We start from the raw sequence: 72,089 nt of genomic DNA, 5'->3' as shown, positions 1-72,089 counted from the left end.
TCTCAATGACACACAGGTGTTTCTTTGAGATTTATTTTAACTGCATGTCTTGTGGATATCACTGCATTGCTTTCACACTGAGACCAAGGTTCATGTTCTTTCAGGCACTGAGAGGTTCCGATTCTGACCTTGTGCGCAAGGACATTCTGGAAGAGATATCAAGGCAACTCGAGGTGCTCGAAAAAATCGGCAAGCTATCCCTTGGGAAGATAGATGACTTCTCAGTACAAGACAGTAAGTGGTTTAGAGTATCAACATGACATTTCACTGTGACTTTTCTCTACCTCTGCATTTCATACCCACAACAATTAAATAATTCTTTGCAAAGATATAGGAATATATAGGAATTTTATACTTTATACAAATGTAGTACATGTCATGTACATGTGTGAGCTAAACCAAAAATGTTTTTTGGATTCTTCTATTACATTTGAAAAAACATAAAACCATCTACTCAGAGGTGTAGTACTAAAATGAGGATGTAACCATAACAACCAGAATGTATAAAATGCAGACAGGCCTCCCACTCTTTCTTAACTGTCTGCTATAACACCATATGTGTACTATGGTGTCAAAAAATACATTCTCACCTGTCATCCATCTCCTGCGATTCCATTCCAAACGTGCTGAGAGAATGTTCATCACCACTGACACTCCTGTGTGCTGTGCGCTTTCCTGCGATCGTGTGACTGTGATGTTGACGTTCGTCTCCTCCTAGTCCTCCCCGCTGGCACCCAGAAGCAGAGGAGCCTGCAGGCCCTGTGGGAGGATTGCTCCGGCCGGGAGACCCCCTTCTGCTGCTCTGCCGACGCCTTCAGCAGGAGCCTCCGCAAGAGATTCATTCACAAGGTCAAAGCCAAGCAGCCAGGACAGTCAGACGCAGGTACAGCACTTTAGGTTTCAACAGTTTGGATAAAAGCATCTACTAAACACCATAAACATAAACACTATTCAGCTAAATATTTTACATGGACAAATAATGAATTTCAAAGAAAGACATTTTGGTCATAGCCCTTTAGCCCTATATAATAAACACAATAAAAATGTTGATTAAAATGTCAGACATGACAGGGGGAAAAGTCCTGCATGCCTTGTTCTTTATCAGTGAGGAATGCAAAGCTAAAGTGCTGATGTTGGTGTCTGCAGTGTTTCTGCAGCTGCTCCAACAGATTCAGGCCAGCTGCAGAATGGTTCCCACCATCCTGTGCAACACCGACCGCGTCACTGTCTTCCAGTTCTTCACCTACCTCAACAGATGGGGTCTCACAGACTTTGGAGAGCACATCTCTCGCCTCTCCAAAGAAGGTAGGCCACAGCCAGGAGAAACATACGGAGCGGATTACATTTAAAGAGGTGTTATCTGAAGGGTTATCTTACAACAGTGAGAGGTTCTACGGCATAGTTTAAAATTCACATCTGTTTCATTCTCTTTCTTTCATTTTTCTCCCACGTACATTGAAACACCCAACACACTGTGGGTAGGACATTTGATTGAATCATTAATTAAAACCTGTATTCTTGTTAGTCGGAAGAAATCCTGCTTAATTACAACTGCAGTATTGTAGTGCTATCTTATTGTCTTTCATTATACTTTCATATTCCCATTCCAACATAACAGTTAACATACCAACTGTAATAGCACAATCAAACATTGTACTTTTCAACATGTACCAGAGGATGTAAAATGAAAACCTTAGTAATGAGAGACATCTCTCTTGCCCAGTGTACTTGCTGTCAGCCCTGGAGAGTCCTAAGAGGAGGAGAGCCCTTAAGAAGATCCGGGGGAGACGCATTGCTGAGCTGCAGCCTCTCAGTCGGACTCTGCGACTGGTAGCAGAGCTGCAGACAGACTCCAATCATAAGGTCGCCCAGGCCGCAGCCTCCTGCCTCTGCAGAATATGTGGCTTCAAGGCCTTACGGGCAAAAGTAAGGATACTTCACAACAGCTCATCTCAACCTGAGATATGTCTTTCTTCCTGCTCACCTTTACCATTTAATCTACTTTAAACTTCCAACTCATTATCTTTCCAACTAGAACTCAATGCCTCATCTCCTCATTAGAACAATGTGTTATTCCTTTAAACTAGCTAACTGGGTGATTAAAGTCACATTTGAATTAAACCAAAACGATAACCAGAACTTAAAATAGAGCTTCTGAATATAATTACATTTCTGCTGCTCCAGTGAGGATGTATACTCTTTTACATTCTCAGGCTGTGGTTTATTACACGGAGGTCCTGAAGGACAGTGACATCCGAGTGCAGAGGGCAGCCTGTCTGGCTCTGAAGTGTCTGAAGGTAAGTAACAGCTGAGAGGAGGGATCACTGAAGCTCAGCTGCTGCTAGCGCCTCATGTGCTCAGTCAAGCCATGCTTATGGTCTCAAAGCCCAATGACCACCAGGGAGGTATTCCAAGTATGTGGTTTAGTGTCAAACCTGGGTAAGTTTAAGTTAACTCAAAGTAAGGGGTAAACATACTTGGAATACCCCCTAGGACTGTTACTCACACATGTGCTGAGGTCAAACACTGTATAGGAGAAAAATAGGAGTTGGGTGTGACTGATCCGACAGGGATCAAAACGCTGTTGTACGAGCTGGCCTTTTATTACGTTGCCTCCCCAGAATTGTGTATGTTATTAAAACAAACATTATAATAACCACTTGACTTTTTAGAAATGAAATGCATGTTTGCAATGTACTTATGTATGTATGTCCTAGAATGCCACACACATATCACATACACAGGCTCAGTCTGACATATGGGGCAGATCTTCCCCTGCATCCTCAATTGTATAACTCTCTGACACTGCCAGTATACTCTGATGCCCTATATTACTCATAATATGCTTCATGTTCATTATATGTAAGATTCATGCAAACATCCCCACACCCAAATCTCATCAGGCCTCAACAAAAACTCAAAAGCAACTAAAACAAACACTTCCCATTTCTCATGACAACTAAAAAAGACCTACAGTGGTTTCAAAACTCTAACAGGAACCAAAACCTACCTGCTAAATATAACAACCATAACCACCAGGGATTATCGACTGTGATGTATGTTTCCTAGGCAACCGAGAGTGCAGAACAGGTGGCTGAACTGTGTCGCTTGACTGATGAGGACCTTCGGAATGCGGCCAAAGAGACCGTCCTATCATTTGGTAACCTTTGACCTTCTCCTAAAGCCATGATTTCAATATACTATAGAAATGGTGACGACAAAGTCTTCCATTGAATGTCAAAGCTTCAAGTCAAGAGAAGAGCAATGAACGAATAATAGTGATTAGGACAATCTAACAACAACATAAGCCTTTCAGTCACAAACCAAATCTTAGTTGTAAAATGGAAAAGGTCCTGATAATATCTCCTGTTCAAAAAGTTTCACTATTTTCTTTCCAATTGTTTTGCAGGTAAGAAAGGATACACTGCATATCAGCGGATGGAGAAGATTTGCTCTGAGTTACAGGAGGATGCTTACCAGAATTTGGAGACCGAAATCACAATATTGTAAAAAGAGATAGAAGAAAGTATGGAATGTGGACTAAAATGAGCCATGGCTTAACAGTGTGTACATACAAGCGTTCAATACCTACATGTTGTATGGAGCAATTTTCTTTTCACTAATTCACAGAAGAAAAAATGATCACACCTCATTATTGCAATAGACTGTGAGTTGAAGCCAGTGAGCTGAAGCCAGTAAATCTGTACAGATCAGTTGCATAGCTGGGTCACAGATCTGCTCACACCGTGTAAGTGCTTAGACATTGGACAAAATGGTGCTTGACTAAATACATTAGGTATTTATGACATGGGTCATCTGTCATGGTTGTAAACAGAGAACTATACATGATAAGTTATAATTGAGGTATATGGTATGTCATCCTTGATGGTTTTGAATGAAGTTCTAATTATAAGTACACACATGTATTATGGACAAGTTTTTGTACATTATAAAACTGAAAAAGGAAAATATTTATAAATAAATATTATATTTTACCCTTATTAACATATGTACACAAGAAACAACAGAATAAATGTATATAATTTGGTGAAATGGTGTGTTGTGACTGAGCATGAATCTGCAGAAGGGGGAGCATTTTCCATGTTATAAGTCAATTAAATGCTGTCAGGAGGACCAGCTGCAAATTGTCCTTGCCGAACATCTGCTTGACAGCTTATCACTTGCAACCGATGATTCTGTTATATCAAATAATGGAAGTAGACATCTCTGGATGAGACCAACCAGGCAGCCACTATTCTCTAAGCATGAGAGCCCTGGCATAGAGAGGTATATTTGGGCCACAATAATTGATTAATTAATTGATTAGTTGTCAACTATGTAAGTCAACTGTTCTGTTAATTTGTTTGTCATTTTGTTGAGGAACATGCCTAGAAATTATTGGACTGCAACTTCTTTACCTTGAATATTTTCTGTTTTACTTAGTCCTCCATGACCGTAATCTAAATATACTGAATTTTGGCAAAGCAAGGCATTTGAGGACATAATCTTGGGCTTTGGGAAACACAGATTGACGTTTTTTCAGTTTTCTGACATTTTATTGACTCATGTTTTTCAGTTTTCTGACATTTAATCGATCAAACAACTAATCGATTAATCAACAGAATAATCAACAGATTAATGTACTCTGAAAGTAACCATTACTGGCAACCATTAATCTAGCATTTTACGCAAATTCCCACAGGCGGTTTTCATTCCCACATTTAAAATAATCTACTTCCTGTGCAGGTGAGAGGGGGTAGTTGGAAAATGCACTTTATGCTATAAAATCTACATTGCCCTTGTTTATTTGTGGTTCAAGGAGTTAGTGTGTGCCAGCTTTGAAAAAGCTCTGCAATTTTCACACACAAAGAAAAATTATTGTAATGCTGTAGAGAAGGTAGCTATACCATAACATCTTTCTCAGAGGTGACTATACAAAGGCAAAAATCAGCAACCCTACATTGATTGATGGTTGCTCTGACGTGATAATGCAACAGGCAAAATAGTTTGATTATACACGACTGAGGAAACGAACAGCCACTACAATAGAAAACTATTATTTACCTAGTAACAAGACCACATTTCTGTTTACACATTTGCGAGTAGCTCTGTCTCTGTGTGTGTGTGTGTATTCACTTCATTGTAGCCTGTTTACACAGGAAATGGTAAATTTTGTTGCATCATAGTTTCAGTCTAGAGGGAGAATATATTAATCCAAAGGTTAGATCTCAACAATAACAAATACATAAACACAGTAAAAACTGTGGCTAATGTAAACAGCTGAGAACTTGTAAAAGTTAGAGGAAATTTATTTCCAGTGCTTTTTTAAAACCTGAGGCATTTGCCTCAAATTCTACTGCACAGCAAACCAGTAACGGGATCATGGACATAGTAAATTTCAGTGTGCGGAGATGCATGTTATGAGCTTCCATAACCATCCACTAAATTAAAAGCTGTTTTCAAAAAAGAAAATAGCTGAAGACTTTGTAGTAGACAATGTCACTAACTTCACAGCACAGAATGATAAACAATCCTTCTGAGTAAAAAAATAAAAATAAAACAGCACTGCACCACACAATGTCACAACAGGTCAAAAGATGTACTCTAATCTCGTTTAATGGCAAACAATTGTTTTCTTACGCTATGACAAATCACACGCAACACAATTCACAAGTATTGTTGGATTCATTGTCAAAAAGTTTCTTTTAAAAGCAGACCAGGCAAACAAAAACAACAAGCCGCTGTGTGCCTGTGGGTCATTGGATGGCCACCAGCAGAAAGATTAACCCTCATCCAGATAGGTCCTCTGTCCAGAACGATGTAATACTGAGTGAGATCGAGTACAAAACTAAACCCTTTCAACCGAAAAGCTCATTAGTCTAAATACAGGGGGGCAAGTAATTTGAAGTGCTAAAAGCTCTCCAAACAGGTCATCTAGGGTAGTAGGTTGAATAAAAACAGCGAAGGGGAAAAAAAAAAAAAATGCACCATTTCATCTAATGACTTTGGTGACGTAAACAAGGAGCATGTCACACCTGTTGTTCAGCCTATGCTAGGTAATTCTTGTGGTGCATTCTCCCCATTATGAACATTCAACCATTTGGGCTGCTTATCCCATTGTGTATAAAAAGGTCCTTGCTGAAGACACACCGAATCCCATATAGTCCAAGACAATCAGATTACCCTTGATCTTGCACATACTCCAATAATACATGGACATTTTTCCATAATCATGCCAAGCAGAATTGATGATTAACACACCTAAAGGGTCACCAATAGAAATTGTCAGAGTACCTGATCTTGTGATGGGGGGAATGGGGATTTTTTTTGGAGTGGGGGGTGTTGGTACAAGCTGTATGTTCTCCATACATCTCTTAAGGCTTCCTTGCAAACCAAATCACTGTCAATCTAACCTGATGGAAGGAAGGGCGGTGACCCACTCGAGCTCGTTTTAATTTACACCATTGGGAACACTTCATTTAAAACGTTGGTAACAATGCATGATTTCTAAACCACTGGAAAAAAAGACAAAAGAACCCTACAGGTCACTCATGCAGTTTTCATATCTGACCCCAGAAAGAGATCAACAGTACAAATAAAAAAGAGGTGAATGTGTAGGAGAGGGATAAGGTATGTCATCATCACATCATGGGCAGACAGTGCTATTTCTCAGCATTGCTTCACTCCTGGCAGGGACTTCCAGTGAAGGGTTCCAGGCTTTAGATATAGGCTAAGATTGTCCAGATTATAGCTGTTGAGCGAGCTGAGCTGATGCTCTTTAGGTGCCAACGATATTGGGATCATGTGCAGAGTCCGGCAGTGGAGAATCATGGCAGTGGTAGAGAAAGCAGTTTCCCCAGCAGCTGTAGCAGATGAGGAACAGTGCTGCCAAGAACACTAAGGCACAAATGGTGCACGGCTTCCTCTCCAACAAGAAGCTGAGCAGGTAGAAGCCCATGAACATGGAGTGATTGAACCATAATGCTGGATTCAAAGGTTTTGGGATGAGCAGGACTGGGAGCAACCACTGCAGGCAGTACATGGTCTCTTTAGGTGTATATGCACCAAATGTAAATGCCTAGTCCAAAGTAACAGGTGGAATGATGCTCACAATGAGATTGCCAGCCGCCACAGCAGGTGCATGGGATCAAGACTTCTCGGATCTCATGTAAGGCCTAGGGATAAAGCAAAGACATCAGGCAACACACATCAGTTCTCAAACAAAGTCAAGACTTACAATATTACATCCATTGTCATTTTCAACTGAGTTCCTATTATGTAAACTCATTCTACATAATATTAAGCTAAAGCAACCAGATTTGTCTGACACCCTGTCTCAATAACAGGAATTTGAAGAGGTGTAGGCTACTCTCTTACCAAACTGCAGTGACGTTTGAGAAGTGGCCTGACTGCATTCGCGGCTCGTCATGTAAAAATAGCTACGCCACCCCTAGAACTAGTCAACTGCAGTAAAAGCCGTCAATCACACTTTTAGACAAGGATTCCATTGAAGTTTAACAGAGGACAGTCGAAGTACTTTACCAAGTTCTCGGATTTTTAAACAGTTAACTCATGTTAAAGCAAAACAATGACGTGTCTTAAATGGTGAGCTAGCATTATTGGTCACCACCATTACCGTAGAGTTAATAATGGATATTGACCTATGTGCTATTATTACTATGTAGCCTAATACAGCCCGTTTCAACTTCACTGCTAGCTTCGAGGCTATTTAGAACCAAAACCGGCCACTACAAGTTCCCACCAGCTGAAATGCATTGCTGCCTTCACATTAGCCATGCTAACGTACAAGGTAAACTAGCCAGCACAGTCAGTGAGTCTGCGGAACTAACTATTTAGGGTACGACAGCTAGCTTGTCCTTTTCGAGGATAGTTCCAAAGTCAACTTATGTAAAAAATGAATCGGTCTCAAACTAAACCTAGTTTATTAACAATAAAGACGTATAAACCACCCATCAAAGCAATATGGGCCACAACTACTAGCATGCTATCTGCCACATACAAAGCATACCATTTGTTTTGCTAATGTTAACTTGCTAGGTAGGTTCTTTGCCAATGACGCTTACTAGCCTCTAGCTACCTGATAAAGCTACCACTAGCTAATTACTTAGACGCTCGCTTTCATCAGACTTGTTTTCAGAATTGTATCACTTAATTCATAAGACCATGTGCATTGAAAACAATCATGTACGTCTGTTATAGTATGCCACGCATTCAAACCTGTCATTCTCCATGTTCAACCTTGCGTATTCACAAAGCTGGACTCCATTGCTTTCTCTAGCAACTGGATTGATTGCGCAGCTGCTGCCATCTAACCATATAACAGTAGAAAACTTAGCCGTGCTAAAGAGGACCTCGTTGGTATAGCTCGTCTGGCGTTGCCTGAATTTAAACGAGTGATTTAACTCGTTTTTGGTGTAATTAACATGCAATTACAACAAACAATTGTCTTAATCGTAGATTGTTATTTTTTTGTCTAGTAATTACGTGTCCACTAGTTTGATGCTCGTACGTCCAGCTGAGCATTTAAGGCATGGTATTGTCCATGCCTTCCACTTTTAATCAGGGGACCAGCAGAGCCCGTCTGGGAACAGGCTTTGAGGGATGAGCGTCAGACAGGAAGCCTCCTGCTGGTCAAATGCTGGAATTAATTAGGCTGTGCTGGCAAAGTTGTTTTGTTGGTTCTATTCTATGTGCAAGGGCTTATGTGAAACTAAAACTGCTCATTCTAAACGTTGTCAACTTATGGTGGTGTAAGCCCTACCTTTGAGAAACATCACCATGTCGCAGAATAATGTTAGAGCTCAGAACAACACTGGATCTAAATTATAGCACCTTGCATGTTTGGCAACATCCCCATGCGTGGAGGCTAACGCAAGTAAACGCAGTTTATCTTATCCACCTCTGAAATGTCAGAAGTAGAGTTTATCCACCTCTTATTAGAGTATCCACCTCTCAACTATAACCTCCACTATCAACAAACATGTTCTGAATGCCTTTTTTAATAATCCGATACCGCATGGCGCACTCCACCTCACCGTGATGACAGAATCATAGTTTAGCCTACCCTCTTACCCACTTTACCCACTCTTGCTTTACCACTACATCCGCTTACCTGCGACCTGTGTTCCACCATGACGCCTCAGACTTATTTGTTGTGCCCATCACTGCTGTAACAATATTTTGACTGGTAACAGTCTTTAGGCTAATGGCCATGTTCTCAGCGGACTGACTGCAACCAGAAACTGTAGGGACCTGCATTTGGCATTTTAATGAAAGTGAATGTTCAGTTGTAATTGTCAGTTGCCCTCATGAGAAAAGTGTTATGTGAAGCAGCGGCAGGACTTCCAATGTAGGCCTACCAAAGTGATGGAGGGGGTAGCCTAACACATGTCAAGAACGAGCCAGGTGAGGGACCTCTTGTACAACAGGCACATAGTACTCTGAACAGACAGGTTGTGTCACTGACCATGGTGCTGATGCTGCGCAGAAAAACTGTGGTGGTGGCTTCACCCAGAAAGGCAACATTAGGTACATACCTCCAACAGGGGAAGATGAGTTAGTGAGCCTGAGCCAGCCATGGAATTAAAAGATAAGCCGCACAATATTCACAGTGCTTTATTCGTGACATAACGTCACACACAAAAAAAGCTCTCTGGTATGCGGATCATCTTTTAATTCTCTTGGATACTGATATGCTAGATCCTGCACCCATCCAAAATTGGCTTTGGGATGAGCATGGCCTTGCACTGCTTCATATTAAACAAGTGGAGTACAGGCAGGGTAAAATAATTCCCCTTCACCAAGAATAATATAATTCTCTAGAATAGAGTAGCATGACGTTTGTTGGGTGCCAACCAATAAAAATGCAGTCCTCGATTCTGGCAAGAGGTTGTTGACATTTGAGGTAAACAGCCAATCAAATACACACAATTCACCTGAAGCAACGTTGTGAGCAGATAGATTAATGTTTTGATCTGAGCCATGTGAGCCAGGGCCGTGCAGGATCATGAGAGATTTGTTAAACATAGACTGGATGAAGAACTTGTAGCCTAGAATGCAAAGAGATTTAGCTGAATATAATGAAAAGTGTAATGTATTATAGACCTAATCAAGGACTGCTTCTTTAACTGTATTTTATCTGTGCAGGTTTTAATGATATAACGCAGGCTTTCATAAGATGAGAGTGTTTTTTTGTATCTTGGACACAGTAATGCTTATGGTTCTCTCTGGGCTATCTACATATTTCAGTATTGTCCTTTTTATCAGGCAGGACATAACACTGACAGCTATAATGTAGTCAGGGCAGAACATTTGATCAGCTTCATTAACTGGCTTGGCCATGTAATATTAGGTGAGCTGCTGCCATTCTCGGTTTCCTGCCAGTAGTGGACCTGGGGAAAGGTGAAACACAGCTACTGACACCTCAGTTAACAGCTCTTGTGGTGAAATATATTTGTCCTTGGGGGATTTCAGAAATGTCCAAAGTGCTTCTGTTGAATGCAAAGAATGTGATTGAAAAGGTACTCGTAGCCTGAAATCAATTTTCTGTCGTCCCTTTTAGCCTAAGATGTTTCTTGTGCTTGATTTCACCCAGTGACCGACATACTTAATGCTACTTTTACTTGGCAAGCTAGTAGAAAAAAACAATCATTACTGCTGTTCTGTTGATAGACTTTTATTTAGTGTACTACCTCTTGTGTTCAGCAGGTAAATACCATCATTAGACAAAGGGATGTCTTCTGGTCTGCCTGCAAGCGGCTTGATTAAGTGGCTTGATTCAACACAGTTTCCATGGCAATCTGTTCTCTCTTAATTTGTCTTGTGTTGATATACCAACCTCTTGAGTTAGATTTGAGTCCAACAGAGACACCTCTTCACAGTTTTGGTGTTGGCTGATAGTCTGGTCTCACAAAATGGCTCACCTGAGGAGTCTTCACACTGGTAATATCATCCAATTTGGGCTATGGACCATTTTAGAGTGGAGTAATAGTAGCCTAGCCTAAAATGCTAAAATGTACAATTTGTAATGGTAGTTACCCCAATCTCATTCCCCCAACAGGAGTTATGATGACTGAATCAACCACCCAATACTGGCCATTTAAATAACTGAATTGTGATAGCACTTCACTCGTTGTCTGCTGTGGAAAAGTTGGCTGCATGATTATTCTGTCTCAGTCAGGCTGTATCAAAATCATAGCACTGCATCTCAATAACCCTTGATGATATCATCCACCACAACATGAATTGTAACCCATGTGCTCAGAGCCATGATCTACTCAGGATCCTTAACTGGTTAGATTACATCATTTTGTTGTATAATTCTGCATTAGCTAGAGAGAGAAAGAAAGAGAGAGAGGTCATGAAATGCTATTAATGTGAACAGGTATTGTGTTGTGATTTTTAATAAACAGATTTACAGTAGGCTAATGAGCGCATCATCTTTTCTTCAAAATAATTGGGTGAAGCCTGGATCATCTGATGTCCTTGATAGCCTAATACAGATAGTAGGCTATCATTCCCTTATCTCCTCAGATGACGCCCTTTGGTCATATTTCCTCAAGAGGCTTTTTCTTCTGAGGAACTGGGTCTCCACGTATTGTTGCATTCGTGAGTAGAGGGACCAGTGTTGCCTCTCGCTTTCATATTGAGCAGATTTGCTCCGCGCATGGCGTCTCTCCCGAGAGGTCTCTTGCAAAGGTCTCTCTCACAACACCCTGCAATCCTTCCCCCCACTCTGTTTTATCACTCGAACATCGATAACCACAGGTAGGTGTGCTTACAGCCATCCTCATTTTTGATGCTCATTTTGTTGCTCATTTACACTAGTAACGCTCTCTCAGTGGAATCTTGATCCGGTTTGACAAATTGAAGATGTAGTCGATAAAGTAGTATTATTGGAATGGGCATCAAGGTCATATCTGGTTTGATTACGCGACACGTTAACAATCCTGAAAACACAATGTGTTCAGTTTTCAAATTAAAACTGGAGAACGGGAGGGTGTTTTTTGCTTGGGGTTCATAATGCCCGGTGCAATTTATTGCATTGAAATTCAGTGCTTTCCGAGCACATACTGACAACTTTGAGCGCGACGTAATCAACTCCTTATTTCAAATAGGTTACAGCACATCAAAGATGTGTTTATGGCTCTCCGCTCCATTAATCTCTCTGAACTGACCGCGGTAGTAGATGCGATGCCGGCTAAGTTGGGAAGGAAAGCAGGGTGGAGAGGCGTTTTTGTCGTTCCATCCTCAAAATTTTGTCGTTCTATCTTAAACACAGTCTTTGACTTCAGCGCTCCAAGTCAATCGTCCTCGTGAGGTAAAACAGATTCTTTCTGTAATTAGAACGAAATTCCTTAATTTGACATCGCAGTTGTCGACTTGTGGATTAGAACAGAGTGCGTAATTCATGAGCAGGCTATTGGTATAGCCTATAGCCTATTTTATTGCCAGTGGCAGTGGGCTTTTAACACATGCTGTTTATTTTTTGCAACTATTGCTATAAGCTTTGTTTGGAGTTGTCGACGAACCTTCTCATGAAATACCGTTTGTTTTGCATTCAAAGAAAATCCCATGTGTCACTGGCCGTTTTACCAAACGTCTCATGGTTGACTTATTCACAGGTATCCGCAGGTATTCGCAGATGTGAAAATGAATGGTGGGAGGTTCTAAAACGACATGGTCACCCAGCTTGATTCTAGATGGAGTCTTTGAATGCGGTGGAGCTCCGTGAATTGGGGGATGGTAAAAGGCGAGATGCCCACGAGGCCTCGTCGCCGCAGCAGCCCTCGCGGTCAGAACCTCGGACAGCGACTGGTGGCTTCGAGAACGCGTCCTATCAGGATGAGGACGAGGAGATAAAGTTCCCCACCGGCTCAAGACAACACATCCACGAGTCTATACCTCACACCAGAGACCGGCCGATTCCCCCAAATCTCCAACGGGATGAGCTCTCTCCCCGATCTGATGATGACCAAGAGTTGGATTTTAGTGGGAGTACCGTGGACTATGGATTAATTTCTGCTCTGGTGTTCCTGGTCAGTGGAATTGTCCTGGTAGTGATTGCCTACACCATACCCAGAGAAGCTAAGGTCAACCCAGACATGGTGACAGCTCGCCAGATGGAAAAACTAGAAATGTACTATGCACAGCTTGGTTCCCATCTGGACAAGTGTATAATAGCAGGTCTTGGGCTGCTTACACTTGGTGGGATGCTTTTGTCAATCATGCTCATGGTGTCAATATGTAAGGGTGAACTGTACCGCAGGAGGACTTTCGCCATGTCCAGGAGACCCAGGAAAACCTATGGATCTATAAATCTTCGAATGAGGCAGTTGGAGGGTGAGGGCAGGGATACTCTTGTGGACTGTGAACCTAACACCACATGCACTGGTCCAGTCAGTGAAGACAAAACTAGCCAAGTGTCTACTGCGACAAAAGAACTGTAGCACAATTGTCTGCACAATTGTTTTCAAGGGTTATTTCTTATCTGGGGTTGTTCTAAGACAAACATGTGAAGGTAAGGCGCATTTCAGACATGTTGTTTGAAATAGTAGGTCACAGGGATAGCAGGTTAGAGAGAGTACAATTTTCAATCAAGAATGTTATCACAACTGGATAAAATAGCATTAGGATTTAGTTGTTGATCAACCACAGAAAGAAATATTTACACAAAAACAATAATGACATAACATGCTGCAAACTAACAGCTATCTGCTTCTCAAGACTTGAAATATATGTCTGTATAATCTACTGTATATCAGATTATTAATGAAATCATGTACATATTTTCAATATGTAAGGTTGCCTTAAAAAACACTGTCACTGTAAATTGAAATCACAATGCCATGTAGTAGGTGGTCAGTTTGTGATTCAAGGATTATAGGACAGTTGCTGTATAACTTGGATGTGCATAGCAACAGAATGAAACATGTTCAGTGGGTGAGTATTATTCAATTCATAAAAGTATAAAAGTCAGTGTCTAACTAATTATCCAATAATGTTAAATATTTGTAGGTGGGCAGAAGTCTTTACATACATAGCGGAACTTGCTCCCAAGTCAGATTGTTACTCACAGGATGTTGGATTGTTTTAAGACAGTACAGTAATTAATTATCCAACCATAGCATTCTGTGTAAAATAATGTCAAAGAATTTGTATACTCACAATTAAGAATATTAACAAAGGGGAATGAGAAAAGAAAGGTTTCTTTATAGATCAGTCTGGATTGTTTCAGAGAGTGTCAACACAATCTATGATTTCCCATTGGTCTCACATTGGTTTAATTTATCATAATGCTGTTTACATGCATATTTTTTTTATATAATCTAAAAAGGGCATATTTAACATATCCCTTATTAAACTGTTAGCATCTGATGAATGAACTACTTAACACAGCCACTGAGACAGAAACAACAGCTCATTCAGCTAATGTATTTTTACACAAGCATGTCTCACAATTCTCAATGTTGTCATATACACAACCCTTTTGACATGCTATCACCTTTAGGTTTATTATGTCCATGGCCATCAGAAGGGTTATATCAATGCATTAGCGTAACTATTGAATGTTGATGTCAACATCAAAACAATATTCACAGAAATACTTTGAGCTGATTTGCTTTTTATTTGTTTTCCTTCTATAAGCTGTTAACTACACCTAGGAATTATAATGTGTAATGTATAAAGTATAATGTTGCTATATTATAATGTATTGCAACAGCCTTATTTCAGTGTAATGTGTAGATCACGCCATGGTAGTGGACTATGGGGGCCATTTTATAGGACAATGCACTTGTCATCAGGATCATCTCTTTATTTTCAATTTATTGTATGACACCCAAAGGCAGAATCTGGCACCATCAGAATATAGGCCCAAAACTGCTCAAGAGATGTAGTTGCATGGAACTGAGAGATAGATAATTGAATATAGGCAGAAACTGTAGATTTACGCAAGAGAAATGTTAAGAACCACATGAGAGAATGTGTGAAGAGAACAGTCTGTGGAATGATGAAAGTTTTAGAACAGAGCACACAACCAAATGAAAGCAGCCCATCTTTAAACTCATTTGCAACTGCACCTCATTAGGGTTTTTTTTCCTGACTTAAAAGGAAACAGCAGAGGATATAATGAAGAAGGTAACATCAGACAAAATACCTGGCTATAGTTCCTGATTTATAAGCAAACAAAAAATGCCTTGTGTATCCACAGTTACCTGCTTGTACCAGCTATTGTGCCTATAGACATATACTCTGAAAAGCACCATTTATTGTAAAATTGTTCATCAAACTAATAGTGAAAATGTTGGCCTTTCTTGTTTGTTATTCAGCACTTAGATTGCACTTCAAATAATTTACATTTCAGACCACAGGTGACAAAGGCAGCCTATGTGAGAGAGTGCTGTGTTTAATCTTGCATTATTACATGTAATATTTTGGTAGTGTTGATGAGTAAAGTGTATTGATATCTACCATGACATTTATGACATTAGTGAGATGGATTATAGGTGAATGGTGAAAATGACATCATAATATATGTTTACAGATGTTTTGTGATCATATCACAAGCTACACTTCATGGATCTTATCACCTGTGTTGTTTGTGTGCTTGCCTCTACGTTAACCTGATTCTCATGTTGTCTTTGGGGTAGGCCTACATAGAGTCTCTTGTAAAGGTTCACTGGACTGGCCATTACAATCAAATTGATGACTGTTCTTTATATTTATTTGTACAGCATATTTAATAATTTATTACAGAAAACGGGATGCGGCACTGATTGTTATTGAGGTGTTTAATTAAAATGAACAAACTGAATGTCCCCACCAGCTTGAAAAATGATAGATGTTGTCTTTCTTTCTCAATGCAATACAAAGCTGATACAGCAATATAACTTGTACACTCAAGGACCATATCAACCCTAATACGAATGTTTCCTCAATTGGTTATATGTAAACCTGTAAAAGGTCAGGAGAAATAAAAAGCCGATTATTGCACAAAGCCTTTGTGACTTTATTCACAAATTAAATCTAATTAAAAGCTTGTACTGGATATTGCTTATGATCTCAGCATGCTCAATTAGACTGCCCTTGGAGTTAATGCACAACTGCAGAGGACACAGGGAGTAGGTGACACAAAAGCAAAGAGGCCATGTCCATGTAGTGATGTTCTAAAGACTCAGCTGAAGACTCGGGGACTAGGTCCCTGAGAAAGTCATTTCATTTCAGAAATTAACTATTGTTCACTAGTGGCATTCAAGAGTACACTTACCCCCAGTTTTATTAACTGCATGATGTGACGTGGAATGACCTAACACAAGTGAGTTTGTGGGTTGTCTTTAACCAGTAAATGATCTCAGTTATTGAACAAAACGTTCAGGGTTGTCACTGTCCAACTGAGTCCAGTCCAGCCGTAACAAAAGCTAACATTTAAAGAATGTAAGCATATATCTACAGAGTGTATTTGCCATTTAACAGACTCTCTCATCTAGAGTGACTTACTGTGAACTAACTTACTACAGGGACAGACCCGCTAGAGCAGCCTGGGGTTAAATGCTTTGTTCAAGGGTACAGTGGTTGCCCCTGTGATTGAACTCACGGCCTTCTGGTGTCTCACTTAGGTGGCCAGATCACTAGACCGCACAGCCAGGTTTCCACTTGTGTAAAACTATTCTGAATGTTTTATAGGGTTCTTGGCTGTTATCTTGACAAGAAAAAAATTGATTCAATAGTTTAGACTGAATATGATGTATATTGTTTCATCTAGAAAGAGTGGAAGGCTGGCACTGTGTTCAGTGTGTGTGTGGGGGTAGTTTACTGAAAGCAGTGATAGCTATTCTTTTTCAGACTTTAGCTGGATTAATCCACCATTATTAAATTAGCTTTTTGTCAAGCTGAAGATTTATGACAAACAGCTTAAGCGAACGGAGAACAATGGATTGTTGTGCATTTTTGTGCATGGTGAGATGATTGATTCAAACCCTAATGGCGTTCTGCCTAAAGACTGTAAGTCATTTACACAATAGTGTGGATGTATTAGCCTCTGAAGTTGTCTCTGGAGCCTGATAGTCCTATTACTCAATGTATGTGGAGCTCCAATTAAGTCATTGATATCAGGTTATTGATGGGATAGTCTGCAGACTAGGAAGAAAAAAGTCCCTCTAAAATAGCTTCACATCGAAGCATTGCATGAGCTTCTTACTACCATTACTTTTCATCACTCTCTCTCTCACTTTCTCTCTCTCTTTTCCTCCCAGTTGTTTAATAAATACCACATGGCCACAAAATGAATTGGCCATGCCACAGCTGAGCTCATCTGTGGGCAATCCGAGCTCTCTCTGTCTGCACACCCTGCCAGTCTCTGACTCCCGTGCTCACCTAGCGGAGCCATTTATCTCTGCCGGGGTGGCACTGACAGGCAGAAGCACTTTGCAATGTTTAATTACGTGGTGATGGGATGTTATCGTAGCATTCAGTAGCAAAGCAGACGGCCAGTGGACAGCGACACTTAATTATTCCACCACATCAGTATTTAATGGGACAGATTGGTGGACACATTTACAGAAGCGAGTATAAAAAATGAATGGAGCGAAACTGCCAGCAGTGTTTGTTTGTGAAGGTTTACTGGACATGCAGGCAGTCATCCTTATTTCACAGTAATCCCATACCTCTACCTCTCACGTTCTTGATATTTTTTTAGAGATGTAACAGAGGACAGGCCATTAGCAGAATTGATTTCCATTACATCTGCTTCTACCTCCCCCACAGATAACAAATAGTCCCGTCTAACTCATGAACATGTCACCATTTCGCTAAGCCTCGGTGTCTGTGATAGACTGTGTGCTCAATAGAACATCCATAAAGCAAATGATATGCAGAGATGAGGCCCAGGCATGAAATACAGTCTAAATGTAATTGCTTAATTTACATGAAATTTACAGGATTCATTGAGATTGATTTAATTTACCTTATCACATAAATATTTAAAAGGTGTATGCTAAATCTTCAATAGGAATATAGCCTAAGGGTGCAACGTTTCTGCAGAACTCCAGTTTATTTCAGTGGAAATTTGGCTAAAAAAGAGCCTGATTGAATTACATCCGTATGACCTTTTTTCGTGCCCTTGCAACAAAAAGGAAAGAGGACAGAGAGGCCATTAAACAGCAAGTAGCCTACTTACTGGCCATATGGAAGCCCCACTCCTTCAGGTGCTTAGCTACTGTATGTCATCTTATGTACAGTCTGGATCAAACAAGCTTCTGTCTGTACATTGTGAAAACGCTTGTTTAATGTTTAGGATACAGAGTGCCAATCCCAGCATGATGAATCAGAACACAGGCATGGCTTAATAGGACATTCTAGGATCAGGGAGCATATCAACTGGAACAGTTCAGATGCACAGCAAGCTTTCATTCACAGCCTGGCTATTTCTCAAACTATAGATGGAGAAGGGTATTGCAGAAATAGAGGGAAGACTGACACTAACACTGACAACTGGAAATTCACCTACAAATCTATCTTCACACTTCCAAAACAGTGTTATCCATACACTGCATCATGTTTTTAAACTGATTGATTGGTTATATTTACAGGCATACACACTATAGTGATGACATTATCTCATTTTTACTCCAAGTCAATTAGCACAGCAGGAAAATATCTACCCTTCAGCATAAAATTTCATGCTTTTGCAAATGTGTCACGGTAATTAAACCTCTTAATTTGATCACTTTGCAGGAGCATAATTACAACTTTCCAAAGCCAACCACTGAATTTGCTCAAAAAGGCATTTGACTTACTACAAAAGTTGGTTTGTCTAGACAACTATAAATTCAATTAAGATACACTGCACATGATCTGGCACCCATAAAAAGGGGAGGACATCAAGTAAGCTACAAGTTCACATGCCAGTGTTATCCAAGTTCATTACATGACCATGAATATCTAGCTCTACACATTATAATTATTCCATATTTCACAATAACAAACAGCACTCATAACAAACAGCACTAAAATCTAGATGGACTATGGGCTAGCTGGCATCTAGCTGCATTAATATGAAATGCTTCATTTCTGTGTATAAAAATATATGGGTAAAAAAAAATAATCATGTGGTTAGGTCACAGTTAGCCTGTTCAACAAAAAGTCAGGCCACTATTTATGTCTGACTGAGGGAATAAGGGTGATATCTTCATTTCAACACATGGTTTTATCTTTGCACAACATATATTGTTCCTGGCAGCAAGTTAATAGAAATAGATACATCATGCATTTCCTTTTTTATTGGGACTGCAAGCAGTTTCATGATACCTCCCAAATATCTAAATGCCATTGGGCTTTATTACTTTATTATTGCTCCTTTCTCGTGGTGGAGATTGCATGATCCTGAAAACCATCATTTAATGCCCTATACTTCCACCCCACAGATAGATGCTCTACCCGTTAATAAATCTCTCTCAAACTAAATGAAGCCCTGTCCTGTGAATTGCTGGTCTCCTTCACCTAGTGTAATCTTTCCTTTATAATTTGTGACAGAAAATAATGACCTCTGGCATTTAATGGTTATTTGATTTTTTTATCTGGCAGTATTTATTAGACATGTGGATAAAATATATTGTTACAAGATGTGAGACTTGAGGATTTTTTTTTCACCATCAGGAGACTATCTCCAAAGTCTTCAAACAGAACACACAATTGACATAAGGTGTGAAATGAATTAGTCCTTTATTTGCAAACAAAGACAGAATGTAGAGTTGTTACCAGTTTTTACATATAAAAATGAAACTGTAGAAGTTAAAGTCTTAAAGTTTGGGCTAGGCATAAACAACTAAATTAAGAATTTTGGTCAGTTCCTCAACTTCAATGAGAAGTTTTAAGAGAATGGAAAGCATTTAAATAGATGCAGCCCAACAGTAAATTGCTAACAAGAAACCACACAAAAATGGCAATTACTCGATCACAGCAAGGCAATCAGAGGAGGATAATAACCAGGATCTGAGTAGCAAAGGCAGGAGGAGACATTACACCAAATATATGGTTTGCGTAATGTTTGACAACAACCAGCCAAGTCTGTGAGAAGGAACTAAGAGTTTGATAAGATAGGTTTGTTTCATTATCCTAATGGACCTAGAAAAGAGTCCACCACACTATAAGACCCACAGAATCTTGGTCTAGAAGTAAAACATGTTATGTGATTTCAATGCATTTCCAAATTATTCTTTGTTATGGAATAGAATAATCAATATCTTACTTCCAACGTTCCCCAACTCTCCTCCTACACTGGTTTCAGCATATGTGCCACACAGGTAAGCACACAGGATGCGCTAAGTATTACGTTTGCATCGGTGTACTGCATGTGCAAACCCGGTGTCAGGAAAGCACTGTGGCTGGTTTTTGTTAGATAGCGTTTATTCTACACACCACACATAACAGGACTGCTCTCAGTGTGCCGCCTTCAGGGTGCACAGTCCCAGGAAGGCTGTGGAGAGGAGGAAGTGTTTCTTTCCCTTTACATGAACATGTCATCGTATCCTGGGGGAGGCATGTGATCTGGGTCTGGGCTGTAAAGGAAGACATTAACACATATTTAAACATATTAAGCTTGATCAGGAGATTTTTAATATTACGATATTCTTATTTTAAGTGTTTTAATATTACACTGTGAAACTAGCTGTGCAATATCTGTAATGCAGGGATTCCCAAACTGTGGTACGAGCATCCACTAGGAGGTACGCAAGTTGAAAAGGGCAATGTCGGAAAGGTGTTAAAATTGATTTTTTTTTTCTAAAGCCTATGTTCTCGTTGTTCTTTGTGTTTCATAATGTTGTTCTCCACACTGTTTTTTAGTGTGAAAGCTCATAGACCAGTTGCACAATTTTGATTTTGTTATTTGTTATCATGTAGGGCAGCTAATTAGCCTAAGCAAGTGCGTCAATAGAATGTGTTACGTTGATGGTGGGGGTATGCGAGCCGAGTCAGGATGAGGTGGTGGTGCGCGGGGGGAAACGTTTGGGAACCACTGCTGTAATGTTATGATGATGATGAGCGTGAGGCATGAGGCGGTGTGGAGCTATTCTCACCCAGGTCTGCGTCTCCCGACGGGGCCGAACGGGTCGAAGCGTGCTCCAGGGGGCACCGCACCAGGGGGCAACACGCCACCGGAGGGGTCGAACCCTGACCGGGGAAACCCCTGCCGCAGTGGGTCGACAATCATCCCTCCAGCTCGCCCTCTACAGCACAAATAACCCACATCGTCAATTCAAAATCAAATCAACACATAAAATGTTCAGTTTTCCATTACAGTAAAGTCTTGGGAATACAAGAATATGGTATATATTGTACCTACATAGTACAGGTCCAAATTACATAACTGACAGGACACCTAAACCAATCAATGCCAGTTATGCTGGTTGAAATATGTATAACACAAACGTACAGGGACCTGCTAAATTCTTTGAAAAGACAGGCAGCATTTTAAGCAGCATTAACTAGATCTTTTTCAACCAGAATGAAAGAAAATTACCCAAATGGGTCAAGATCTGATCCTCCTGCAGCAAATGGAGCCAATGGATCTGACCTAAGAGATGACACACATTACCACATTACATAACAGCATAACACATTTAATGTCCTTAACCCACTTACATGACTAAGTGCAACAACAACTGTGGGGTTGAGGCAAAGGTACTGACATTGATCAATAGAGAAAAAAATAAGAGAAAAAAACAGATAGACGTCAAGACAAACATGAAGTGGTGAGAAACGGGTACACTAGTATCATCCCATGTAGTTTGTAGATGTAGTGAGAGAAAAGTAGCAAAGTAGCTCACAAGTCATCTGTAAGCCTGTTTCTAGTTTAAGATTATTCTTCTCAGACATGTTTTCTTTAAATAAAAAAATAATAATAAAAAATGTCAATTAATCTTTAGCCTGGTGCTGCCAGCCTAAATCTGCAAGCTCAGTCTTTGCTCTGACATTTTTGTCTGGAGCACCTCCATTGAGCATGGCAGTTTTTCCACCGGATCAGCAAAGATATGTGGACTGGCTCAGGTGATGACAAAGAGGAAATGCTGCGATTTGACAAACAGGTGCGAGAGCTGAGCCGAGCGGCAGCCATTGGAGGCGTTTTGTCTGAAGTTCGGATGGAAGAATTCAGCGAGAGAAGCATGAAGTCACACCAGACGCCTTTCCCTAGTAAAAAAAAAAGATGGCGTAGCTCTCCTCACTGGGCTCAGCAAGCTTGATAAACCAGATGGCGCGCCTCCGTCTGGGCCTTGCCAGCTGAAATCTCACAAGCTCAGTGTTTGCTACAAGATATTACGCTACAGCCAGGAGCTGATCCAAACGCTTCCACTGCAATTCTGTTCGACAGCCCTAAACACAGCCACTCAACAAGCAAATCCATGTTGATGGGATTCTAGGGCATATTAAACACAAGGAAATGTGTGGGTAAACTCTGACTGACAAACTCAGATTGATCCATCTGCCCCATAGGCAAACAATGATCAATCTTCAGTAATTGGGCAACACATGTTAACCTCTTTGTGCATCTCCAACAATAGGAAAACATGTACCGTCCAGTAAGTCTACGACATGTCTACAGGTCACCCCTCTGTTTGTATAAAACAACTCTTTTCTTTATCTGAATGATTTAGCAGTGGCCTACTGAAGATGACAAACAGCATCACATTTTACATCCTGCATGCAAGGGACCTCAGCATGCTTACCATGGACAGGATCCAGCAGGCCAAAAATCTTACAATTCATTGATGATAATCACACAGCACCCATAGCACCTTCACATATGGACTGTTCATATGTATCTCCTCACTGTACAGACTGATAATGACTGCTTCAAGAAGTAGAAGCAATTTATGGATTTTTCTCACTCATACAGCCCACTTTTTTTTTGTAATTCCCAGTGTAGGTGGTTTGTGAATCCTTCAATGTGGCCCAACAATGAAATAAAAAAAACTTGCTTCAGGCGAGCCACTTCTCGTCTTTGATATCTTTCTCTAGTGGCTTAATGAAACACTTGGTGAGAGAGAGAGACACACACACACACAGAGAGACACACACACACACACACACACACACACACACAGAGAGGGCGATGACAGCAAGAGAAGCAATAAAAAGCTGACATAATAAAAAATATGATAGGGTCACCGTGAATGGGGGAGGCATCAGGACGGCCGGCAAGAGACAGTATCAAGAGCCTGGCCCAGAGCCATATCCTCAAGAGGGCCCAGCCCCAGCCTTCTCCCCAGTCTCCTCCCCAGTCTCCTCCCCATCACCTGCCTCCTCCCTAGACTCCTGCCCATCACTAGTCCCAGACCAGACGCACAAGATACCTCATCTCTTAAAAATAGACACAGACGGCGCTCGGCTGCAACACCAGCAACGCCGGCGCTGTAAAATATTGAATATGACGGAGGAACCGCAGCCAAACTGATTCCAGACAGTGATGTCCTCACACGCTCCGAGCAACCATAAGTAATCAGGCTGGGGGAGCTCCTCAAGGCTTCTCCTTACATGGACAATAAGAGAGGGGGGAATCATGATGCCCTTTCTAATGGGAGCAAGATTATTATCTTACCCTTGACATCGCTGTGATACTGATTCTGTGATACTTGGCACTTCATCATCTTTCATTTCACCAAGCTTTGATATACAGTACAGATACAGGTGTACTTTATAGCCAAAGGTAGCTCAATCCAGTTAAGGACAAAAGAAAGAAAAACAAACAAAACAACCACAAAAATAAACAAATAGTTCTAATCAGTGTTGTAGTGTTCAAGAGTGTGATTGCTAAAGGGAAGAAACTATTTTTGAAATGTATTGATATTATTGATATATGATGTTGATTGAGGCATCAAAGGAGAAAGAGGCAGCAAATATGAAGTCAAAACAACTGAATAAGGGGAGGCTATTCATATAGGGATCAGAGATAGACTAGTTCTTCTTTAAAACATTCTCTCTTAATCTAAAATGAGGTGAGTACTGCTGCACGCTCTTTTCCACCTCCACAGTGTGAAACAGCAAACAGAAATATTCTCAGCTCTCGAGTGTGACACAGGGAATGAGATATGTTACACATCTTAAATTAGAAGCCCGGTGAGTCACAATGCAAGAGAACAGACTAACCTCATGTTACAGTAACGTGAGAAAGGCGGAGGCTGAAAATCTTTCAATTTCATCTACAGGCTTGCCATCTCACACTATGTTAGTTTTAACAGATACTTCCATTAAACAAATACCCCCTCAACCCAGTCTAGTCACATTATGTCCTATCGTGACAGAAATCTGTAGACGGAATGTTTATTAAATGTTTGTGTTAAATTACTTTTTTTTTTTTTTTTTTAGCTGAGAATGGTAGAGAGCAACCTTCCTCTGCCTATTTTAACCACAACAGCATGCTTCACTCACAGTAGTTTTTTCTCCTTTCTAGCCATATCTCATGATAATTCATTCCTCAATTGAAAACTTAAGTACTCTGTTACAGTCCTTTTGACCTATCACTAGGCTTTTCTCCAGCTGCATCGTTTCAAACATCACATTTCCCTTTTTGGATTCAGAAGAATCCAATTTCACCATGGTTACAGAACTGCAACATACTGAATGACTAAATGACTGGAAGACAGCAGACAGAGGATGGCAGGTAAGAGAAATCTTCAAGCATGGCTTGCACTGTTTGATCTGGTCAGTGGTCATGGTCACTAACCATATGAAATAATCAGCCTTAATGAACATGTATACAAGCTGACATTATCTTCAACTTCACGCTTAAGCCACTTTAAGTGAGACATATAGGATCTCACAAATGCAGCAATGCAACAAACTAGGCTAACAAACAGCCATGCACTCACTCATTATGCTTCTTGGAAAGATTGGAAAGACCTTCCTCAGGAGAACACAGTGATGATTTTTACTAAGGAATATGTTTTGTGGACCAGCACAAAGGCCTTAGACCCGCCCCCACTCCCTCCCTCCTCTTATTGCAGTACAGTGCCCTCCACTTCAGTCCTCAATCAGTTCTGACCAGTCTCCATTTGATGGCATCCTGGACTTTAAATACACAACAATTTTCAGCCTGACACTGAAGCATGATCTGCCTGTTTTTCTGTGTGGTGCTTTTGAGGCAGTTTTGTTGTCTTTAACATAAAGTAGTTTCTTCTGCCGTAAAAAAAGAAGAAAAGCTGTGACAGTGATGTTTAATCTTCGAGACATCAGAGGGTTCTGTAACACCTACTCCTGACTAAAGTGCATCCACTTGCTAGGTGATGAGAGGAAAGTGAATGGGAGCATCTTTTAAAAAAAGTCCACGGAGGAAAAATACAGCATGCAAAAAAAACCCCAACACATTTCACCCAGCCCCATCTCCTCCAGCAGAGGTATTGCCACCAAATATCTTGCTCAGTATTGAGTTCAGTGCCAGTTCAGTTTCAGAGTTCAGTGCCTTGGACAAGGACTCTGAAACCAGGTCAGCGAAAACAACTTTCGTGCTGCCACACTATCACTGTGCATCCTGAACTGCAACTGCCCACTAGAAAGTATCCAGAAAGTGTGAAAAACAGTACCACCCAAAAGGGCCACCTTGCACAAAACTGATCAGGAATCAATGTACATAAATAATAATGAAGTTACTCTTCATCCAACACAGTGTGAGAGTATTATTCACTGTACTGTAGGTGGCGAGAGTACCACTTTGAGAATCAAATGTCTTTCCAGTTCTCCCAAGATATACAGTACCCTCCAGAATTGAATAATGTATCATAAATACATAAATGTTCTTCCTTAAAATACAGGGGTCATAAGTATTGGAACCCCTACTGTATGTTAAATTCCCATAGAGGCAGGCAGATTTTTATTTTTAAAGGCCAGTTATTTCATGGATCCAGGATACTATGCAGTTGGCCTATTAGCTGGTTTGATTTGGACTCAATGAGCATAAAAATAAAACCATATGCCTGCCTCTATGGGAATTTAACATAGGGGTTATTTATTTATGATACATTATTTATTCACAAAGAAAATTGGTGTCCTTAAAGGTTGGATATTTCCTCATTTTTTTACTTAAGGCATTAAGATCAATTTCCAAAAGATGATTTTATATTCCTTTTTTTAGTCAACTTTAGCAGAGGTGCCAATAATTCTGGAGGGTACTGTACACCTTCACATATGGCTATACGGGGAATAGGTTATACCCCCCTCCCCCCAATCATCAAGGCCATGACAGATAGTGATAGAAACCATAACCAAGGGTAAACACTTCGCAATGGAGTGTTCTACAATCTGTGTTGCATAAATTGGGCCTCTACTTTGTTTAATCAAATCAAGTTAGCTTTAAAATAAAGTATAACCTAATGAAAATATAATGCATTGATGAGTGCATGCTTCTAATAAAAAAATACCATGACATACAGAATTAGAAGAGGTATACTGTGTATAATGAATTAATGACTTACCAGTTGGGCTGTCTTGAAGAGGAGGGCGCCCTGGTGGGGATCCTTAACGGCTCATCGGTCTTTGAGTATGCTGGGGGGTCATCGCGCTTCTTCTCTGCCTTCTTACTGCTCTCCCCCTTGACTGAAGGAAGAAGTTTGATCTTCACATTTTTAGCCAAATCCTCCGTGTTCTTGAACACACTGATGAAAGGAAAGAAAGGAAAGAATGTTTTCACAGCACATAATAGAACAATGAACTGTGACTAAAGAATAGGCCTATAAAAGGCAAACATGGTGAGTTGTGAAACAATCCCACTTTATGAATTATACAAACCTATCAAACTCGTGCAGATGCTCTGCATCAATGTAATCACTGACATTGACGGTCAAGTCTGATACTTGCTCTGTGGCCGAATCCTGATCAAAGAACAGATAAAGAAACTGTTAACTTGGTTTGCCTCCAAGTAGCAGCCATACCAAGGCCTATCTGAACAAGACTTACCATCACGTTGAAGATTAAGGTTGAGTCCACAGTTATAGCTTTGAACAACAAGTTTGATTTGTCATCATTTGAACGATATCTCAGTGTGTACAATTCCCCACTTGTATTCCAGCCTGCAGGAAGCAACTCCGATTTCCGGTCACCATCGCGGGGCTGAAATGTCACGTTAAACAAGAGAAATACAAGATCATATAGCTGGCGCAAATATTTTTCATTTCATGCAGTGTTTCCCACAGAATTGAATTCTATTTGTGGTGGCAGGTTTGCAGAATTAAATTGAATACAACAGTTTTTAACAAATTAGCGCAGCATGGTTATGATGCTAACTAGATTTAAGCACAATTTTTAGTACAACCTGGAAAATCATTGTGTGGTGGTCAATGTTGATATTGTGATTGGCCGCCACAAATAAGTCAATGTATGTATGGGTGGGTGGGAAAAACACTGTCTCATGTTTTGTTTCAATTACATACAACTAAAGCCACCCTTGGTTAAAAACGACTGACTTACTGACACACTTTTCAATACAACGCTAGCTGACATGTCATTGTTAAAACGACCCGACTAACTAACTAACTTAATGGTGCATTAATGTAGCAAAACAGACCGAAGCAGGTAACGACGTTACCCAACTAATGAATTGGATGTGAATACAATATGAGTATCTGGCCTATCAAGTGACATTCAAATTCATTTTTACAGCAATAATAATGACTGTATTGTTGATTGTAACTACGCGATTGTATTGTATTGTCTATCTAACTCCCACTGTTGTTCATGAAGCTAGTTTATGGAATTCTTACCTCATCTCCAGTACCAAGACATTTGTACCCACTTTGTACAAATTCCCAGTGTACGAAACACACAACCACATCTTGAGGACGTGTTATTGCGCCAGACACGCAACTGAACAACACTTCTAAACCAGCCATATTTTCGTACGTTGCTGTCAGTTTCAAGAAAACGAAACAGTTCAGGTGTTGTTTTCAATCGTCGTCATGATTTTGATAGTACGTTGCAAAATAATTCCGTATGGACAAACTGGCTACGGTAAAAAACGTTCCGACCTAACATCTCGCATTCCCCTTCGTCCACATTTTCCGTACAGTTACAGTTACACAGTCAAGAATTTGACATTCACAAGAACGCTGCCATTCAAATCATAATTTTATCGTTATAGTAAATCAGTTAAGTATCAAAATCTAGACAGGAAAAAACTGTGTCAAAGAAAATGAGGGTGAAATGCAAGTCATCTGAGGTTAAGCCATTGATATACTGTAGATGGCAGTGTTGAATAACTTCATTATGAACTATGTATTGGAATAGCCCATGTCAGCCAAGGACTACTGAAGTCTGCTGACAATATATTTATTCAAGCAAGCAAACTGTGATATTGTGAAATACCATGGGCAACACCCCAACATGACCCCCACACACACACTCTCTCTCTCTCTCTCTCTCTCTCTCACACACACACACACACACACACACACACACACACACACATAGGACTGAAAGAATGCAGGCAGCAGAAAATCAAATTCTGCAGAGACGAGGGAAGGGGAGGGAAGGGGATATTGTCCTTACTATCGCCAATCACCATTACACACCAAGGTCTGCCCCTGGCCTGGCTAATGCCAAATGTGAAAAAAAAAAAAAAAAAAAAAAAAAACCACTTGAGATCTCATACTAGAGTTCGACCCCATCTCAACTCTGATACGGGACGGGTCTGCTTTTCATTACTGAAGTTCACACATCTGTAGCAGCACAGAAGTGGTTTTGGCTTTCATATTTTTATGGTGGTACTTTCAACTTTTCATAATGTTAGTTCAAGTTTCTACCACTGCTTGCCGGGTCCATTTTCATTTGGAAGTGTGCCATACTGCAACATCAAATGGAGACTGCAACATCAAATGGAATGGGACAACAGATATAAACGACCATATTCATTAAAACAAATAAATGTGTTAAACTTTATTACTATTATTATTAGTAGTAGTATAATATAGGCCTAAGAAATGCACACACACATTAATTAAGGTCATGCACTATCAAAGTAGTGTTGCACTGCCACTGCATGGTCAGTGGGTGTATTAATGGGTTTCATCAGGTCCCTTTCCACAGGTATTACAGTAATCAAGCACCATGCAGTCTGCCTTCATAATCTTGGTGCTTGATTTTATACACCTGTGGAAAAGGACCTGATGAACAGGGACTGAAAACAGATTGATTTTCATTTTGGTTCATTCTGAGCAAAAACACTATTTTTTTGTTTTGGTTTCAGTGTTCCAAGGCCTCTCCTCTAAATAGTAACCAGTTTGTACGTTATAAAAGAACGGTGAATAATGTTCGGTTAAAATGACATTGCCTTTACAAATTTATTTATGGCCAGTGGCACAATACTAGGCTTTTTTTGCCCAACAGCCTTAAATCTTAAATCAAAGCATATGAGATATCAAGGCTAACTGTTAAACATACTGTGCCTGAATTCAGTCCTGGGACGAGATTTGAAGTTGGCAAACTTTAGGCACAGAAAATGTCCTTGCTTTAAGCCATGTAATAGCCTATATGTCCAACTGCATGACACTTGGCCTATATATATTTCATAGTGTCTGGTACTCTATGTTATTTCACACAATGTTTCAGTAATTTAGGCTACATACTTGGAAAAGGCAGTTAGATAGTATTGGATATGAAATTTACTGCAGGCAGAAACTTTTTAAATCACAAATCCCATCTTATCTGTTTGGTATATGGTAGGCTAAGTTTAGAAAGTCATGAACCAAAAAACGTGCCCAAAATTCACATTCCTAACTCTATAGAACCAAGACCTGTGTCTGTGGTGAAAGTCTAAGCTGTGGCCATAGACTTCAATGGAACAGTCCCCCCCCCCCATGCGATCCCGGAAGTGGCTCCTGATGAAATATCTTGCTCCGCCATATCTTTGGCATGTCTTTAGTCAAGGCCATGCAACAAGTAACACCTGGGTATATTGAATTAGGCAGGTATAGGCAGGATCCACAGTAGAGCTGTGAAATATCCTTTCATTCCATTGTTTTAGGCTATTGTCCACAAGGTTAGTCCATAATTGTGTTTTTTTTTGTTTACTAACATAGGACTCAATTTTTTTATGAATCAATTTCTGTGTAGCCTATATTTATGTTGTCACACATAACTCATTTGACCAAAGATGGCAAAAAACCTTTCAATAACAACAACTGCTCTTGTGAAAATGAAGACAAACATCAAACCACAACTTGTACCCCGATCTCCATATCATACACCAGTGGAAACAGAGTACTTCGGTTAGCAACAGTTCAGTTTTCATCACTGGCATGTAAGTAACCTTTAATAATCAAAAACACCCATTTACTCTGATGCACATTTTATACACAGATAGCCACAAATGAGAAGTTCTGTTGTGGTTTGCCATGCTGAAATAAATGACTGAAAAATGTGGTCTCCACTTTCATCGTGGGCTTAGCAAAGTTTCGTAAACCTCCAGGAATGATAACACTACCATCTGTTTCCCCTTTACAAATATAGGAAACACATTGCACAGAAGTTAATTTCAGAGATGTGCTCTCTGCCATCAACTTGGTGCCCCTCGTTTTGACAAAATGTATTTACTGACTTCGCAAAGAGGTTTTAACCTTGGCCAATCTTTAGCAGCTTCTGGGCACTATCTGACCCCCCTGGACAGCCTGTAAGTGAAAATGTAGATTTGAATGTTAATGTTTTCAAATGATGGCCACAAACGTCAGCTCCTCGTTACATAAAGGAACTGACGAGGGTTTGGCCTTTTAAGTTAAGTCCTAGCAAACATTTTAAAGGAGGCCATTCTAAGACACCAATTTTTTTATTTTTGGATGTAATATTAAATAGTGTGTAGTTGTCATTAGTTATTCAATACACACGCATAGTGTGACAAAAGAGATTGCATTGTCCCAGGAATTGCACCAACTGGTATTTTCATACACATAAGATTTTGGCAAACTGCTCTTGTGCATCCTGTCTTATTGTATGCTTTTTGTGCACATTTGCTACCTGTTATCACAGGGAATTATGACACATGTGGCAACACTGCTCTGGCCTATGCTGAACGTGAGATCGCACAGGTCATTTTTAACAATAACGATGCGTTAAGTCTGGGGCTCATTAAGGAACAGTACTTTTCCCTTGTGTGCTTCAAAACCCTTCAAACAAAACTTAGCCACTCCTCTGCACCAGTCCTTCATATTGCAACACATTATATCAGTAGGATAGTGGTGTCTGTCTAGCATACTATTTATGTTGTTCATGTGGAGAAAATTCCCTGTGATAAAAAAAAGCCTTGTTCAAGATGTTTAACACCACTGGTGTCCTGAAATAAATAAATTGTCTACAAAGGCAATTCTGGAATTCTGGGAAATCCTTCTGTTATGATAGAAGAAAAATCTTTACATTTGCCGGCACCCTCTCTTCGTGAGACATGGAGTGAACTGTTCATTAAACGACGTGAGAACTTCCAAGTCCCTGGCATGCTTTTGCTTAACCGAGGCAGCACATGCAGCATACACCCAGCGTCCAGGTGCAACACATGGTTCTGATTGAGAATGCTGTGCTCCTGTGTAAGTCTTTACTAAACTTTGTCCTAAGCAGTTGAACCCTTCCTGTTGGCACCTCTAAAAGACTCTTACCCTTCCAGAATTAAGACTAATTGAGGAGATTCAGACAAAGCTCATAGTTCGAAAGCAATGGCTAAAACAGACACATAGACATAGACAATGTAATGATTAAATACTTTGTGGCGTGGAGTTTTTTGCTGATTCATGGCATGGACAAAAGATGCCTGTATTTATCGGCTAAGATTGTTTCAACACATCATGTGTGTTATGATATTCTTGATAGGTGTGTGACCACAGTCTATCAGATGCACACAGCTGTGAGCTCCGCAGGAGGCTCTGTAAGAAAGATGATCTTTTCATGCTGTGTTATGGGGCCAGGCCCTTAAACACGTTTATCTCTCATGTCTGACGGGGAGAGGTTTTTTTTTTTTTTTTCAATCTTTCCTTCCCTGAAACAAGGTATCTTTATTATAGGCCTACACGTGATTTGGTCATTAGCCCTTTTAGGTTGGTATACAGCGTGATGGGAAAGGGCAAAAAACATAACACATTAGGCTCTTCTCCTTTGTCAAATAATACATGCTCATTTTGACCGTTGGGTATACAGTAGATTCACATTACCACTATGCTGTTTTCCTTTTTTGGGATCTCAAACTTATCCATACATCAAGCCTTGATCCATACTCAGACATCTCCTCCAGACCAGCACATCTGCCTCCCACCTGAGGCGCTGATATACTATATAGCAGACCCAGACGACAAGCTTGAACAGTTTGCATGTAGTCTGTGAACACAATAGGAAACAAATGTAGTTGCTGCATGAAAATCACAGAACTTCTGGACATCAGAAGTTCAGGCAAACATTAAATTCAAGTTTATAGTGACGGTGGAAATAGACAACAGAGAAATTCAGAATCATTAAGAAGTTCTTCCTTCTTCCTTCGTGAAATCGTCATGATCACGCTGAACAAGGGCATCTTGCCCGCAACATCTGTGGGGTGATTAAAACATTTCAAAGAGCTCAAAAGAACTAGGTGCTATCCCTTATTCATAAAGTTTATATTGACACTCAGGAGGATTTAGCGCCCATCTGAACCTACACTAAGCTGTTTAAGTTCTTTATTTTCTCTTTTATGAAGTTTCATGAAAATCAGGCTAAATAAACCTTGGCACGAGTAAGAAGAGGCAATTAGGCTACAGACTCTTTACGTGATAGAGTCATTATAGGGTTAAGAATAATAACACCGATATAGGCTGAAAGCGAATCGTTTAATTGCAGTTCTGGAGTGACTGTTAAAACACTGATTCAACCCCACTTTAGTGCAGGAATGAGACACATACTGTTCAAGTAGGTTAACTTTGGATTTGACGTAGATCTTCCTTAAAAGAGTTCCTTTGACACAGAAACATGTCTGAGGCGTTATTCTGAGAGATGAAAATGGTCATATTTGCTCTGATTAATGTCCTCTAGTGAGTTTAATCCCTTTTTAGTTGTAGTCTATGAAGGTAGCACCGAAATGGTTGATAGAATGACTGTCCGGATGTCTGTCAGGACAGATGTTGTCTTCTCTGTTGTTGATGTGCAGAAGATAATTCTAGAAATATGTGAACACCTGGGAGTTGTTTTGCAAAAGCTAACAGTCCGTAAAAAAGATGAATTCAGATATGAGTGAATGGGTGTGATCTCGTAGAAAAAGGTGTTTTGGCAGCGATTTGGCAGAGACACAAACTCCCGGAGATAACATAGCAGTTGAAGATTATGGTGAGTCATCCATTCCTTTCTCTCAGGCAGAATTTCACCTCGTACCCAGGGTGTGGTCAAAACACAATGCATCCACAGGGAAGGTTCAGCATGGCACTGCTGACTGCACTGTTCCGGAGAGTCAACCATGGCTGAACTGCTTAACTGATTGTTTTTTTAACTGATATTTGATGCTTGTATATGATATTCTGATAAACTATTTACAGTGAACAATTCAAACAAATTATAGTGATGAATATGTGTCATTAATCTATGTAATTGTAGACAGCTTATGAATTGCATATTCATTTCCAATGGCCTTTGCTGTGTTCTAATTTTCCATTTTGTCATAGGATATTCTATTTCATCCAGGAACATACATGCTTGTCAGTAGTCTGTTTTTAAACATGGCCATCAGTTACTCATGTATTTGTTTGGCATATCGGTAACATTTACAGCAATAACTCCACTCTGTTTGGTGAGAATAGGTACCACAAATGTTATGGGAACTCACTGCCTTGAACTTCGATTCGCCCTGGTTTCTATGATGGAAACACACAAATAATGTTATTGGAAGAGTCTCAACCACTAGGACATGACTCATTGTACCAATCAGCCAGTAGCTGAGGACCAGAATGGAACTGATTTTATGACAAAGAATGGTCATGTGAGATTGACACAAAATCTGTACCCTGCGCCCAACTCAATGCTGAATATCTGGACGAGTATGTATACAGGACATTTTTGCAACATGATGGTGCCTACTGTCTATGTAAAATCTCTTTGTTTGATCTGAAATCCTGTTGAAAAGCCCATACAACCAAATGAAACAGGTGCTGAATATTTTATCTCAGGGACCAGGATATATTTCATTGCCATATATGTGATAACTTGGGGACAAACACAGGGGAAATTAGATCTAAATGTGTTCAGGAATGGTTCATATGTACATAGGAAACCAATTCTATACCAGTCCTGCCTTTTGTGGGTAGATTTCAAAATAGCAGTTCAGATTTGCAGCGAGGTGCGCCTTTTTTATGTTGTTTCTTATTGGTCGTAAGCGTTTTGCATGCTGCTTATGCGCCCAGAGCACCTCACGTTTTGTGCGCCTGCTGCGCTTTCCGTTTTACAAGCGTCAAAGCGTGTTCTGTCTGATCACCCCCTAATAGATTTTAGCTGGACAACCAGTCTGGTTTATACTGGCTTTTGAAACACTCAATCCCAGATTTTAGTGACATTTTCTCCAGACGAGTAGTCATCTCACAATCAAACAAAATACTGTACAACAAAGTAAAATGTAGGGATGGTGTGATCAAGATGATAGGAATGTTTAATTCAAAGTTGCATTCCAGTTAAGATGTGCAATATACATGGTGAGTAAATGCAGGAAACTTGATGTCAAAACCATATGTCCTGCTCATATGTCCACATAGTCATCAGTTTATAGTTTTATTTTAGTTTCCCACAATTCCATGCCTTTTTCAGGTCTATTATCACCTGTCACCTATTTGTGATTTTGAAATTCAATCGCATGATTGTGCAACAAAGGTCAAGTTGACCATTCACATACGAAACAATTAATATGACAAAACTATCAGGTCCAAACATGCACTGAGGGAAATACAACAATCCAAATGTGTCTGACACAAGGGGGAAGTTTATGCTGAAACCACTTTCCCCTGAACAAAACAAAATCCAGATAAAGCAAAACTCGCAAACATAAAACAGCAGAACCACCACCCCCACTCCTCACACACACACACACACACACACACACACACACACACACACACACACACACACACACGCACATGCACACACACACACACACACACACATTTATGGCAGTCTGTATGGCAGTCACCATGTGGGAAGAGTGCAGCTGAGATGAGACATGAAGTGTCCACAATACACTGAGCAGATACAAGCTCCATGGCGTGCCACTAACTAGCCAGTAACTCACACGGCTAAAGGCAGCATCTGTTGTACATTTAACATGTTGTCATGCGCACATAGGCCCCTTCCTCTCTTTGCCATTATCAAAGGCAGACCATGAGTTCATGTAGCCCAAGGAGATGTATTTTACCAAATGATCAATTACTTAAATGAATGACGAATGATGATTTTATTCATAAATGGTTAGATTAATGACAAATCATGTTATTTCAGGGCTGGGAGTTCAATGCTAAACGATTCAAAGGTGGTTAGATTATGGAATCATCCAAAGGGACTCACTGTGTGTGAGCCATTCTGAATTCTATTATATCTGGCAGAAACTGACTCTAAGCTCAATGACTCAGTGACTTTGATTGACATTATTAGTTAACAAAACATGAAACCTCCAGTGGCTAGAGTGCAAGGATGTGTGTGAGAGCTTGCATGGTCCACTATCATCAAGGTCACAGTAAGATGGCTTTGTGGAAAAACAGCACCTAAAATAAAAATGTGACAATTACATCACAAGTTCAGTGGAGGACGTTGTCTTCACTGCTGTCAAATCCAATGTGGCAGTTTAAGCATATCAACGCTCTGATGACATATTGGCATATTCAATAGTCTCACTATCAATAACATTTCAGTCAAATCAAGACCAAAAGCATATCAAATCTCCAGGGTCTTTCAAAACCTCAGAAAACAGTGGTTCTCCTTGTTTCCATCACTGGATGACTAACATGTTTTTTACAGACATTTACGGCTTCACTGTTTTAAGATGCACAATCTGTGGGTGACAGAATAGCAAGCATAGAGGACAATCTTGCTTTACAACCTTGCAGCCTTGCAACCTTGCTTTGAGATTATGTCTCAAAATATGTTATTATGATACTTATTAAAGCAAACAACAAGACTTAATCCTAATCCCTGTATCTCAACTCCATAAAAATATGTAATATTTTTACATATTTTGAATAATATAAAATGTAATCCTCAAGCTATATTTTAAGTCACTATCAGATCATAATAACTAGGCTACCATCCATATACAAAGGAGCTAATGACGATAAATCAAAGAAATGCTGAAATAATTTAATAAGGATTAAGTCACACAAATTGATGTGCCAACAATATGAGAGTAATTGTTGGATGGAGGAAAGAAAGAATGACATGATGGAATTTCAAAATATTTTTTTAAAAAATACTCCCTTTAACTCTGGAAACAACACCAGCAGAATCACATACCAATTTTCAGTGGCTGCCTTATGCCCCCTCAAAAGTTTTATGTCTAATTCTATTTGGATGTCGGTGCAAGAAGTCAACTACAAGAAACAAACATTTGCTGTTAGTCATAACAATGGACAAAACTATAATGGCCAGTCAATATCTAACTTCTGAGGAGACTGCACTCACCCTTCAAACGCTAATGATGCCCTGGACCTATTTGATAAAATAAACAAATCTAACCCCAAGCCTCAAAATGAAAACAAGGGAGACATAATTTGGGCATTATAACCACAGTAAATTCATTCCTGGCTGTAATTTAGTTACCCCAGGAATGCAAAATTGTCCTCTGGGCTGAATAACTATCTGGTCCTCATCTTCTTTGTTCCCATCTAAACAGTAGTCTGTAGGTTTTATCAGAATAAACATCTGTTCTAATGACAGTGTTTCAGCTTATTCCACATAGTAAAATTGTTTTGGCAAATTTGTTTTGACATATCAGCAAGATGAGTGAAATAAACAAAAATGAAATATTATTTTAAAACATAAACAGGCTTAATGACTTTCAACTGTTGAAAGTGGGCCCCTAGCCTACAGAGACGTTCATCATATCAGTGATTTGGCTGATCAAAATAGTCTAATTGTACTGACCTGATGGTGTAGCCTAATTGGCATTAGTCTACAGACGTTTTGCGTGACAGAGTCATTATAGGGTTAAGAATAATAACACCGATACAGGCTGAAAGCGACTCGTTTTATTGCAGTTCTGGAGTGACTGTCGAAACACTGATTCACCCCCACTTTAGAACGGGAAAGCAACAGTTGCCCACCTCCTGATTTTTGGATTCGCTCTCCTTGCGTTTTTTTGCGCACATCACAGACCATTCAGATGTCACGGAACCTGCACTGAGGTGGCTGTCGTTAGCACAGATGCCTTTGCGACTATTTGCCCTTCTAATCTTGGTTTGTAACAGTTTTATGTTGAGTTCGACAACAAGAAAACCAAGAGGTGAGCACCAATATTTGTTTTTACTATGACTTCTCTTAAACGGTTTCTTGGATTTTGGTACTAGTTTTGAATTCTCATCCTAGGCGAATTACCCTAAATAATCAACCCCTAACACATCATGCGACAGACTAACGTTAAAATGTGTGAATTGCATGCATATGGACATCATATCGAATTGCTGCATATAGTTGTGTGCCTATGCAGCGTTACGCGTATCTGAGAGTGATAATACAACCTTAACTTTACTGCAGGTTACAACCTATGTCAATTCCATCAACAGGTCTTATGGTGGAGCTACTGTAGAGACAAAGTAAGGAGACAGAGTATGCAGTATTTCGAATAGGCTGGATACACATTTAGAGAGGAGAAATGTGAAATTTTGTAAACATATGTGGGGATAAGAAAAATATCAGCTCGTTGCAGCGCAATTTTGTTTTTCAGATTAAGTTAGCTATTTTCACGCTACTGTTTTGAAGACATTTCAGTGGACCTTTAATTGAAGAGATAGGCTGTAAACCGCATAGAGGGCAGCTGGTAGTGGTTACAATCTCACAGCGCGATGCCACAATAAGTCAAAGTTCACAGCTGACAGCTACAGACTCCTCAACCTTGCACCTCTGTCAAACAACAGGGTATAGACTGCCGTAGGCTAAGCCTCAAATTAGGACATTTCCCTGCACTTACTGGAGGCGTTATTATCACTCCCAGATTGCTATGCCTCTTGCTTTGTATTGGCCATTGGGCATCACTTCGTCTAAATAAGCTGGATCTGTTTAAATGTATTTGTTTCCCCCTCTGTGTTGTTGGAAGACAACATGGAAATCAGTTGCAATACATTGTAATACATGCTATCACAATGAGCAATAGATGGCAAATCCCCAAAAGACTGAAATTAATCATTTTGTGGCACAAGTATCATGGTGATATTATATGGTGGGCTTTCAGTGATCTCCACCTCTAATTATTGCAAAGCTCGTGCAAAACATTGTGTTTATTTGTACAGAAGAATGTTCTCCATCATTTCATTTATGTTATCTTACAGGGTTGATTAGATATTACATTTCATGAGACTTTTAATGTAAGGAACAAAATGTTTGTAAATTGTTGCATATACTTTTTGCAGACTGTTGTAATGATCTATCAGAACTGTTTTATAGTTTTGCATTTTTCCATTGAAGCGAAAGATACTAGTGCTCAAGATGAATTACAACCTTGCGCCTTCCATGTGAATAATTGACATCACATGTTCTCACATGGCCTAGACTATGGCTCCTCTGTACCTGAGTAATGCCATGATAAATATAACTTTATCTGGATGGTTGCATTCATATGAAACAGATTTCCATAGGAAGGAAGTATGGTGTTAAATCTTGGGATTGAAATCAGATGCCATGATACGTGTGGTGCCTGTTTTGTATTAGTTGCCACCATGAATCGCTATGACGCAATCAAGTGTAGATATAAGCATAAGAATACTTCCAGTGCAAGATTTTAGTTTTTTAAACTTACATTGTGTCAGAATTGTAGTATACACAACATTGGCATTTTAACTGTGTTGCTGATGTTGTGAAAGCTTTTTTTTCAGTGAAGAATAACTTTGATGTCTGTGATCTAGTGTTCAGACTAGTGCTCAATTTATTTAGTTCACCACTGTTTTTGGTTAGCATACAGTTTACCTATGTGTTTTACATGAAATACAACTTTGTTATGCTTCAATGCACACAGATTTGAATCCTTGAAAATCCTTAAATGTTCCCTTGGGGATCAATAAAGTATCTATCTATCTATCTATCTATCTATTTATCTATCTATCTAAGACTTATATGGCACACAAACAAATTTAATTGATGATGGTCATGAAGAAGCAGCTATGGCACTGAACAGTGTGTATGTAATGCATTAGAAACCAACTCACACTCTGCATTTAGCATTCTCAGATAACTGGATCAAATAGATTGAACAAACTACCGTAATCATTGATGTCATGGAAAGTGTTATTAACTCCCCATAACCCTAATAGCAACAAAATAATGAAGCAAAATTGACTGCACTAAAGAAGATTTGCTCTCGGGTCCCCCCTACAGTTGAGAAGTGCAATAATGAACTAAGTGTGCATCTTTGCAACAAACTATAAACATGGTTATGGTTATGGTATTTAGTAGACGCTTTTGTCCAAAGCGACATACAAATAACAACAATAAAAAGTAAAAACAACAATAACATTTTTTTAAAACAATTTAAAAAGGTAAGATCTTAAGGTCTTATTGGTAAGACTACATTAATGAGAATAACAATAATAAACAACAATGTCAATTCAATCAATAACCTAATGAAAATAAATAAATAGTATACAAACCATAACGCATAAGAAACGCTTAATAAACTAAGTGCATGTTTAACTGATATGGCTATAGACCCCTCTTGAAAGACCAAAAACTATCACAGGAACGGAGAACCCTGGGCAACTCATTCTACCAACAAGGAACCACTGAGGGAAAAAGTCTTGAATTTGACGTAGCGTTTATGGCTGGTTGACACAACAGACACTCATCAGAAGACCGCAGAGGGCGGTTGGGGATATATATTTTGATCATTGAATTACTGTAAGATAGCAGGGACTGGGAGCAGATCCACAATAGCTGTTTTAGCTGGAAACACCAAAAGCTCAGTTTTTGAGAGATTAAGCCAAAGGTGGCGATCTTTCATCCAGACTGAAATATCCAGACTGAAAGGCATGCAAGAATCCAATGGGAAATGCTAGAGTCCTCAGGTGGGAAAAATAGGTAAAGTTGAGTGTTGTCCGCATAGCAATGATATAGAGAAAAGCAGGGGCCCTAATACTAATCCCTGAGGTACACCTGTGGTGAGGTCGCTAAAAGAACTCCCTTTAAGGTAAGATTCAAACCAGTCGAGAGGTTTCCCAGAAATTCCCAGTTCAGATAGTGTAGAAAGGAGAATGTCATGGTTAACAGTATCAAAGGTGTAGAATCTAGTAGAATTAATACTGATAACTGAGGACTCTGAGCTACTCTCAATGCTTCAGTCACAGACAGGAGCGCAGTTTCAGTAGAATGACCACTCCTGAAACCAGACTGCATAGGGTCTAGTAAGTTATTCTGAGAAAGGAAGTCACATACTTGCTTGAAGACCACTTTCTCCAAAACCTTTGACAAGAAAGGAAGAAGTAGTAGTTCTTCACTTCAGTTGGATTAAGTGTACTTTTCTTTAGCATAGGTGTGACCCTTGCCTGCTTAAAAGAAGAAGGAACTATTCCAGAACTGAGTGAAGTGTTGTGAACACATGTGTGACTGCTGGTAGAACAGCAGGTTCGATAGACTGTAGAAGAGTAGATGGGACAGGATCCAAAGGGCATGTTGTTGGACGACTTGCAGTTGAAACATAACTCCGTTAGAATGCCCCAACAGCAGTCTGTAGAAAGAGAGCTCTGAATTCCTGTAGGTAGCCTACCTATTTGTACTCTAGCAAAGCAGCTCTTTTCCATTTCGATTTTTTTTTATGTTCTACCTGAACAGCAACTTCCTAAGGCTATTTTACAAGTGATAAGACCTGCTCAGAGTGTTGCAGAAGTGCTGTACACCCTATTAAGAGTTTATGTGCCATCAAAATGATTTTGAAAGTTTCAAGGTAAAAAAAAAAACTCTTTATGGGGCCTTTAAGTTTACCGTCAGTGCACTGTGATAGTTTGTCCCATTCATTCATTCATTGTTCATTCTATGGTAAAGGACTTGACTTAGGACAGAGGGTCCAGCCTCCTGTGGAATGACATCATATTGGTTCTAATTGGCTTAATCCGCCGAGTAGCTCTGTGTATCGAACCATTCAAACTCAATCCAATACCTAAAACCACTTGACATTATCTGTGCCTTTGTGTGTAAGACATCAGAGAGTCAAAATACATAGACGGCCTGACGGCCTTAAGGTTTCCTTCCTAGGTTGCTCTGCCCTGTTTCAATGGCTGGTTCAGCTGTGAGGTTGTGGTCTGACTCTGTGAGGTTGGGTTGTCTCCCCTTATTTCCTTTATAAGCGACAAGACATGATCAGAAACCCGTGCCCAAGACCCCTCCTTGCCCCTCTTGATACTCTGGGGGGATGGAGAGAAGATAGAAAAGAGAGAAAAGAGAGAAGAGAGAATAAATGAATGAATCCTATCTCATTCACCTTCTCCTACTGAACCCTTCACAGACATGTGCAGTGCATAAAGAACATATTCCACTGCTGGGGGAGAGCAGCATGTTCCAAAGCTGGGCATAATGGACAGGGTAGTGGATTTCTTAAGCATACTGAGGTTTGTGGTTGCACTGCACTGTTAGTCACTTAAGCATACTGTAGTTTAAGAAAGAAATATATTTACTTCAGCTGTTTTGCTTTGTACTATACTCAAATGGAGTTTTTGGATGAAGCTTTTTGTGATGTGTTTTTCATTTCATTGTCTGAGAGAAAACTTACTTACACACCATTCATCAGTATATTTTCATGTGTCAGTTAACCTGTGGTTGTGACAACAGGTATAACTCTTCCAGCAGCTGGGTTAACTTTGTAAGGCAGCTTTATGGTGACCACGTTATGGGAACGTTTAAGTTGTCTCTCTCTGGAGGAATGATTATATTTTACTATAATGCTCTCCTCTGGGTGAGTATGTCGTCAACTTTGTCCTGGTTGCTTAATAGCTACCCCCTTTGATTTACGTTCATTTGACAGGGCTGTACACACACACACACACATGGGATGGGATGGATGTTTTTAAAAAGTCATAATTTTTGACATCAAAGAGTAACTGAATGAAGTCAGCTCATTATTTGGATCTATGACCTGAGAATGGCTGATAAAACATAGTTAGAACAATATAGCCTAAAGCACTTTTTAATTAGCAGTATAGCCTAAGTGATACTGATTAGGCTGGTAGCTTATGTAAGTGGTTTTGTCATGGACCTGGCTGCTTCTAAAGTAATGAAGGCAACATATGTAATGAAGTCAGATACTGTACCTGTTTGATGTTGCAGGTACATACTGCATACGTATACGTAGACCTGAAACATGCTGGTCCAACCATAGACAGTATAGGGTATATGGAGGTCCTAAAATTGTCATATGTACCTTCACCCATCTGATAGTGATATAAGCTAGGCTGGTAGCAGTTAAAACTGTCTAGGTTTATAATCATTTTACCCTATAAAATACAAATAGGCAACATCTTCTGGGACAATCATTTTGTTAGTAAAAATGTATAATATAAAAATCATTAACTAATTAAGGAATTATTATGAACATTTATCAAGACAACTATAAAAAATCAAATAAAAAATAAACAATGCACCCTTTGTAACCTTGGATTGACCATTTGTTTTTTCCTGTTGTTGGTGTTCCTTAGAATTCTGTGGTTTGGCAGTGGCGGCCTCTGGGGTGTGTTAGAATCACACCATATTGCAATATATCAATATCTGCTACATTCTCATTTTATTTCTATATAAAAAAACTGTTCTTGGGAACTACAATAAATACCTTATTACCCTCAAGGCAATTCTATCCAATTGGTACAGTATGACGTCAGATTTGGTTGTCTTATTAAATTGTGTAAGCACACAAATATGTTAACAGTGCAGTATGGTGTGCTTGAAAAGTATGAAAATGTAGATACAAGCCATAAAAAGCCTTATTTTTTTATTTGAACAGAATTTTGTCGTAAAATAATATGATTTATTTCTTCTGTAAGTAAACCTAATAAGATAACCGCTTTATTAAAGTTATCATCTTTGGACATATTTTTGTGACCCTCTGGCTCTGCCTTTTTCAGAACCATATGAAATTCTTTAGTTATGGCAGTAGTGTTAATTTCGTCAGACGAGACTAGAGAAAAAATGTTCGTCAACAACCTTTTTTTCCATGACTAAGACGAGAAGATGACAAGACTGCACTAATGTCCTGAAACACTGACTAAGACTATCTTAAGATGCATTATTGTTGACGAAAAAAGACGAGGCTAAAATGTTTTGCATGAAATAAAAACTAAGATAAAATCTCTCTTCATTTTCGTCTAAAAAATGAGAAGCCAGAATAGCTGTTACGTTTTCAAAATATTCCGAATGAGTTCATGGTTCATGCGCAGCAGCTTTCCTGTAGGCTAGTCTACGTGCTGTTGCTGCAACTAGACATTCTCTGCTGCAACCCTGTACGAAACTACATGGAACAAGAACACCAGAGATTTCTGTCAGAGTTAGCAAGCTAACTACCTAGGCATTAAGCCACAATGCTACATACCCAGAAGTTGAAGCTTCTCTCATACATATACAAATTAACATCCCCCAGAATGTCCATACGAACATTTTCAGCAAGTAATGTCAACTATTTAACTAGTTACACTGATGATGCAAAGTTTGCTAGCAAGTAAGCTAATATGGAAAGTTCGCTAGCAAGTTAGCTAAGATAGAGAGTTAAGACAGTGTTTCTCAAACTTTTTCAGATGAAGGACCACTTAACTAATCAATAAAAAAGAAACGCACGGACTACCTAGCTAAAAAACAATTAAAAATAGACCTAGCAGTATATTAGCCTACACAATACTCACTGAACCACCTTGCTTATTGTCTTTGCACTTTGCTTAATTGTGTCAGAGGATTCATATTATTTAAACTGGCATATCTGACACAGACAGTGTTGTAGAACTGTTTGAATTTACATGAAAGTTGGTTCAATATTGCAAACAACTCATCTATATTATATTTTACCACGCCTGCTCGTGGACCACTTGGGATAGCTTTATGGACCACACTTTGTGAAACACTGGTCTACGAAGATCATGACAGTGGTCCAATCAAATCTTTTACTGTCTTTGGTCAAATCCCAGCCGAGCTATAACTGTAGCTCGACTTACCTGTGCATGTAAACATACTGACTGACTGAAAATAATTTGTTATAAAAAAAAGACTGAAATGTTTTGACTAAAACTGACTAAGATAGCTTTAGTTTTCTTTTGACTAAAACTAGACTAAAATTACGAGACTTTTAGTTGACTAAAACTTGACTAACAAAAATGATATTTGAATGACTAAATATGACAAAGACTAAAAAGGACATTTCGTCACAAGACTAAGACTAAATTAAAAATAGGTGACAAAATTAACACTATATGGCAGAATGTCCCCATGGTGAATGAAACCATGGACGTAGTGGGTGTTTCAGATATATCTGAAAGGGCGTCCAGTCATTTAATGTTTTATTGTGCCTAATGATGACCTTTGAAAACGGTTTTGAGATGAGAACCCTTAAGCGCTCCACACATTGGCGCCGACATGTGTGTGATGCACTACGCTTTCAACGCTCGATTATGCTAGATTTCATTGTTTTCAATATAACCCTGCACAATAGCATTGAACTCTGCTGCCACCACCGTGTAGATTATAATTCAGTTCTTTTTTGTTGGCGCCGCTCAATAAAATCCATTGTTCATCCAATGCTTGCTAGTTCAAAATGTCGGTGCTGATGTGCGTGGCAAGAAATGTGTTTTACTTGGGACAACAAATCCTTCAAAGCACTATTGTCACATATGCTGGCTCAGGCACATGAAACATAAGGAAAGTCCACGCAAAAGTATTGATAAAGAATATGTATTTAATAATTATAGGAAAAGGCAGTATATTGAAGCTAAAACGTAAAGTGTAGTGCATGCTGGTGTCTAGGGGGTTATGTACAAATGTTCAAACAAACCAAAACAAAACATAACATAAGATAACGTAACATAATGACGGCCAAGAGGAGAGGGAGTTCGTCCAGGTCTTAAAACCAGGCCATTTTATCCCGTGGCTCATCAGGACAACACGGCACACCTGTGCACACCGGCACGGCTACCGCCCCCCTGCTGGAATACAGAAACACTGATAGGAAAGGGCTGGGCTGGTGCAGGTCCGACAGGCTACAGTAAAATCAGGGACTACACAGTGTCAACTTTGTAATCATCTCACCTGTGTAATCGTCTCACCAGTCAGTCATTGCTGGCCCAAGCCACCCCCCTCTTCAGTAAGTTTAGGCTACTCCCTTCAGGACGCAGATGCAGAACTTGTCGATATCTTTGTTGAAACGTACAGTATGTGATCTGTGTTGTTTTGTGGGTGTGCTGTATGCCATGCTGTTGTTTGTGTTTGTTTTAATTGCTAGCTGTGCCACTAATTGCCCCTCGGGGGTAAAAAAAAAACTTTGACCTTGACCTTGACCTTCTTTGTCCAGCTGCGAAAGACAACCCTCAGGACTGCAAGAACTGTCTTGAGTGCTCCAAGGAAAATGGCTGCCTGCGCTGCCCAGAGAAGCTCTTCCTGTTCCTGGAGAGGCAGGGCATGAGTCACCATGGCTCCTGTCTCCACTCCTGCCCAGCAGGCCACTTCGGCATGCGTGGGAAGGACATGAACCGCTGCATGAGTGAGTTCACCAAATCACTGCTGTGGCTTGGGCAGGAATGTGCTTTGTTGTAAGCATGGCTGGCCCTTGCTGCCCCTTGGCCACCATTGGTGTTTTATGTACACAGACAAGATGCTTTGTAGATAATGATGATTCCCCTAAATGCTTCAACGCTGGTTTTCTTTCTTTCCTCCCAGAATGCAAAGCACAGGAGTGCGAGGGATGCTTCAGCAAAGACTTCTGCACTAAATGCAAAGCTGGATTTCAGCTGTTCAAAGGCAAGTGCTTCAGCAACTGTCCCGAAGGCACTTTCCCACACCTAACAGATTGCATTGGTGAGTTTCACGCTGACATTTACATTTATTCACTGTTATCCAAAGTGACTTACATATGTCAACTATATCACAAGGGATTACATTGTCCCCGGGGCAACTTGGGGTAAAGTGCCTTGCTCAAAGGCACAACGGTGGAAGCTGGGAATTGAAACCACAACTTTTCAGGCTACTGCATGCTAGCCCAGCTTCTTATCCACTACACTACCACCACACCGAACTTTCCTATTTCATCCTCTTTCCATGTCTTCATGTGGGACACTCCGTTCTGATTGGCCAGTCAAGACATTCAGAGGTCTCTCATGCCTGAGCAACACACCACTGAACGGAAGGTTATGAATATATGAACATGAGACGTTTGCCAATGGGAAGTCATTCTCTGATGATGTCATCGATCTGAACCAACCATCTCCAACCACCCTTTTCAGGGATTTTGTGTCTCTGTGAGAAAGTAGTCCTTACTAATAATTATGAAGTGATCTTTCGGACCAGGTCCAGAGTGCAATGTGACATGAAAGGGTTAACGTCTCATATCCTTCAGAGATCATATTCATAACCTTATGTAAACTTTCAGTCGAGTTATTTCAATGTTAACCAATGGGAACACGTATACCACAGCTCCTCATTGGCGACGATGGACACGCGTTTACTATGACAGATAGCCTAGAAATCTAGACGCACCCTAGCAGCAGCAAATGTAATTTGCAGCCAGGGTAGTCTAGCCACTCCCCTTTGGCTTGCGAGCTGGAAAAATTAAACTTCTATCAAGCCAATCACATCGTGTGTAGAGTTGGCGACGGTTAGGTGTGAATTTCCTGCTACTTGAAAACAAAGATGGATGCTGCTGCTGGCGAACAGCGGTCTTTGAATCGGGACTTGAGTTAAGCTTTTTTTAAATTGGCAAAAGTTTGATCAACTAGCCAACTAGCTCTACTGGTGGGAAAATGCATGGGACTCATGAGTTGTAGCGCTATCCTATTGCGTGCAGAGGAAATTTGAAAGACAACCGTTTATCCCGCCCCACGGATTGAGCACTGCCAATGGTAAGTTCCCAGACCCTACATCTTGATGTGGGTCTGGCTCGTCAGGCTATATGACAGAGTCACTGGGTGTGTTGCCCACACATTGCAGAAGCAGAACACTAGCAGCGCTAATGTCTGGCCGCAGCAGGGCCGTGATAACAACTCATGAGCGACTTGCTGACTTCATTAGCACTCGATGGAGCCCTGCCAGAGACGCGTTACCCTAGGCGCCATGGATTTGCACATGAGACCCCTTCATGCAGATGGTGCACATGGTATATCAGTGTTTCCCCTACAGTGTATTTAACAGCGGCGCAGCGCCGCCGCTGGATTTTCAGCGCCGCTGCAACATAATATCACGAGATTCACTTAACACACTGTAAAAGCACAACGGCCAACGTCATCTCGAAATTGTTTTCTGAAAGTCTTGAGTAAGTTAAGTGCATCAAATCCGCACTTAGCCTCTCATTATTCAGGACATATATGCGGCATGATGTGTCAGGTGATTACAAGCCCAAAGACAAGTCTGCAGCCCATATGGCTAGCCTACGTTCTGAACACGGTTACATTGTTTAGCTATCCGACTGATGGGGTCTTGCTCCGCCACAGTGTAGCCTATGGTGTCATCATCGTTACACAATAAATAGCCTACTTATAGGCCTGGTGACAATAAAAAATGATATTAGTTATATTTCATCACGAAGCTGTTTGCCGTGAATTCGCGTGTAGCCTATGCCATATGATAAGCTTGAGCAATTCCTCTGATCCAAAGCCTGCTTTGACACATTGACACTAATGTGAAACATGCATCCTCCTCTCCTAGCCTACATCAAATAAAAGAAACCAATTCATGATTACCTAAATGAATTTAACATGGGGGAAAAAAAGTTTGTTGCGATTTAGCCTACTGTTGTGATCGCGGTTCTTTCTGCTGATTGGATTCGTCCGTGTCGTCAACTCTGAGAACTCTTGCTCCGGCTGACAATTTTATCCAGAGAGCTGATTTCCCAAAGATGAGCCTCCATCAACATTCAACGACAAATTATTAAAAACGTAAGTAATGCAATAGAGTAAACCAATGTGCTACAAGGTGTATGGTCTTAACGTTAATTGTAGCCTAGACTTGTAACGTTAGCGTGGGGCTACATGTAATGTTTGCATGGGAAAGTTAGGCGAACACAGTCTAGGCCTGTTTAAACTTTCTGATAGTTAAAGGAAATATGAGCATATGTTGGCATATAATTATAGCCTAAATTCTGTCCACTTAGCTATAATAGGCTGTCACAAACAGACCTTTTCTACGTTTATGCATTAGACATAGGAGCCTACATTCTCTTATCAGAAAGACGTGTTCTCATAACTTCAGCGTTCTCTTGACGGTGAGATCTAACGGTCGCGACTTCAATCAAGTAGCCTAGGTCCTTTTCGAAGTTAATTGTGAGTGAGTTGTATGGTAACTGTGGGAGTGATGTAGAAGAAAAGTGAGTATTTACTTTTTTATACGTGGGTTTGTTGTTTTGGGACTGAGAAATAGACTACAAGGAGAGCATCTGGCTACGTGCATGCGTGTCAGCATTAATGGCCCCCCAACAATTCAATTCAATTACCAAAGAGCCTTAGAGATGTTCTTTGAAAAGCCCAGAAAAATTAAGTGCTCGCAGATTGGGTGTGGCCTTTGCCATTAAGACAAATTTAAATAAATTGTAAATAATCTTTTTCTGGGTTGTGCCATTTCATTTTTCTTCTATCATTTTTAACCAATAATGTAAAAGAAAGCTGAAAATGTCCACAAAAGAAACACGAAGGTATGATATAAAAAAATAAAATAAAATAAAAATGCGCAACAAACCCCCTCCCCCCAAGTAATAGCACCGCTGCTGGAAAAATTTCTAGGGGAAACACTGGTATATGGAATACTGACAAGATGCCGGATGAGTGTTGGTCACTCGCTGGCACAGGAGAGGTACTCATTGATGCACAGCTGAAGGGCAGCGTTAATGCACACAAGTGGTGGTGTGTGTACTGTTTGCTTAGGGAATTCACAGTCAGGGCATGTTGTGCATATGGTTGGTGCCAGCAGATTTATGATGGTTTTCCCGAGGTGGAGCTGCGGCACAAAATGTGGGGGTTTCCAGGAATAGGAGGAATAGGAGGAACACACAGTGATTCGGGGCGTATTGATGAGGCGATCAACGTATTGGCTACATCTAGGCTGTAGAAGCGTGCAGAGGTGTTGCCCAAAGCCCAGCTTGCGCTCAGACAGATGTGTTCAATAGAGTCGCCTTTCCAGGCCCCCCAGGAGGCAATGCTTGGTGTGTGTAGTGAGCTCTCGGACGTTTTGGGGAAGGAACACCCGCGGCAGGTGGTCTTCTGCCTCGTCCGAGGTGAGGAGGGATATTGCGTCATCACCGAGCCCAAACCTGTCCACAAATGGCTCATCACTCTCGCTCAAGGCTCCAAGGCGGTGAACGGGCGAAGATGGGGAGGAAGCCCGGCCTGAGCGGGAGAGCAAGAGCGCCCGGGCTGAGGCCAGCTGGGCAGGGTGGAGCACTGGTTCGAAGGATCTTCGTGATTATTGAAGGAGTAAGAGGGAGTGTGCCCCTATAAATCCCTGATAAGGATGGCTGGAGAATTTCATTCTGAGAATGAAATCCCATTGGTTAACGTTGAGTGAACTCGACTGAAAGATCATTGTATATTAGACTGCTGCTGCAAATGGTATAGTCAGTATATCCCTTTGCACACCGCGCCGAACATTCAATTTTTTCATACTCTATGGCCTTATGGCACAAAAAGGCTTATTGTGTGGTTATGCTACATGACAGAGATATAATTTACCAACCATTATAATCAGGAGAAATAGCCCTTTCAAATGGTATAAAATATAATTAATAATTTTGAGGAGAACACACATATTATTTTAAAAATATCTTTAAAATTCAACCCCAAAAAACACAAAACTATCAGTTTGTCAAGATTAATCTCATTTTTCCCCCAATTTCTGTTGTAGATAGAGAAAAACTTGTATGGGAGATTCACAATTTTGTCCTCTACTCAGTGATAAAAACAGAATCAATGTATCACCTTTTGTTCAAAAGTTATGATAAATTTATTAGACCTTTGCAGACGGCACGAAACATTCCGTTTTTTCATACTTGATGCCCTTGTGAGACAAAAAGGCTTATTGTGTGGCCATGCTACATGACAGAGATAAGATATACCCACCATTGTAATCAGGAGAACTAGCCCCTTAAAATGGTACATATCATAGTTAATAAGTTTGAGGGTAACACACATTGTTTTTAAACAATACCTTCAAAATTCAACATCAAAAAACACGAAAATATCAATTTGTCAAGATGAATCTTACTTTTCACCTAATGTCTATTGTAGATATAGTGTGTGAAAGATAGACAGTGTTGTGTTCTCCTCAGTGAAAAAAACAGAATCAATTTATCACCTTTGGTTCAGAAGTTATGATTAATTTACTCATAACTGCAAGTCGCAGTAACAAGTAGAATTTTTAAGGAGTAGGATGTTTTCCTTTCCTGGTTTGACATCTGACCAAAAATACACAGATATAATGGTCATGTAACAAATATAAGATGTTTTACCATAAAAACAAGATGCATAGCTAAATATAGGATGTCTTACTGTACTCTGAGGAGGCAAAATCAATTGTGGGGAGGAAAGATAAAGGCTGAAATAAAGACTAGGCAGGTGGTAACTGCTTCTCCGTGTGCTTCATTCTACTATGAAAACAAGAATAAGATGTGTTACACATGTGTTAGGCTTTACGAAAGAGGAAATAAATAATTTTATTTAGATAAGTCTTTAACAATTTCATTAAATAATCAGGAACAACAACTTCAGGTAAATAACATAAACATATGTTTACAAACAAGCAGTAACTATTAGAACTACAAGAATGACAAGACAACAGTATAACAAAGATCAACAAAATACTTTAACGTGATGAACAAAGCATCAATTCATATTATAGCATAACAAAGCATCAATTCACATTCACACATATAAACAATTAAAACATTAGAAGAAATTCAATACATTTAACAACCATACAGCATATATTTCGATACAATATATAATTATCGATATCATTTGCCCTACACATAAGGTGATACACTAACGCCACACACACACACGCCACAGCTGTGACAAGACACACACCACAGATCTGGTGTGAATGCGGCGTTAGTGTGTGTGTGTGTGTCCATCTAAGCCTAGCAGACGATGAGGTGTAAATGCTACTGGAGTTGGTGTCCCTGTCTGTGTTAGAAGGATAGGCAAAGTGTATGCTTTCTACCTGACATGGGACTTGACCAAGCTCAAAATAAAGAAATTGTCAGATAAGAAAATTAGAAATTTAATTACAAATCTAAGCAAACTATTATCACTATAATCCCTGTCATTATTGTTATAAGCAACACTCTTAGACACTCCCAGAAATGTGCATACTTGGGGCTAAATCACACACACACACACAACACACACACACACACACACACACACAAACATGCTTTCCCATCTGAGGATGATGGGAGATTACTCTCCTCCTCTAGCACATCATTGTCTTCCTCTTCATCCAGAAACTACCCGTCCATGCCATCGTGCCATCGTGGTCCTTGGGGTCATGTTTGCCATCAGCAGTCGGCTGCTTTCACCTCAGTTGCACGCTTTCTCTCCCTCCATCTAAAATAACAAAAAATCACAGGTCTGATAGTGAATAGGTTGTTTAGTTTTATTTTACATTACTTCCACATAATCTTAATCACCACCAACCATGACTCTTTTCACTAAAATTATTTTTGTCACTAAAGGACTCCAATATTGCTTGGAGAGGTAACATTAGTCTCAGAGCTCACTATAAGTGTTATTGCCTTGGCTAAACTATACATAGCATACCAGCTTACAAGCAAACATTGATTCATGAACATGAGTCAGGAGATATGACAGAAAACATCTAAACAGCGTATGCATACACATACACACCGTACATAGGCTACTGCAGTTGCGTAAAGACAAAACACCCCCTTAGAAAATGGTATGTCGACGAGTAGGCTTGGGTGTATGAGCTCCCATCATAGTTAGCCAACCAAAAACCTCATAATCGTAGCAGCCAACCTTACAGCCTAAAAGTTAAACAATACTAAGACACATTTCTAACAAATCTTCAGTCATGTATTGATGAAAACAGCAGTCAATGAATAAAATCCTTACGTTACACCATCGGTGATCAACACACTCACGTCGGTAACATAACATTAACGTTGTCATTCATGTCAGATGTTTCTATCTAAGTAAGCTAAGCAACTTGGCTACAAACAACTGTAAATTGTGCTATACATATTACGAAGGAATGAAAGGTTTATTTGACAATAAAATACCGATTAGGTGTACTTGACATAAAGTTGCCAGTCATGAAGCAGGGGAGTGAACTTTATCGCGACTTCGCGTCAGGACATGTTGCAGCCTCTCCTGATGCTAACGTTACCTAACTTAGCTAGTTTTCTGTATCATCAGATGACAAGCAAGCAATCGTTCAAAATAGAACAAATCGTTAAAGTTTCAGTCCTAGTAGGTCTGTAATCTTGGTTGACATATAGTAACCCCTAAAAATGACTGAAAATAATGAGTTTACTAAAGATTACGGTGTGCTAAAATACAAGCTGTCATATCAGCTGAAGTGAGCACACACACGCATTATGTTACGGCCATGCATACAAGGTGTAATTACCAGGAAAAATAACTTTTAAAAACGATTTTGAAGTAATAACATGGATAACAAGTAGTAATAACATAAAAAGACTTGTTTTTACCTCAGATGATCCAGTAGTTTCTCCTTTGGACGACGTGAAGATCAACGATGCATAGTGCTTCCTGCTGTTTTTCCTCTAGTGGAGGGAGACGTCAACTCTTGATTTTTCCTTCACGTAGTAAAAGTAATTCGCGCCACAAATCCCTTAACTAATCATTTCGCCAGAAAGCCTATGATGTGACGTTTTTGAGGAAGTTTTCATTGATAAAATTGGTTGGGGTATGGCAGAGTTATTAGACTGAACGTCATCGGTACTGGGGTACCGAAATTAGAACGTGCGGTCTGCAAAGGGATATATCCATAGCCATGTTTGGTAAGTTTCACACGTACATCACAAACGTCTAATATACAGCACCAGATATGCTTGCCATTTGTCAAGTGTTTTGCAAGTGTAGTTTGCCATAATGGCAGTTGAAGGGTGTCTTGATGGTGGAGTTGTGAACTTGAACTACAATGCCTCAAACACTGACTTTTTTGTGAAGTTAAGACCCCTCAGTCTTAAAATATAATTTCCTTGCCATGAAACTGAAGAAGACTACATCAAAGTTTGACAGTTTTGATCTATCACCCAAGCTTGTGTAGAAGTCTCTTTTGCCTTTGCATTATGCCTTTACAGCTGTAATCAGGCCTTATGTTTGGTCTGTACATATATTATAAGTGTCTGCTAGCTATCTATCAAAGCAGTGAAGTTACTCAGTAATGAAATGTTGGATTATTACTTTTATTTTATTTTTATTTTAATATCAAAGTTGGGAAATAATCATGTAATAAATGCTATACTATTTTAATAAATAGTAGTAAAATACTACTATAATATAAATAAGATATAGCCTACAGAAATGAAGATAACAATCGGAGATAAAGATGGCAGTCGCAGGAACAGTAAGCAGTGTTTGGCATAGGTCCCCATTCATGACCCAACTTCAGAGTTTGTGTGTTGAAAGCAGCAGAGAGGTGAATCAGATGCTACACAGGCATGAGCCACTTGAGCCATGGTCATGAATGAATGGATGATAGAAACCATGAGTCTTCCTGGTAGACCTTTCGCCTAAGCTATCATTTCCATGGGACAAAATACTTTAGTTAGTTAGTTAGTTAGTTAGTTGCCCCCTTAAGGAAATTCTTTTTCCCATATTCCATACCGCTTTTCATCCTACATGGTCACAAGCACAGGATGGCACATACATGGTCACAGACATAGGGATGACACAAACAGACATACATATTTCATATACCATAGACATTTGACACAGACATTTACATATATTATTGGGGGTTCACATATATTATTGGGGGTTCTATACATACTTTGTTGAATTGAGGATAGAGAAGACATGGTTAAAATGGCTTATAAACTAGTGAGTGGTTCCTCATAAAGCCCACATACATTTACATACATACAATTATTCATTTACCAGAGACTTTTATCCAAAGTGACTTACAGCAAGAGAATAACTGCTACAGTGCAGAGAAGACCTTAGCTAGGAATTACTACTGCATCTGTCAATACTATAGGACTATATATTATGTACTACCTTTTGGCCTCCTGAATATAGCCTAACAGAGGCGTCGGAAACAGTATCCTGCTGAACAGTATACTTTAAAGGGACACCAGGCAAGCCTGATGCTTTTTCTCTACGAAACTCCCCCTCGCTCGGTCTGAAGCTCTTTTCCTTTTCTTTGCATCTTCCGTCAAGGGTTTTTTCGCTGCTTCTTTGACGGCTCTGCCATTATACACACGTTTGCAACAATCGCTAGCGTTCGCTAGCTAGTGCTATGGATGCAGGATGTAAACTGATCCTGCTTCGATCGGCGGGTACGATACACTGAACTTGCAAGCGGGATATTCTTCCTACAGGCATAGGGGCGGTCGAAAGAGTCTTCATTCGCCCTGTAGTGAGTCTTTTAACCATATGACTTACGAAGATGAGTAATTAACATGAAAACGTTGCCTGGTGTCCCTTTAAGTAACCAGACTGTAGGCCTATGTTGAATTGCGTTTATTAGGTCAAGATGTTTTCTTGTATGTACATAGCAATATGAGACCAGATTATAGTGTATAGGCTTGGTGCTTAGCTTTTTCACTCATTTGTTCACACAGCATGTTAGCTGACTGCTTGAGCACAGCCTGTGGAGATTAGAAACAGCACCCATAGCATACATACAAGTGTCGGTGACAGATACCAGTGAACACGCATGGCTGAAATTGTAATCTTCTGTTCCTAAACAAGTGTTAATTAATTGATTGTGGAAAATTGGTTCCCCCACCCCAGCCCCTCGTTTTTCAAAGGATCTTTTCCACATTGAGGGGTGGGCATGTGAGGTTTCTGTTCATATTTACCCTACAGACTACAGCAGTCTGATATAAACTCTTGTTGTTTTCAAGAGGGTTGCCTGTTCAGCCCCTTCGGGTACTGGGGCGAGTGGAGTCTCTGTCAGCACAACGGACTGAGCTGCGGGGTCCGATGGGGCCATCAAACGAGGACCCGTGTGCTGTCCTGGAAAGTGCCTGAAGAGCTGTCCTCACTCTGCCCCCCCTCCAAGGAGAGCAGGAGGTGTCGCATGAAGAAGAGGTGTCCTAAAGGTGAGCTGGGTATTGGTGCGAATGGGGTAGTGGTGTGGAAGTGCCTGACTGACCTGTTCTCCTTTCATCTTGGCCACAAACTGGAATCAAACCCCAACAGACGTTTAGTCTATGATCTCTCCCACCCACATGCACAGCTTCAGTGTGTTCTTGGGTCGGACGGTTACTGTCTTGGAAAGTGAACACATCAATTTGTACAGAGTTCACCTAGAGCACTATTGTACCATAATTAGCCTTCTACTAGAAATCAAAACAACATGTGCTTGCTATTGAAGATACTGGAAATATACTGTAAGTGGAGATGTGAAGTTTTATTCAGGTCCTAAAGTATCGAAAACGTGAACATAGACAGACAAGACAGGCATTACTTTTGCGTGTTGGGTATCACTGAAGAAGAGTTTACAAAAAGCCACTTGTTAACAAACAAAGCAAACTGTGATAACTAGATATGTCTTGTTTCTGACTATTTAGTACAATTGAGATTGCCCCTCTCCAGACTTCTGTTTTAGAACCATCATTTTTAAATTATGTTGCATATCCTGGTTTAGATGTTATTTACTCGAAAACAATACCCATAGTAGCTGTTTGTCGTTCCATGGTTTGCACATGACATGGAAAAAAACAAAAAACAGTAAACATCGGAATGCACAACGGCTTCCTCCCGTAGTCAAGCCAGAGATATTTTCTGTTTAAGCGGCTTTCGTTTTTTTTCCACTTGATGCTACGCTGGAAATCATTTGTTTGCTGCAATTATCATTATCATTGGCAGATCCGATGTCCAGTGGCATTATAAGAGAGAGAAACATGATCTCCTTCACTCCGACTTGGAGCAGCCATCAGCAGTCCCTAATAACACCCATCTGTGAGGAAAAATCCACATGGCATTCTCTGGCATTCCTCTCAGCTCGCCCAGATTACTTTATGTCCCTTTTGATAATTTTCATATCCATCCTTATTGCTTTCAGATGATGGGGTAACCCAAGCTTTCTGGGCAGTGATTGACAAAGGAACTGATGGGATAGGAGACAAACATTTCTTTTTTCTTTTGTTTGTCAGTTTACATATATGTATGTATATATAATAGTATAAATTGTCGGGTCTTTTTAGAATTGTCTGTTTTTTGTGCATCTTTCCCAAAAGAGTTTGTGGACATATCTAAAGTTTTATTTATTTATTTATTTATTTATTTATTTATTTTTTTGTTTGATTTATTCTTTATGTCTATGTGTCATCTCTTGTACGACTTTTAAGACCATTCAGTAATTACATGTTTGATCAAAAATATAACTAACCGCTATCTGGTATCCCTACATCCCACACTATTTTTTGCACAATGCCTTTTCCTGTGTCAGAGCCTGTCCTGAGACAGGCTGTCCTGTACAACTAGACATCAGCAGGGACTGGAGAGCGCTGGCATGTGTGCAGAACTGCATACTGCAGATAGAACTGCATCAGCAGAAGGTATATATACTTCACAACGAGTTTGGAGAATTAATATACAAGTGGGATACGGGCAAAAAACTGGAGCTACTTCATAGGTGTACAAATAACCTACGATTATTGTACATTCTAAACAATGCATGAGAATAGGAAATTCAACCAAACAGTCGTGTGTATATATATAACGTCATCTCCTCTCATCGCTAATTGGCTAGCCACCCTGGTGGCTGAGGGAAACGTTAGTGTATTGTCACGTGCCAGACTAGTATTTCAGTGAAATGAAAATAAACGGAGATACTAGGTGGGTGGTTACTATGTGAAGTGATTCCTTCTGTGATTCCTTGACAGAAAAAAACACTATTATAATGTCTGAGAATATCCAAGTATTATTTTCCCATAAATTTGTGATTTTTTTCTTGCATTTTTTTATGGTAAATGTACGACATTATATGACATTCAATGCCACATTTGTCTCAAAGCCATGGCCTTAATACAAAGTAAGATGTGGCATTGCAAGATTTACCTCACATCTCTAAGCAGGTGTGATCTGAGACGAAGACATGCACATGGTTTTATGTCTTATGGGTTAGAAGTGAATCTATTGACGATCTTATGGAAAAAGGGGAAAAAGGGGGGTTCATATTAGTAAGTAAACCAAACAATATCAGTCAATAAGTAGCAGCATAATTAAATGAATTAAGAAACTGAAAAGTCAACAGCTTATATTGTTACCATGATGAACATGGTTAAAAGGCACTTACTGACTGTTACTGTTTTTTTTATCATTGCGGTAAGCTCAACAGCTGTCAATCCATAATTGCATACGGATGTACCCTTATTGTTATATTTTTATATAAAAAGATGCACTGATTATAATATAGTTCTGTTATATGGCAAAATGTGTCCAGATGAATAGAAAATTGAAAAACTAGTATAATCTTTTTAGTGATTTAGTAACTTGTGTCAGATAGTCATCTACTGTTAATAATATGTGCAGTTATGCAGTATGCATCCACAACATAAATATGGAGGAACGACATTAATATAATTTGCTTGGATTTACGTCAGTCATTTTCTCAGTGACTTAATGGTATTTAACATATGCATCATGCACAGCACATGTTTTCTTCTTATTATAATATGGCTTGTGTTACAGTTATTTTATCAAAGCCAGTTGTATTCCACCGAAATCCTCATAACATTTTGACATTACCAAGGACAGTAAAACATATTTTATCTTTGGTTGACATTTTTACAACGCTTTGAAATAAAAGTCAGGCGATAAAAATACTTAGATGTGTATGAGGTATGAGCCAGAAAGCTGGCGTCTCTGGCCCTCGTTACGACCACACTCAGCAGCACTATCCCATTAGGACGGTGCAGAGCTCTGTGCTGTTTTTAGCAGCTCGCCAGTGCGATGCGTTTTACACTGTGGCGTAAGTTGCCAAGCTCCATGTCAACATCCAATTAAGTAATCAATCAGGATGGGTTTTAAAAAGTTTCACTCTCCTAAGACCTCTTCAGTGGGATGCATATGTAGGGAGACCCGCACGGGCGATGAAAGATGTATTGTTTAGTTTTAGTATTTGTTGACAGATTTATTTGTGTAGATGAAAAGACCGTGCAGAACGCTGGTCCCAGCAGCAGGCCAGTAACTTTCAAAAACTGGTACACGACCATGTAATAAGGGAAGATGAGTATCTGATTCAGTTTCTGTTGCAGCGCAAGTTCTCGCCATGTTATGCGGTCGCAGCTCCTTAGCCCCTTTCCAATTGTTTTCCTTTTTTTTTTTCAGGTAGTCCAAGCACACATGCCATCAGAGGAAATAAGTTAAATCAGTTAAAGACTGTACGATTTTTCTTATTAGGTGGCGTATGCGGTACCTTTTAACTCTGCAGGTCCTGGTCCAAAACGATACATGTCTTGTTTTTCAATTGATGTAATTGATTTTAACTGTCTGTCTACAAACAAGAGTGAACTGTATGATAGCCATGGATTGACTTTACTTCTGTTGCTAGGGGAGCACAATCTGTTTAAGCGGGGATCCAAGAGCGGCCTCCAACCAGACTTCTCTAATAACAAGATTAAAACACTGATTTTAAATAAGGAAATTACAGTGACCAAAACATTCAATTCAAATGAAAAGCATGTGGAATAAACGGTTCCCCCTTTTCAAAACAGCTCAAATCCTAACATATGTCCTGAATCTCACCAGACAAATAGACTACTCCACTTTCTGGCAGCATCCCACTCCATTAGCATTGAATCGGTGATACCTTGTATCCTACAAATGGCAACATAATGGAACATTTAATAAAGGCTCTCCAATGTGAAAATACTGCACATAATAAGAGTTAGATAGCCATTTCTGGTTGATTAGCTAATAGACGGTCCTATTAGTTTTACTACAAAGTTGACATGGTTGCTGTACATAATACCCAACTCACTTTTTTTTTAATATATGCAAAATACACATGCAAATGATTTGAGGACAGACTAATACAGGAGTAATCTATTTGAAGTGTGCAAAGTAGGATATGTTTATGCTTCTAAAGTGTTGCTTTAAATGTTTTATATATTTTATTATATTTTATTTGATTTGATTTGTTTCTGCTTTCAAACACCATTTTTGCTTATCATCTAGTATCTTAAAAACATTGTGCACATGTCAAACCATACCAAATGAATCCACTAAACTAGCAGAATTATAATGCCACTATTATATGAAATTCTGTTCACTGTAATGACACTGGAGTGATCACTGCACACTGGACTTCATGTGCAAACAAGGAATGAGGTTACCCACCATACCAACACATTGCATAAGCTACTGCATGTTTTCAGATGAAGAACACCATTTTGTCCCCCTTCCTGCCACTCTGAGCCTTTTGCTTTGTGTAGCCTTATTCAGCTCCTCCATCCTTGTGGTTGTAGGCTTAGTAGATGGATGAGTTTGTGGTAGTGTAGTGGTTAAGGAGCTGGGCTAGCGTGCAGTAGCCTGAAAAGTTGTGGGTTCAATTCCCAACTTCCACCGTTGTGCCCTTGATGGCTCAAGGGCAATGAAATCACTTGTAATATAGTTGACCTGTGTATTTACTTTGGATAACAGTGTCTGCTAAATGAATACATGTAGATGCTTGTGTGTTGTGTCTTGTAAGTTTCAGTATATTATGCATACTCCTTAGTACGTGTCAGGGTCAGGGGTTGGGTTTCAGGGTTGTGACTTCCAGAACAATCCAGAGTCCCAAGAGCTGACTTCAGGTAGTCCTATATCTGAGGCACACTCAGGGCAGGAACAGCAGCCCTCTACGTCCATTTAATTCCACAGCCCCCTCTGCTCTCAATTAGAGTTTATTTAATTTGTATGATAACCTTGTGGCTCCTTAAAAAGACAAACACAGATTATGTTCTTTATGGGGTTTTTTTTAAAGAGGAAAAGATGAGAAATGAATACTCCTCCCCTCCGTCTCCTACGGAGAGTTTGCTGTGCTTTATTCTGGCTCTTGTTTCCTTGTGTTGTTTCCCTACTCCTCAGATAGAGAATGCCACCCACGAATAGGTCTGCTGTCAATTTCAAACTGCATGTCAAACTGAAAGCATTTAAGCTGAAATGCATTTGGCTTTAACGGGTTGACATGCCAGTGCCCAAGAAAGCTATCTTTTTTTAAGGTGAAGCTCGCTTCAGCTGTAATTGATTTGTGCCATGGAATCTGATTGAGTTATGGCTAGACCTCAAACCATATTTGGAAGGAGCGCTGGTAGGTCACATGTAGAGAAAATGTTTGGGAATGTTTGTGCAAGAGCGGCTTTACTCGCATGCCTTCATTTAAAAGGTGCTTTGGTTAAAGCATAACCTGTCAAAGCCTGAAAAGGCTGAGGCCTTAAAGACTTCTTTTGGTTTGGAGTAAACTGGATAGATTATCTTACCAGCCCGGGGCAATGTGAACTGAAAAGACGAGGCATATCTAGGTGGAGTTACTCAGTTCTGTGCATCAGCTAGTGTTTAATGTGTCTTAGTTCTCATAACATTTGATTTATTTAAATGCATTGAGCTGACACGCTTATCCAAAGAGATCTTACAGAGACCAATTTAAGGGACTGACCCCCTTTGGCAACTGGGGGGTTAAGTGCCTTGCTCAGGGGAACAACGGTGGCAGCCAGGAATAGAACCCACGACTTATTGGCTTCTGATCGGAAGCCCAGTTTCTTACCCCCCACCCCGCCACCTTTCCACCCTGCCACCTTGCCACAGACACTACCACCGCCCCCCTCTACGAAGGTTGTGTAGTGAAATATGCATTTAGCTGGGCATATTCAAGTACCTTTGTTTGATTTTGTCGCTCTTTTCTGACAGACAAAAGAGAGAGTGGGAGAAGGGGTGAGAGGAAGAAGGCACAGAAACACCTGAGGCGTCCAAGTAACAGAACAACAACAGAAGTCCCGTGGAGTACTCGAACACACCCCAGATGAGCACCCCCCTGTCACGTGGAGAACTCGAACACACCCCAGATGATTCCCCTCTGAACCAGCCCAAGACAAAACGAACCGAGGGGCACCCACTTTTTGCACAGTAAAGTTTGCCTGTAGTATAAACACTCAGCGCTGCCAGCGCTGAGAAGGCTGTTGGGAACTGCATTCTGACATGGGATTTTAGCTTTATGAAAAAATGATATATATATTGATTTGTCTTGAATATTTGTTATATATGTTTAAATGTGAGTGAATGTGTTCATAAGAGGAACACTGTGTTAAAGTTCAGAAAAGGGGGTTTGCCGCTAAATATAATTGCAGCTCAATAATGTTTTGGTCAGAAATAGCTAGATTAAAGACTATGAAAACTTTTAGAATTACAGCACATGATATACATTATGTAATTAAAATACATACTTTTTATTTTTCTACTTACGGGCACATATTAACATGTAATTGCGTACTGCTTAATGACAATTTGGGAATACCTACCCCAAATGCACTTTTGTCAGAAAATATAAAGCATTCATATATTGTAGATATGCGTCTGTAAAACTATGCTGACATGTGTACCGATATGACATTGCACTCATTTGATGAAGAACAGACAACATCTTAAACTCCTCATAATGTGGTTTCAGTTGTATCTCAGTATCTTCTCGTCTTTGGCAGCACCCTTGGGTTCTGTTCTTTTGTCATTGACCACAGTATTTTTTCCTTGATGTGCAAGTTCTTCATGAAAATGACATTATGGTTGAAATGTATAAAAAAAAAGCAGTTCTATTATTCCTACTCAAGAATTTAGGTATTTGCAATCCATTCTGAGGTGGATTTTTTTAGTTGCCCTAAGATATAACCCAGCTCTGTCGAAATGTGGCATGGAGTCTTATGTGCACTCAGAATGGTCTCCGTTAGATTATGTGGTATGCTCATTAGAGTTCTTTTTTTCATTTTAATTATTTACTTTTTGCTGAAGAATTTAAATTAGAATTGAGCAGTTGTGACACTTCAAGATACTTCCATTCCAGAACATTTTTGTAAGGAATATTCCATTTGTGTGTGATCAACCAAAACAAATCCATGACCAGACGTAGAACAAAATAATATTAGAGATAATTACTGTTTATTTTATGATTGTTTATTATAGGCTGAAGTCTGCAGAAGATGACACTGAAACAGAATATTAATTGCAGTATACCCTCCATTGTACTGTAATATGTTATTATGAAAAATACAGTTACCTTGAGAATTCTATAGAGGTATTGTTCAAACAATTGATTTTACATGTACATTTACATGTATTCATTTAGCAGACACTGTTGTCCAAAGTGACTTACATATGTCAACTATATTACAAGGGATTTTCCTCTTGCATATCTCCTCTGAGGAGCATATAGATCTATATTGACGTTTTATTTGTCCAAAAAGCTTTAATGTATATGGTGTATTGAATCTATGCCATAAAGAAACTAGATATACCGCAGAGCGGTACAAAATATGACCGCCGCCCAGTCCTGCACATTCTCTCCGCAAAAATAAATCACACTTGTCAATTTGTCTCCATCTCCTACTCCACCCCCTACTTTTGTGTATGTAGATGAGTGTGTGCATGGTACAGTATGTGTTTGTTTTTGTGTATATGTGTGCTTCTGTGTGTGCGTGTGTGTCTGTGGGTTCACTTGTGAGTGTGTGTGGGGAGGTAATGGTGTGTGTGTGTGTGTGTGTGTTTATGCGTGTGTGTGTGTGTGTTTATCTGTGTGTGTGTGTGTGCCTGCTTGCCTGCATGTGTGTGTGTTTTTATGTGTGTGTTTATGTGTGCGTGCCTGTGTGTGTGCGTGCTTGTGAGTGTGTGCGTGCCTGTGTGTGCATGCATGTGTACTTTGTGCATGTGTGTGCATACATGTGTACTTTATGTGTGTTCATGCATGTGTGTGTTTATGTGTGTGTGTGTGTGTGTGTGTGTGTATGTGTATGTGTGTGTGTGTGTGTGTGTGTAGCTGATATGGCCCCCCATGAATGGAATTCCACGAAACTTGGCATGCATTGAGAGGGTGTCATAATGATCCTACACTTCAATGATCCTACACTCTTCGAGTTTTGAACATGTCAGCCAAAGATACCTGCGATTACAATGCCTCCTTTTTGCTTTTTCATTTTTAACTAGGTGGCGCTAAAATTGTGTCTGGGCTACCCTCCTTTCGGGGAGCCCGGTGTGGCCGGTGGGCAACGGATCAAAACGAAAAACAATGGTTCGTGTCATCCTTGTGGGGTTACATACCCACCAAGTTTCATGCAGCCTGGTCTTTCAGTGTCCCGGGAATCATTGACAGAAATTCACTAAAGAAAAAAAATAAAGAAAAAATCCGGGCTAAACTCTGACTAAACCTATATGACCAATACACAACAAAAAAGTGCATGTTTTGTGATTTTGGAAGTGCAATATTTACTTTCTAAGCCAGTCCAAAGTTTTTTTTTCTAAATAATTGTTGTTTCATTTGTTTAACCAATTGTCCCTTATAGTAAATTTGCTACTTAAATCAATTAAAATATGCTGTTTTCATTTTGTGCATTGAAAAAAAAAAATGAAATGGTGGTCCTGAAAGAAATGCATTTAGTTACCTATAGCTCCACATGGTGGCCTGGCATACATGATGTCATTGATGAGAAAACGCTGAAACTTTAGTAAAATAGTCATTACCACTTTTGTAGAGGCAAATTGTTGTTACAGTATGTAGTGTCCTTTGGTATATGTACGCTTGAGGGAATTATTGTTTTGGGTTCCATGCTGATGCGGGTGACTATTGTTTATCTACTCGATAAAATAAGTGTTTGAATTGATTTAAACATTTAACATGACTTTCAATCAGCTTTAAGACAGTGGTTTGGTAATATGAATAGTGTTACCTTAATAACATGCTTTTATAACGGTATCATTACTGCTAAAGGTCTTTCAATATTTTTTTTACATGAAAAACGTACTGTAGCCTACCTTTAACAATGCTGCGCCACTGACATAACACATTCCTCTTCGTTTCCACAGAGTGGCAGCATACACTTCACTAAAGTCTAGTGTGTTGATGTCATCAAGTTATCGCGGCAAGTGGATGCTCTGGGCTGTGAGTTTTATATCGAGTCTTTTAGTGTATCTACCTTCAATCAATAACAAATATTGCTGTGTCCCTGGCTGGATGCGAAGACAGATGAGAGAATCCACGTTGAGGTATTGAATCATCATAGCGTTGAGTACGCTTGCGCCAAACACTTTTGAAATTGCGAGTTGTTAATCTAATAAGCGTAGGCTTGCGTTCCCCGAGGGGAGATGCTCTGCTTGTACAACAGACATGCTGACCCTTTGCCTGGACTAGAAAAGGGTCAATATTTACCTAGAGTGTATTAAAAACTGTAGACACAGGGAGAGGCATCAGGGAGGTCACCCGTGGGTCAGCAAAACAATGGCCCAAGGACCACGTCTCTTCTAGTCATCAATTAAAGCCCCCTGTGCATCTATACATAAATACAGGACAAAACACACACCAGAATCATCTTAGTCTAACTGATGTGGGTCCGTGTCATATGGAATTGGAATGAGAGGCTGTCTCTGCTAAGGATGCATGTAGCCTAGAGCAGGGGTCCCCAACCTTTTATGTACCATGGACCGGTTTAATTCCTATTTTTTTTTCACGGACCGGCGGGGGTTGTTCGGGGGTTCCATGTTCCATATGTGTTGTGCATGCATTACTTGAAAAGAACTAGCTCCATGAACAGTGAAGGTAACGATCTCTTAAACATGTGAAAAACGTGAACTTGAACAATATGAAAAATTGAACAATATGAACTATGAATATTGAACAACTTGAAGCTACATCTATAAGTGTGAACATGCTTAACAAAATATGGGAACAAAACATGGGAACTAAACGTGCATTACGAATATAATCAGTGGGAGCCCTGCTTATAGAGGGTGACACGGGAATCAATTTTCACTCCCGTCCCATCCCGAGCCCGCACAAATACTCCCGTCATATCCCGATCACGTGAAAGCCCCCATTATGGGTTGTAATTGGTTCTCTTTTCTAAAACGAAATGTCTCACGTCTTTGGGCGCCACTTTGGGCGTCATTTTTTTTAAGTTAATCTCTGGCTTCCCGCCAGCTCCCGTTTATTATTTCCTGTCCCGTCCCAATCACGTTACCAACAGTGAAATTTACTCCCGTACTGCGGGAACCCCGCGGGAATACCGTGACCCGCGGGAGTCCCGAAAAATTGTCACCCTACTGCTTATGGAATGATGGAAGACAGTGACACCCTCAGTGTGTTTGAAATGTCCAGTCGATTGCGCAATTTGGTCTTAGTTGCAGTCATTGCCGAAAACCCGGCCTCGCATATAGGTGGTGGGAAATGGTAGCAACGTTTTCAGCGCTTTACGGCTATCTTGGGATATTCTGCTTTGTTTTTGATCCAAAAACCCGCCAGAGAGGTTTCCTTGGAGGATGGGAAGTAACGCTCAAACTCATTTGAAAGCGCAACAAGGTGATCGCGCACCAGCTGCGAGAGAAAGGGCCCTGTCTCAGTCTTTCCCAAAACCCCCACTACTGTTTGGAACATATCAAATACACCCCGGTCCACTCGTCGTCCCCACAAATAAAGCTTGCCTTTAAATGCAGCGACTTTATCTGCCAGTTTAAAGAAAGTCGTCATTCTCCCCTGACAGGTTGAGGTCATTAAGCAACCCGAATATGTCACACAGGTAAGCGAGTTTTGACACCCAGTCCTCATCACTAAAATGTGCAGCTTTTTTTCTGTAAGGAATCTCTGCAGAGGCTCTCTCAACTCAAACACTCTGGCCAGTGACTGCTTGTTTTTTGTTGCTCATTCTAGCAGTTTAGCTAACTTCGTGTGACATACCGTTCGCCAAGAACTGATCAAGTGAAGTGAGCTGACCTGAGGCTGCGCAGCGCTGAAGGCAATATGTAAAAGTGTTGAAGGCGGGACAGACGTAAGAAAATAGACCTTGCAAAATGCAAACATGCGTGCAATCAAACAACTGCATATAGGCCTATGCCATGTAAAAACGTGACATTATTGCGAATTAAATTTAGTTTAGTTTGCATGCATTTTTTTTAAACTCATGTTGTAGGCTACGGCCCGGTACCGGGCAGCGGTCCGGTGAGGTCTGCGCAGGACTGATTTTCCAGTCCCGCGCCCGCCCGCTCCCGCAATATTCTGTCCCGCTCCCGCCCGCATTAATGTGTCATTTTTAGTCCCGCTAAAGTCCGCATGCAGGAGGAGCCTATTCAGTTTTTCTTTCTGTCTCACGAAAGGAGCACACACACCTGAGAAAGACTCCAGATGTCAGTTTCTTGGTTCTGAATGTAGGCTAACAACTGAAGTAGGCCTAGGCCTAGTCTGCCCTCTTCCTCTGTCATGCTTTCGATTTCGAGTTTTGACAATGAGCAGCAGGAACAAATTGAACCCACGTAAACGACAATAGGCCTATAGGCTATAGGTACCTTCTGAGCCTACGTCATTACGTTCACTGGAGGCAAAACAAACCATCACCTCAGCTGGGAAGCTAAACAAACAGTCATATTCGGGAGGCTAAAGGTTATCATGTTCTCATCTTGCTGTGCTGTCGGGTGCCAGAACCGAAAAAGCCATTGATTAAATTTGAAACTAGATGTACCGCAGAGCGGTACAAAATATGACCGCCGCCCAGTCCAGCACATTTTTTCCACAAAAATAAATCACGCTGAAAGGCCTATATGATTCTAACTGTCTCACTAAATTGCATTATACACACTCAATTCTCACTGGTATCTGCTAGACAACAAGTACCAAAACATGATTAGTTCATAGATTTCACATGTAAAATTCATTTTATACAACCCCACCCCCATCTTGCCTGTTCATAATTCTGAGAAATTCTTGAATTGTGTGCATGTGTGCGTGTACATGTTTATGTTTATGTGTGTGTGTGTGTGTGTGTGTGTGTGTGTGCGTGCTTGTGTGTTTGCCTGCGTATGTGTGTTTGTGCATGTGCATGCATGCGTACATATGTCTACTGTGTGAGTATGTGTCATACGTATGATAACATACGGAAAAAAATGGTTATGGTCAAAAAATGGTCAAAATGGTTCTCAAGATATTCACAGAAAACTGTGTCTGCCCTACCCTCCTTTCGGTGGGTCCAGTACAGCGGGGGGGCTACAGATCAAAACAAAAAACGATAGTTCCATGCTATCCATGTGGGGTTACATGCCCACCAAGTTTCGTGTACCCAGGTCTTTCAGTGTCCCGGGAATCCTTGTTGGTGTACGGTCACTAAATGTACACATAAATTATTTTATTGTAAGGCCCCCCATGAACGAAAGTTCACAAAACTTGTATTCTGAGTGTATATCTGACGGACCGGTAGCAGGGACGTTGATAGTATTTTGTGAGAGGTGGTGCTGATCATATTATGGGGGATTCGGGGGTGTCTCCCCCTGGAAAATTTCGAAATTCTGGCTGTTAAATATACCCTTTTAACGCAGTTTGGAAGGGGCATACAAACTTTAACAGAGCAAGCAGGGCCCGTTTTCTGTCTGACTCAAGTGACGTGAACATTGGCTACCTGCATGATAAGGTTTTCACTTCACGGCTGCTTGACACTACCTTGCATGGAGACATATTTCACGTTAACAGTGGAGATGTTAGCAAAACTATAGCGTTTGGTAAATGGAGATGCAGATTATCTCCCTAATTCATTTCTTTGCGCAACAGCCCACATTATGCGCTCACTCAGCGAGACGAGTGAAATAAGTGTAGGCCTATCTGTCATCGGCATCGCCATAGGCTATTTGCTACGATATAAGCTACTGTTAGGCCTACAACAAGTCGCGATTTATTAGGCTATCCAATCGCTATGCTGTTTTCATGAACATTGCAGGAATCCACTTCATTCACCTACCCACGAGTGGGTCAGTTTCACTTTCGCAAACACGCATACACATTGAATGAGCACTCATAGCCTACCACTTCCACCTAATGTTATGCCTCTATATTTTATGAATTAAGAAGTATTTCTTATGAATCTAAAGAACATTTAGTTTATTTTTCTTTTGGTCCGCGGTTCCATAACATCATTCAGTTGTGCCGCAAATTAACAGACAGAAGCACCGGGCATAATCTAGCCTAAATTCATGGAATTTTTTTTTTAAATCCGAGGGCCCCCATTGGCTGAGGGCCCCTGTGCACGTGCACACTTGGCACAAGCCATGATCCGTCTCTGGGCGCTAGCTTTGCCCACATTGTCTCCGAACTTCCGATTGAGCAGTACATCCATTGCGATACATTGAGATAGCAGAGCTCTATCGAGATGACTGGCATCATATATTATAGGTCATCCTAAAGTTAGGAACGTTTATTTAGGATTTTGGTGACTTAAGACATTTCTGTTATACAGCTTTCCCATCTGAAGTTAGGAAAAAACTGACTTTGGAGCGGCTGTTCTGTAAGTTAGCCTCTCTATCCTCTTCTGCCGTGTTATCCCAATGAAGCTAACTAGACGTAGCTAGCCGACTGGAAGTTTAAAGACAACGTGGAATTTAAAAAAATGGGCAGGGCTGAATAAGGTGAATAGGCCTGCTATCCGTCAGTTATGCTTAAACCCTGTTTTTTTAATGATGCTTAACAGAACATCCAGCTGAACTATAGTTATGAACACTACTTTAATCATTTCCATATTTAATTTTATGCACATATTTAATTTGCGGAAGTGCAGTGAATCATCGGTTTGTCCCGCATCCGCGAACGCACCTCTCTCATCCCGCCTGCTCCCGCAAAGAACTTTCAAAAGTTGTCCCGCGCCGCACTCTTTTGCTTCGGGACCCGCGGGTCTACCACGGGAGTGCAGACCTCTAATGTAGTAGTGCAGGGCTTCTTCAGACCCTATAGTTAGCAAAACTACCTGTTTCCAATTTTTTCCCGGACTGCACAGGTCCAAAATCCAAGATGGCGGATATATCAAAATATATTGCAAAAATTGCAAATAATCGCCTTTTTAAACATTTTAAATGGATATATGTTAGGTATTACTGTATCATTATATACATACATTTTCTAATCAAATTGAATGACTTAGGTAATAAATATGACCATGGGTGACATGAGATGTCATGATTATCAACCAGTGATTGGTGTAACCACCATTATGCTATTTATTGGCATACCCGGAAAAACACATTGACTGATTAAAAGTTTCCTTCACATAACCTAATAATCATTTGAATTAAAGTAATGTTCTGCACTCACCACAATAGATTAGATTAGATTCAACTTCATTGTCATTGCAGAGTACAAGTATGAAGACAATGAAATGTGGTTTAAATCCTAACCAGAAGTGCAAAAAGGAGAAAAGTGCAATGTGATATACAATACAATATAAATATGTGCAGTGTATGTTAGCAGTTACTTTATAAGAGCAGAATAAATATGGCTATGTAATGTGAACAATGTATAAACAACATACATTGGGGGTCTGCCTCCTTGTTGTCCCTGTCAAGATTGCTATGGTCGTGGACACCTCAACATACACAGGCAAGGAGGCATCGGGCAGGGGTGGCTTTGTAGGTTGGTTGTCACCAGGATGCAGAGCTAGAGTTCAGCTGCAGGAAAGCTTCCTCTGAACCTGCTGTGCGCCTTATGCAAGCATCACTTGCCCTGGATGGCCTCAATGGAGGGGAGTGAGGAACCAGTGATGCGTTGGGCAGTTTTCACCACCCTCTGCAATGCTTTTCGGTCGTGGGCAGAGCAGTTGCCATACCAAACTGTGACACAGTTGGTAAGGATATGATTGATGGTGCAGGGGTAGAAGTTCACCATGATCTGAGGAGGCGGTGGACCTTCTTTAGCCTCCTCAGATAGAAGAGACGCTGGTAAGCCTTCTTTATCAGGGTAGAGGTGTTGAGGGTCCAAGAGAGGTCCTCAGAGATGTGGGCACCCAGAAATCTGAAGCTGGTGATACACTCCACTTCAGTCCCATTGATGAGAATGAGGGTGTGTGCTAGCTTTAGACTTCCTGAAGTCCACAATGAGCTCTTTGGTCTTCAATAATTCTGTTAACAGGACTTGCAGGAAATTGTGGGAACAAATGAATTTGTTGATTATATGCAAGCCTAATGCTGCCCACTACAGCTAAGTCTGCCTTCATCCATGAATTGTGACTGGTTTCAGAAACAGCATCATCTGAACAATCTACAGAGAGTAGCTCAGTGCAATTAACACACACATTGGATAGCATCTTAATAGATGGCATGGCTGTTGTGCAGGAGATGGTTGTCAGGAAAAGTGACATAAACTGTTGCTAAGATCTGGCAGAATGCTTCTTTGAAAATGTTGAAAGTGAGGCACGAGGCTACAATGACATATAGGCTACTTATTAATTAACAACTATACCATCACAAACTCCATGAAAGACAGGACGAGACAGGTCGATACAATGGGAAAAAGCACATGATAAGGGATACAAAATACAAGACTACACCAATCAAAGACTTTAAAGCTTTCTGGGATCGAAGGAAACCAAAGCCAACCTCGTCCTCTACCTTGCTCATAAAGTTGTTGAACTATGTAAACTGCCAGTCACAGTTAACACACAAAGGTGGCAGTAGCAGTAAGTAATTTTGGCAAAACCCCACATATCTACACATGTCACACAGATGTCTTGGTGCTTGCCCTTCGCAGGGTACCAGACATCAACAAAGACAGTCTCATTATCATGGGCACTGGAGAACGTCGACAAAAGATAATCTCAGCCTAGAAATCTTGACGCACCCTAGTGGCAGCAAATGTAATTTCTAGCCAGGGTCTAGCAACTCTCCGTTGGCTTGTGAGGTGGAAAAACCAAACTTTTGGTCCAGCCAATCACATCGTTATATAGAGTCGGTGGACCTATCGGGTATCCTATATCCTGTCAGGAAATTGAAAGACAACCGTTTGTCCCGCCATTTACTGTTTATCCCGTGGGAAAGGAAAGGTTTCTGTTTCAAGTCAATCAAGTCATGATGATGTCATTAACACACTTTGTAGGCTTGTAGTAGGTCCTCATCCATCTCCAGACGTGTTAGCTGGATGTGAGAAATGTGTGTGTCAGCTCCTCAAAACATGGTTTTCAAACAGCTAAAGCCCTTCAGTGGAACTTCGAAACTAGGGAAATCCCATCCCTATGATTGTCCTACCATCGCCTATTGCTGTCCCCATGCTCGGATTCCTGCCCGCGCAGCCTAGAGACCCACTACTTGCTCGATGACAACTCCTAATCCCTATGGACAATTCATCCCCTACACTGGACTATTTGAACTTAACACTAAATAGGATTCATGCATTATCATACTGGTTATGTAACCATCTAACCACTTTGTAACATATACCTCAGGTGGCTTTAAATACCATGTTCTATTCTCTGTATATAGACCTTACTGTCCTGTAACTGACCCCAGGCAGATGGGTCAGGCCCTTGAGTCGTGGATCTGCTTAGGGTT

The 72,089-nt window shown here is 40.2% G+C and overlaps 5 protein-coding genes across 8 annotated transcripts in view; 3 read left to right on the top strand and 2 right to left on the bottom strand.

Annotated features, from left to right (window-relative positions):
- ripor3 (RIPOR family member 3) overlaps window positions 1-4,187 on the top strand; it is a 29,293-nt gene extending 25,106 nt beyond the window's left edge. For all 3 annotated transcript variants that reach the window (XM_048254644.1, XM_048254645.1, XM_048254646.1), the window contains 7 exons: window positions 105-234; window positions 719-883; window positions 1,147-1,305; window positions 1,724-1,926; window positions 2,214-2,297; window positions 3,070-3,160; window positions 3,410-4,187. In XM_048254644.1, coding sequence (XP_048110601.1) covers window positions 105-234; window positions 719-883; window positions 1,147-1,305; window positions 1,724-1,926; window positions 2,214-2,297; window positions 3,070-3,160; window positions 3,410-3,510 — 933 coding nt within the window. In that variant the 3' untranslated portion in view covers window positions 3,511-4,187. The remainder of the gene's footprint in view (window positions 1-104; window positions 235-718; window positions 884-1,146; window positions 1,306-1,723; window positions 1,927-2,213; window positions 2,298-3,069; window positions 3,161-3,409) is intronic.
- Window positions 4,188-6,435: 2,248 nt separating this feature from the next.
- On the bottom strand, window positions 6,436-8,568 carry LOC125301843 (bladder cancer associated protein). 2 transcript variants are annotated; one of them, XM_048254647.1, is made up of 2 exons: window positions 8,239-8,568; window positions 6,436-7,175 (listed from the first exon to the last, which is right to left on the bottom strand). In XM_048254647.1, exon 2 carries the CDS (start codon window positions 7,040-7,042, stop codon window positions 6,779-6,781), a length of 264 nt encoding a protein of 87 aa, XP_048110604.1. In that variant the 5' UTR covers window positions 7,043-7,175; window positions 8,239-8,568; the 3' UTR covers window positions 6,436-6,778. The 2 variants fall into 2 exon arrangements, with proteins under 2 accessions (XP_048110604.1, XP_048110605.1); XM_048254648.1 differs by lacking the exon at window positions 8,239-8,568 and adding an exon at window positions 7,378-8,208.
- A 2,958-nt stretch (window positions 8,569-11,526) lies between these two features.
- On the top strand, window positions 11,527-15,998 carry tmem74b (transmembrane protein 74B). The gene is made up of 2 exons (XM_048253928.1): window positions 11,527-11,787; window positions 12,645-15,998. The coding sequence occupies exon 2, from the start codon at window positions 12,723-12,725 to the stop codon at window positions 13,467-13,469; it is 747 nt and encodes a 248-aa protein (XP_048109885.1). The 5' UTR covers window positions 11,527-11,787; window positions 12,645-12,722; the 3' UTR covers window positions 13,470-15,998.
- A 3,725-nt stretch (window positions 15,999-19,723) lies between these two features.
- On the bottom strand, window positions 19,724-28,135 carry psmf1 (proteasome inhibitor subunit 1). Its single transcript, XM_048255898.1, has 7 exons — window positions 27,768-28,135; window positions 26,965-27,117; window positions 26,797-26,879; window positions 26,484-26,663; window positions 21,539-21,592; window positions 21,096-21,245; window positions 19,724-20,576 (listed from the first exon to the last, which is right to left on the bottom strand). The coding sequence occupies exons 1-7, from the start codon at window positions 27,894-27,896 to the stop codon at window positions 20,525-20,527; spliced, it is 801 nt and encodes a 266-aa protein (XP_048111855.1). The 5' UTR covers window positions 27,897-28,135; the 3' UTR covers window positions 19,724-20,524.
- Window positions 28,136-37,374: 9,239 nt separating this feature from the next.
- rspo4 (R-spondin 4) lies at window positions 37,375-63,093 on the top strand. Its single transcript, XM_048255354.1, has 5 exons — window positions 37,375-37,477; window positions 45,716-45,904; window positions 46,081-46,218; window positions 55,463-55,660; window positions 61,455-63,093. Exons 1-5 carry the CDS (start codon window positions 37,399-37,401, stop codon window positions 61,568-61,570), a joined length of 720 nt encoding a protein of 239 aa, XP_048111311.1. The 5' UTR covers window positions 37,375-37,398; the 3' UTR covers window positions 61,571-63,093.
- The last annotated feature ends 8,996 nt before the right edge of the window (window positions 63,094-72,089 follow it).

This window comes from Alosa alosa, chromosome 10, assembly GCF_017589495.1.
Source record: "Alosa alosa isolate M-15738 ecotype Scorff River chromosome 10, AALO_Geno_1.1, whole genome shotgun sequence".
Classification (NCBI taxonomy): Eukaryota; Metazoa; Chordata; class Actinopteri; order Clupeiformes; family Clupeidae; genus Alosa; species Alosa alosa.
This window is presented reverse-complemented; position numbering and strand designations above follow the sequence as displayed.

Bases quoted from the DNA above. Each gene is read 5' to 3' on its own strand.
- LOC125301843 (XM_048254647.1), bottom strand. From the start codon at position 7,042: ATGTACTGCCTGCAGTGGTTGCTCCCAGTCCTGCTCATCCCAAAACCT.
- tmem74b (XM_048253928.1), top strand. From the start codon at position 12,723: ATGGAGTCTTTGAATGCGGTGGAGCTCCGTGAATTGGGGGATGGTAAA.
- psmf1 (XM_048255898.1), bottom strand. From the start codon at position 27,896: ATGGCTGGTTTAGAAGTGTTGTTCAGTTGCGTGTCTGGCGCAATAACA. The intron at 21,593-26,483 runs GTAAGTCATTAA...GTCATCTCTTAG, and splicing joins TCTTCAAGACAGCCCAACTG to GTCAGATCCATTGGCTCCAT. The intron at 20,577-21,095 runs GTGAGAATAGCT...CTTCCTTTACAG, and splicing joins GTCGGGAGACGCAGACCTGG to CCCAGACCCAGATCACATGC.
- rspo4 (XM_048255354.1), top strand. From the start codon at position 37,399: ATGCCTTTGCGACTATTTGCCCTTCTAATCTTGGTTTGTAACAGTTTT. The intron at 45,905-46,080 runs GTGAGTTCACCA...CTTTCCTCCCAG, and splicing joins GGACATGAACCGCTGCATGA to AATGCAAAGCACAGGAGTGC. The intron at 55,661-61,454 runs GTGAGCTGGGTA...CTTTTCTGACAG, and splicing joins GAAGAAGAGGTGTCCTAAAG to ACAAAAGAGAGAGTGGGAGA.